The following is a 70,086-nucleotide window of genomic DNA, read 5'->3' on the forward strand; positions in this document are numbered from 1 at the left end:
AGAAACGGGGCGAAAGGAAGTCAAAACAACCGGAATCAGAATCAGAACCAGAACTTGAGTCAGAATCTGATTCACAAGCAGGCATGCCAAGTCAAAAGAAGACAGGTGAGACAAGAACCGTCCCACTGATTGAAATCAACAATTTCTATTGTGTCTGTATATTTTGTATAATAGATAGCTTGAGTGTAGACTGTCAATTATGTCATTGAGACAAGATGTATTTTGAAACTACAGTGCGCGCAAGAAAACAGGGCAAAACAACCTGAATTAGAATTAGAACTTGAGTCAGAATTAGAACCTGAACCTGAGTCAGAATCTGATTGGGAAGCATGCATGCCAAGTCAAAAGAAGAAAGGTGAGACAAGAACCGTCCCACCGATTGAAATCACCAATTATAGTTTTGAAACTGTAATGCTTAGAATGTGTTGCCATTCAGGATATATGCACCATAGTAATTTTTGATTGGTTAGAAACCCTAATGCTTAGATGTTTTGCATTCTGAATTGTTGTGCTAAAAACGATGATAATTAACTACGTTTGTCCTTGGCATCTTCACTAGTTGGCTTAATCTTTCGTAAATGTTTACCGTTTTTAGGGTTTTGGCTACCTATCCATTTATTGTTTTGCTAAAAATGTTGTTAATTAACCATGTTTGTATAGAGGTAGTAATTTTTTTGATCGGTTGGAAACCCTAATGCTTAGATGGCTTGCATTCTGAATTGTATTGCTCAAAAGCTTGTGGGCTCCCCGACCGGCGTGCACGCGAAAGAGTTGCCACCCGGATTTTTGAGATGGATGATCCGAGAAACCGATGACTCGTTTTGAAAAAGGGTTTTGGTCATCGAGACTTTGGGTCTGGGAGCCACGTTACGAATGGGGAAGGTTTTGTCGAAAAGCACCCCACTCGCCCGACGAAACCGGTCTCTACTAAACATTTTCAAAAGGGAAAATCTTCATGAATCTTTTGGAAAATAAAGCTCTTTAATAAGCAAGTAAGAAGGGAAGGGACATGGAAAGATATATCACGTTGACGTGCATGTGGTGCTGTCTGTACAAATGTGATAAAGATGATGCAGTGCATAAAGGAAAAGAGAAGCTTCTGAACAAACTGTCTGGACCATTGTGATCTCCTTCACGGCATACTGTAATGTCACGCATGGCTTTACAATATGCCGTGCGGGGTATCTATTCTGTTATCAGACTATCATCAACTCTCAAAATATAACTTTCAACACTTTTGACAGGCATCCAAAGATGTTCAGTCATTGGATCACTCTAGGACAGTACCATTTCGTCAAGCCATGGACATAAAACAACTTTTAGTACGTTTAATCGCTTGAGATGATCAAGAAAACTTTGTTTATAAATAGAACATGGCTTGCAGATATGGTGTCATTCTGAGAACCCTGATAATTGGTTTCTTAACAACAGAAATAGGCCTTATGAAAGATAACTTTGATGCAGACAATTTGAACAAGAAAAACAGTTGCTGATGAAACGCCGTGCGTCTGAACACACTACGCCGTGCGACGCATTGAAACGCCGCGCGGTGTGGTGCCTCAGGTCAGTGGCTGTTTTGTTTTCTAAAAATAATTTTTAAGCAAAACTTAACCAAATAAGGGTAAGCCTGATAGTAGAAAAAGCTCCCTCAGGGTCAAGACTGAGCTTAACCCAAGGAAACTTGGTTTTTACCTCTGATCTTGAGCTTGGACGAGGATGGATGACAATGGATGAGCGTTGGTGAGGTCGGTTGAGGAAAAAGAGGTGTGGATATATGTAATAGATGGGTATATTGGGTAGTTGGGATTTTAAAGTGAGTAAAAGGACTCACTTTTAATGGTGATGAGAAAAAAGGGGGACTTTGAGAAAGGAGAAGCCCAGAGAATGTTTTTAGAGCAAACTCTCTCAAGACTTGAAAGTGAAGAGTGGGTGTGAAAGCATGATGAGAGAGAAAGAGAGTTCAAGGCCCTTTCTCTTGAGTGGAGGGGTGTATTTATAGGCAAGAGCCAAGGATTTTGAATTCAAATGGTGGAGGTATTTTCTGAGTGGGCCAGAAGTGCCTTTTTAGCTTAGCCAACTTGTAGCTGTGGCTCAAGTGGGCGTGGCCGACAACTAGCTAAGTCAGTTAGAATTTTACCTGAAATGTCGTGCAGTTAACCTCATGACCGCGTACGGCGTACTGAATTCTATTATGCCGTGCGGTGTAGAAGTGTTCCGTGCGGTATTATAGGTCCAGTCCAGGGCTTTTGGGCTTTTGGTTTGGGCTTTGGGGTTTTGGGCTGAAGGGGTCCTTTATCCAAGTTCTCGAAGGTATTGTTTCATTTATTTCATCATTGGGACGTTTCAAAGACCTTTCGAGGTCCGGATTAGAGTGTCTACAACGCTATTAATTGACGATGTTTGTACATAGGTTGCTCATTAACTATGATAAATAATAAATAGCTTAAGTGTAGACTGTGAATTTCTTCTTTTTGTGTTTGTATGTTTGAATAATAGATAGCTTGAGTGTAGACTGTGAATTATGTTCTCACAAGATGTGTTTTGAAACTACAGGGCAGGCAAAGAAATGGAGGAAAATGAAGTCAAAATTTGATTTGCAAGCAGGCATGCTAAGTCAAAAGAACACGGGTGAGACAATCACAATCCCACAGCCTAGAGTAAGAGGGAATACACAAACTCAACGCGAACTGAGATCAACATTGAAAAAAGCAGCAACCATTGAAGAAGAAGCTGTGACAACCCAATCACAACCGGTGAGGAAGAGGCCAAGGCAGTTGGATGATATAGAACTTACACAACAAGGGCGGCCGGCATTGAATAGATCAAATTTGCAATCCATGATTAAACTGCTCAAAGACACGAAACTGAGTCCCGAACACATAACTTCCTAGAAAAAAACACCTTTCTGGTTATTGATTCAAGCGATAGTAGATGAGAAGCTGGTAAGTGATCGTTGTAGAAAATTTGATGGAGTGGTTGTGAAAGTTATAAAGTCATATCAAGAAGGTAGCAAAAGTTTTAGATTGGGTGATAAGAATGTAGAGCTGACAAGGGATGACGTTAAGCTGATTTTTGGAATTTCGTGTGGGAGGTGGATAGAAACATGAAGAAAGAAGAAACTGAATTAGCTCAGAGACTGCAAATCAAGGAGGCAAGATTATCAACAACAACAATAAGGCAAAAAATCAAAGAATTGAAAAGTAGCAAGGAGTAGCAAGACATAGATGACGTTGCCAGATTACTTTGCATATTTCTTTGTGTGACCTTGTTCTTCTCGACAACTGGAACGACAGCCAATTGGTGCCACGTTCGTTATTTGGACAATCTCGAAAACGTAAAGAAGTATGACTGGACAGGAGCCATTAGAAAGTACTTGCTCAAATCCATTCACAAGAATCATAGAGATCTTAAAGACTTGAAAGGATGTTCTATATTGCTACCGGTATTTAAATATAACCTGACATAACTATTTTGAGTAAAAATTGCAATCACTTGCATTTTAACTTTGAAATTTGTTTTGTGCAGTTTTGGCTTTGTGAGCACATGAACTCCTAGGAGAAAAGAATACGCATACAGTTCCAAGGTTGTTGAAGTGGAACATGTCAAACCTTCGAAAGAGGCTCAAGGGTTTTGAAAATTTGAATCAACTTCCAGCTGGTAAGGTAATACATTCAACACCAACTACAAAAATCTTTAATTGTTATGTTAAGCACCAATTAGAGTATAATTTCTTCTCTGTTTTGTAGTCCTTACATTGTATTTTAATTGAAAATGTCAATTGTGTTTCACTGTTAAAAACATTATATACTATGTACTGTGTTTTTTTCTGTTTGAATAAGTAAATCATACTAAGTTAAAAGAAACTGCTAACTAAGTTAAAAGAAACTGCTAAAGAAAGAAAGATCTACATCATAGAAATTGAAAAAGGTTGTGGGAGAACCAGAACTGCCTGTTCATGATGAAGGTGAAATACCTGTTGACGGGGAAATCCCTGATGGTAATGAAGATGAATTGCCTGTTGAGTAAGGTGATGAAGGAATGACTGGAGTGGAACAACATGAAGTTGGTGGAGAAGAATATGTTGAAAAAGGGACAGTGCCGATCAATGATGAAACAAAAGAAAAAGGTGGTGAATTGCCTGTAGAGGGAGTAAAGCACTTGAACACTCCCATGCACGGGTTGTTTGAACCTAATTCTGGAAGCTGCAAAGGCACTATTGATGATGAAGTGGTACTTGGTGGGGAGCAACATGAAGATGGTGAAGAAAAATGAGTATGGGTTGAGAAAGGGGCAATGCCAATCAATGATGAAAGCACTTGAACACTCCCATGCACGGGTTGTTTGAACCTAATTCTGGAAGCTACAAAGGCACTATTGATGATGAAATGGTACTTGGTGGGGAGCAACATGAAGATGGTGAAGAAAAATGAGTATGGGTTGAGAAAGGGGCAATGCCAATCAATGATGAAAGAGAAGAGGTGGAGCAACACGATGTTGGTGAAGAAAAATGGATATGGGTTGATAAAGGTGCAATGCCAATCAATGATCAAAGAGAAGAAAGGATTGGAGTGGTGCAAGAAAGGTTTGGAGTGGTGTTGATGCATGATCAAGACATTGAAAAGGATGGTGAAAGACAGGGACTGGAGGAATTCAATACTCTCACACACCCATCGTTTGAAGCTGATTGTGCAAGCTAGAAAGGCTTTATTGTGCCTGATAGTTTTGGCTCTGAATCACAAGAAGATAATAGTTTGTCAGAAAAATGTTCGGGATCAACATTGGCACCGAACAGCTTGGATGAAAAGTCATTGGATAGAATGCCTACTGCATCATTGGATAACATCTGTGCAACAATAGTAGATTTCAACCAAGGATGCAAATGCAGTTATCGATGAACTGGAGAAAATGATTGAAAACTTCGGGAAAGAAAAGAAGAATGCAGAGATTGAGAACATGAAAATCCAAGAACAAAATCAGAAAGTTCTACAATCTCAAAAGGAAGAAATTGAAGTACTGAACCGGAAACTTGAAGATGCAGAAGGCACAAAGAATGCTTTTGATGAAAAGGAGAAAGATTTGAAATGTTTGGTTCGTGACAAAGACATATACATATCCACTCTTTCCAAAAAAAGTCCAAATCCTTGAAAAACAAAAGGTTGCATTACTTAAATTGAACAAGGACTTGGAGGAGCAAATTCAGGAGTATGAAATGCATCAGTTAACACAAACGTATGGCATTGAAACTGAGAAAGCAATCCATCAAGTCACATAGAAGGCAACAATGCAGACAATAAAAAAACTGCAGAAAGAGAGAGATAACCTGGAGGAGGAATTGACAATTTTAAAAGTTAATGAATTCACACAAAAAGCAATGGCCGAGAAAGGGCTTCAGTCTAAGACAGAATTTATGTCTCCGCCGTCAAATTTAAGAGAGTAAAGGCCATAAATGATAGAAAGATGAACTTATCTGAGGACTATGTCTATCCACAGTTGAAGAGGAAGAGTCCACAAGAAGAATATATTGATGTAGAGAACTGTCCAGAAAATGTCCAAGAGCAAAAGACAAAAAAGAAACTGAAGAACTTGAACCCTGGTGCTGAAACGTCCAAACTTATTCATCCAGAAACTTGGGTGACAATTCAAAAACTTTGGAAGGGAGCAAATCCTAGGTAAAACATACGCTTGACGTTTCTCAAAATTATGAACTTTAAGACTGTTCTCTGAGTTTTTCATAACACTTTCCAATATGCAGTACTGTTGTATGGCAGTCAACATACGACATGCTCTACGTTGAAGTTGGTGACATAGAAAACTTGCTATTTGACGATTCAATATCAAACCGGGTAAATTCAATATAATTTCCTTATCTTGTCCTCCTATCATTTCCTTATCTTGTCCTCCTTCACACTGCTAAAATGTTTAGAGACTATTATTTTCTGTGTAGACTGTTATGTTAATTAGTAGTGAATTTTAACTGTTTTGGAGTCTTTTTAACGGGTAATTAACAGTGTGTAGATGCGTATGCGCATGTCCTCATGCAACAACACATTGAAGCACAACCAACATTTGCATCGGAAACTCCACAACCAAAATCATTCATCTTCAACAGCTTTTTCTTCGTAAGAAACTAGCACTACAAAAAAACAAAATGTAATGTTTCACAGACAGCTTAATTTTGATTTGGCTTTTCTTTGTAAATAGGATGTGACACAGACAGCTTAATTTTGATTTTGGCTTTTCTCTGTAAATAGGATGTGATTCAAAACAAAGATCGAAAGCATTTGAAGAAGATGCTTGAAAGTCATGCGAAAAGCTTTGTCGGCAAGATTCCTTCTCTTTTCCATACTTATTCGATGCCATTGGACGCTGCTTGTGCTTGACAAAGAGAAAGGAAACTGGAAATTCTACAATTCTCTCTTGCAAAGAAATCAAAATGGAAAAGATGAATACTGTAATGCAACAGCCATTTTGGTAAGCAAACCTCTTAATCGAATATGCTAAAATTAGTTCTAAAAACACTATTAAGCAGTTGTACACTATTTTCCTTGTTCATACAGAAAAGTTATTGTGGCGTACATCAATGTTGACACAAGAGAAATGCACAAAGCAACTATTCTTGAGACAGTAGAGATAGAGAAAAATTCACCCCAACAACCAGTGGGAAGGAAAGTATTGTTACTATATCTGTTGATTTGCAAAAAAAAAAAAAAACTCAACTATTAAAATTCCTAATGTTATTTCCCAATGTTGATTACGTGAATTTTGAATTCTTGCAGTGTTGATTGTGCGATTGTTGTGATTTCAATCATGAAGAGCAAAACACTAAAATAACAAGGGAAGAGTGTAGGCAAATCTGAGCAGAGCTTATACATTTATTCCTCAACGACACAAGCAAGTCATTGAGTCACTATGACCTGGAAGAACAAGACTAGGAATAGGAAAAAAAGGCACTATGAGTCCGGAGAAAGCTTTGAAAAAAATTATACTCTCAGTTTTTTTTTTTTTTTCAATCTTTTAGACGGCTTTAACTATTTGGTAATTGGCTACTGGAGTACAATCTTCCTATTGATTGATAATTTTTGCTATAAAGTGTAGATGGAGTAAAGCACTTGAACACTATGGCATATTCCAAGAGCATATAAATTTTAAGCAGTGTTAACCATATGACATATTCCAAGAGCATGTAAATTTTACATGTTAATTAGCAGTAAATTTTAATTCCAGGGTTCGGCATTTTATTGGTATGGTTCTTTTGGTTTTTAGTGTGTTTTATTGTGTATGTTGTGAGGTTTTTATGCCAAAATATATAACATTGCACTTGCAGTCGTGGACCACCTCTATGCAGTGTTAACCATATGGCATATTCCAAGAGCATTGTAAATTTTACGTTAATTAGTAGTAAATTTTAATTCCAGGGTTCGGCATTGTTTTGGTATGGTACTTTTGGTTTTTAGTGTGTTTTATGGTGTATGTTGTGAGGTTTTTATGCCAAAATAACATTGCACTTGTAGTTGTGGACCACCTCTATTCTATGGAAACTATGGAAAAATAATATTGTAGCCAGTACAAAAATGACTCAGAAATTTTTAAGGGTGACTTTTTTTTTTCCCCCTAATTAAATTATTAATTATCAATGTTTTCAATCTTCAATCCTAAAACCCTCAAAACCATAAAATTCTAATTTTTAACTGTTAATTAGTAGTGTTTTCAATCCCCAAACCCTAATTTTTAACTGTTAATTACCAGTTAAAAAGACTCCAAAACCAAACACAACCTTCATAAAAATTGGACAACCACCTGTTGTAGTACATACATGCAGCAGGACAAAAAACAAAACACAACACTTGCTTCTGAGGACAAACTTCCACTCCAATGTGGCTACAAAATCCTATCTGGCATATTCCAAGAGCATTGTAAATTTTATGTTAATTAGCAGTAAATTTTAATTCCAGGGTTCGGCATTGTATTGGTATGGTACTTTTGATTTTTAGTGTGTTTTATGGTGAAGAAAATTACCAAAATAAGATCTATTGCAAATTCTTGATTTTAGATTTTAGTCGAAATAGATAAACATGTTTATCATAGTTATGAAATTATGATTTAGCTGCAATAACGGTTGATACTGTTATTGCAAAAAGTTAAAAAGTCAGCTTTCACAAAACTTAAAACCTAAAATCTGATCTAAAAAGTTTAAAAAGCTACCAATTTTGGAGTTTTTAAAATTTCATTCCTTTTTTAGCTTTTTGAAATCTGTAGAATCTAAGAATCTGTTATCTATAATTTTTGGTAAACATTCTAAAGTGATTTTGAAAAATTACAATATATCTCAAAATTTGCAAAAATAATTTCTCGTAAGCACCCACCTGGTGAATAGCCTCATCAACGCCATCTGATTCCTAATATATTTGTGAAAGAAATACTACCAATGAAAGTATCCGAATTATGAGATCCAAGTTAATAACATAAAAAATGCCATTCTCATTAAAACATGGCGATTTTTGTAATTTTGAATATTCTAATGAAATTCTCTTCACGAGAGTAGGACATTATCGAAGTAATTAACAAGAACCTTAAGGAAAAAAATAAAAAAAAAGAACTTTATTTTTTTGGCTGTTAATTAACATGAAGTTTTTTTTGTTTTCCAAAACTTGTTAAACTTATCTCGTTTCCATTTTGTACCCGAATTAGGTTATTGTGATATTTCTGCGTTAGGTCCCAACAAATTGAGATCCTTAAAAAGTTTTTTTTTTACAACAAATTTTTTATTTACTCCCTCCGTCCCAAAAAGGATTGACAATTTTTAAAACTCGTGTCATTTTTCATCGCTTATATCTTTCAATTTATAATTTGTTTCATGAGTTTGAAAATTGTATATAATAGAACTAATCGAGAACTATAAAACAAGATCCATATTGTATATTTTTTATCTTGACATTAGGAGTCGGAAAAATAAAGAATTTTGATCTAGTAATAGTTAGAAAAGAAGTAAGAGTATGGCCACAATTCTATAATCAAAAGTAAAAGGTTTTTAAAGTTAATAATGTTGGTGTAAAATATGGCTCAAAATATTATAATCAAAGTTAACAACCTCCTCAGAAATAATTGAATTTTGGGCTTTAGATAACCACAACTGACAACCTTTTAACAATATCCAAATTTAATAGACCTTACATATTCTCAATCAAATACAACAATCACAATCATTATACAAAAATGTTCTATCTTTCTTCCCTTTTCCTCTAAATCTCTCTTTCTTTTCGAACAATATTTTGAAATATATATTTTAATAAAAAATTGTTTTTTTTTAGAAAACAGTTTTTAAAATTAGTTTTTTTCCAAAAAAAGTTTCAAAACTATTTTCTATTTCTAGTAAATAATTTTTAATAGTTTCAAAACTATTTTCTACTGTTCACAGTTTTTAGTTTTTTTTTTAGTTTGAAAAGATGATGTGACAAGTTTTGGTTATCCAATTTTGATTATGTCATTGTATACATCTATATTACTAACATTAGCTATTTCTTAAATGAATAATCAAAATCTGATATGACAGCTTTTGATTATAGTATTATGGATACCCTAAGTAAACCAAAATAGGCAACTTTTCAATCTTATTTTTTCGAAAATTGGATTTCATGTATTTTATTCAAACTAAGCAAATTACACAACCACATGAACGCTTTTAAGAAGCTTCTCCGAAGTGTGAAAATCTCCAATGAGATCTATCTTCACCATCTTAATTCCAAACTCTCCCATTGACAAACGAGAGGAGTGAAAACCTTTGTGGCTCTTCTTGAGCATCTCCAACCAATGATCAATGCTAAATTTGACATGATATGTCAAGTTGATGAATTAATTGACATTAGAGTCAACTCCGAATGAAGATGTGATAACTACTATTCTATACAGTCACCAATGAATGGACAAATATATTCACAAAGGACACATCCGTTCGCAACAAACTAGTCATGTGTCACTGAAAAACGCGACTCTAAATCAAGTCAATTCACATTCACACCCAAAATGAAATATTATAACCTAAAATATTTTCCAACAAGGTAGTCCATGACATTAATGAAACTGTGGATATAAAACTTGAAGCAGGAAACTCCTAACTGCGATTACCCAATATATATATATATATATATATATATATATATATATATATATATATATATATATATATATAAATTTTTCAAAACCAGATTTTACTCCACAATTTGAGGAATTGGCCTACAACCTTAATTTAATTTGGTAGCTGGTCCATATGAATATGATCTGCTTGTAAATTTATGTTGTGGTATTGGGGCAGACCCAAACGCACAAGCAATTTCATTTGTTTGTCAATAAACGGAGGAATCATCCCCACCAAATTAATTATGTACTGTACCTTTTTTTCAATACAATTATTCGCCCAAGAGACCACTATCACTTGTATATTTTTTATAGAACGTTATCTCCACGCAATAAACTTAATTAATGCGTCCCACATTAAAATATCAGTTTTTGGTCAATTACCTTGTACATTTATTTAGGTACCGAACCGAGCAAGCTGGTCGGAAACAAAGGTCAAGTTTGGCATTATAAGCTAATTTTATTTTTTTTTGGTCCTTATTCAAAAAAATTCGCATTTGTTAGCTTTTCGTCGATTTTTTGGGAATTATTTCTTCGTCATGACGAGAGAAATTTAAAAAGTAAAAAAATTACGATTGAAATCTTCTTTTTTTTGGAAAAAGACTAAAAAATTGACTTATTGATTTATTTTTGTCTTTATTAAAAAAATTTAGATTTTGATCATAATTTTTTACCTTTTAGAAGAGTTTAACTATTCTAGCAAATACGGAGTAGTTATTTTAAAATCTGAACCGTTCAAAACACTTTTGGAGGCCGGCGATTGAGCGCCCAGGTTGCTATGTTAACAAGTTTTTCTCATTTTTTTTAAAATTTTTGCACGTTATCCACGCAATAAACTTAATCCAAGAACAGTAATAGTGCCCGAAACGGGCTAGCTAGTCGGACACAAAAGTAGTCCCTTTCTTTCAAAAATACACTTTTACATAAACTGATATTTTAATGTGGGACGCAATTAATTAAGTTTATTGCTTGCATGTATGGTTCTAACGTACACAAAAATATATATACATGTGATAGTGCTCTCTCATAAGATAACACCACCACCACGGCACCACCCCACCTCTAACACTGTCGACTTTTGCTATTGGAGTAGTCTATATAATTGAATTCGGCTTCGCACTAAATGATCTCATCTAAAAAACTCCCTCCCTCTCCCGCATCCTTCAACTTCCATTCCTCTCTCTAAACCTAAACATCCCATTCACATTCACGCACGCACTCAAACACGTATTCGGGCGCGCGCACAGAGAGAGATGAGCAACGAAGGTCCCTTTCCCGGTAACGAAAAGACAGCCGAAAATGATACAAAGACAAAAGAAGGAGAAGAGGGAGAAATCAAGAAGCCGAAACGAGTGCCGTTTCGTAAACTCTTTGCATTCGCCGACACTTACGACTGCTTTCTAATGTCCGTTGGATCCGTGGGCGCGTGCATCCACGGTGCTTCGGTGCCGGTTTTCTTTGTTTTCTTCGGGAAAATAATAAACGTTATGGGAACGGCTTATCTATTTCCGGCTGCGGCTTCTCACAGGGTAGCCAAGGTAAGTTTGGAAAATTAATACTCCACTCCAGTATACTCAATTCACTTGCTCTTTTTTCTTTTTAGGAAAGACCTTGAAGTGTAATTAGCTAGTATGTTAGTGGGAGTTAGAGGAGTTGAAACTAAGATGGGATAAATTTGGAACAAGCAGTACTCAACCACCCGGGCTAGGGCCAAAATGAGATTTGGATGCTCAAGGCTAAATTGTGGAATGGTGTCCTACGTATTTTTAGAATTAAACAATGATAGAAATGTTTCTTTATATTACTACTTTAGACTTTATAATGCATGTTAATTTTTTTGTCACCAACGACTAAAGTGGTTGGTTTGAATTCTACTTGACTTGATTTCGAAACCCGGCAGTTACAATAGCATTATTTTTGGGGGAAAAATATTTTAAAAGAAAAAGCTGTCCAGAAAACTCAAACTCAGACACTCTATACAGACTAAAATCAGTTTACCACTAAGCTAGCAAAGACATTTATGTTATAAAATGAACAAATAAAATATATACTAATTTACAAATAATATTAGAGTGCCTCTAAAATTTGAAATTTTTTAATGCCCGAGGCCCAGGCCCAGGCCCAAGAGGTCTGGGCCGGCCCTGCCTGGGCTAGCTTGCAAGTTCATTTGCTTGCTCTGTTTTGAGTTGATCACTTGTATTATATCTTTTGTGCCAAAAGATGTGAAGCGTCACTTTTGGCCACACTCCTTTTCTTTTCAGTTCTCCGTGAAAGCAAGAACATTACAGAGAGTCTAACAAAACAAGGTTCCAAACGACATAAAACTGCTCCATCATTACACCCGTAGTTGTCCAAACTGGCCCCAAACCATCTTCAAGTACAAAGTGCCTCGCAAATGGGAGGTTTCCTCTGTGACCACTACGTCCGCCTTTTGTTTTGCACCAAGCCTAGCTAGATAATCTGCGTTCTGGTTGGATTGGCGATAAAAATTTTTAATTGCGGACCTTAAATGCGGACCTCATAATTTGGAGTTTTCTGGTTCATATTTTGATGATCCAAACCGTTCAACTTAATTAAAATATGTTCTTAAGGGTATTGCTAGAAATCGGCTCAAAATATAACCGAAAAGTGCTTGATTTAAATATTTACAGACCTGTCAAGCTTTATGAAAAACTGTTTGAATCATGCACTTTCCGGTCATATTTTGAGCTAATTTCTCGCAGATACCTTTAAAAACATGTTACAAGTCCTTTTCCTATGAGGGATCCCAACAATGTGTGGGCTTCTAATCTCGGCCGTCGGATCTCATTCCTGAGAGAGTAGTCATTCCATAGGCTCACGTTGGCCAACCATATATTGACTTGCCCTTTGCATTAGACGGATATGCTCCCACAATTTCATGTACTTGTTTTTTTTTATTTTTGTTGAACTTGCACCCCAATACAAGGACAAAATGGTCCAAAAAAGTCATGGTTATGGAGTATTATTGTTGTGGATCCATATTTGGTGATTTCAATATTTAACCCACCACTATTTCCTCATTTTCCCCAAATTTTTAATCCAACTTGTTGGGACAAATTTTCGAATTCCACTTTGGTCATGAGAATTTGCCTATGTCTTTGTTTGCAGTATTCTTTGGATTTCGTATACCTCAGTCTGGTTGTACTATTTTCATCATGGACAGGTATGAACTAGTTGTCGTTGAGTAATGTGTGAAAGATCATCTTAAATATGTTTATCCTAATTTCATTGTTGCTAAATGTTTCATCGATTTTTTTAGTTAATTTGTCTTATTTCTAGCTAATCAAAATATGTCATATATATGCGTATGCGAATCAATATACAAAAAGAGGTGGCATGTTGGATGCATACGGGAGAAAGGCAAGCGGCGAAAATGAGGATGGCATATTTGAGGTCAATGTTAAATCAAGACATTAGTCATTTTGATAGAGAGGCTTCAACTGGAGATGTGATTTGTGCAATTACTAGCGACATTATTGTGATTCAGGATGCTATTTCTGAGAAGGTAATTTTATTTTTTATTTCTCCATTAAATCATGTGAAAACCTTAATCGTCAAAGAATACTACGAAACTTTTTGTGCCCCTTATTTTAGAAAATTTATAAATTCTAGCTATATCCTGACTAGTGATTAAATAAAAAAACTAAGTTGAAATAAAATAATTGGATAAAATCTAACAGAGACAAAGAAGAAAAATGAAATATGAAAGATTTTAATAGTTTCAACTCGACTTGTGGCAGTATTTCTTTTTTATTGTAATCTATAATAAGTTTTTAAAAATAAAGGCATTTTAGCACAAACTACTTGTTCTAATAAGAGCAAGCCCACTCATGTGCCAAATCCTTTGTCAAAGGCAAAAAACGGTATCATGAATGACAAAACGCTGTGCACCCTTGTGCCAAACTCAATATCAAATTTTGACAATGTCATTCTTGGTGCTAAATTTGACATCAACTTTGAAAATTGCCAAATTTAGCACATCATCTAAGCCACTTAATTTGCTTTCACAAATGCGATGAGTTCAATGGTCAATATTTTCAGATTATATTAAACTAGTGCTTGCCCGTGCCTACGGCACTACGCACCTCGGTTGAAATTGAAATTACCCTTTGAATCTTGATAGTGGCTCAAAACATTATTTCAATTTGTAGGTAGCTAAAATTTTTTAGGTAGTTCCAAATTGCTGGAAATTAACCCATTTTTCTTGAATGGCGAAGATTTTTTTTATTGATATAAAAAAAAAAAAGAATTACCTCGCGACAATCATCTGCAACTCAGCACAAATTTGATAAAATAAAAAAGGAATAGTACAAAGCAAAAAAGGAAAATAGTTTTCAGATCACAACCTGACACAGAATGTGTATAAACCCAACTAAGAGATAGGAGAGCACAAACCAACTTGAAGTATTGATCCAAAATGAGCCCCTGTCTGCTTGAAGCATGAAAATGCCGAGCACCACCTAGAAATTAGTGCAGCAACCAAAATTAGTACTGATCCAAACTAACCCATTTTTCTTGAATGGCGAAGATTTTTTTTATTGATATAAAAAAAGAATTACCTCGCAACAATCATCTGCAACTCAGCACAAATTTGATAAAATAAAAAAGGAATAGTACAAAGCAAAAAAGGAAAAGAGTTTTCAGATCACAACCTGACACAAAATGTGCATAAACCCAACTAAGAGATAGGAGAGCACAAACCAACTTGAAGTATTGATCCAAAATGAGCCCATGTCTGCTTGAAGCATGAAAATGCCGAGCACCACCTAGAAATTAGTGCAGCAACCAAAATCAGTATTGATCCAAACTACCAGGGTATTGTCCATAAGCCATAGCAACCAAGCATTTTGGTACTGAATCATGTAAACACCATTAGGTGTCCTAGAGAAAAGAAAAGTTCATAAGAGTCTAAGGTACACTGAAATGAGAAGCTACAATAAATATGACAGTTCAAGTGTCGGCCTCCAAAAGAAATCACCTCAAGAAGGGAATCATTGAGCTACGGTCTCCAAACAAAAGACCAAAAAATTATAAGAAAAAAAACTCACCATCCACCACATAAGCAACCCTCCGAAATAAATAGAATTTGTCAATATTTCTTATCAACTCAGGCCAAGAATGTAAGAGCGCTAAAACCATCAAGGAAGAAGGATTATTGGTAATCATTAAAGCAAAATTGGTCCCCATGCAACAATGTACAGTTCCACAGCATCAACCAAAAGTTATAATGTATAAGAAAGGTGTGAAGATTATTACTCGAAACAGCTGACCTGTCAACTTGTATATGCAAAAATAGGCTTCTTGACCACAATTTAAGGGAACAAAAGGAAAAAGACTATTGGATCAAGTGAATCTGAGCCTCTGGGTCCCTACACTTCCCTCGATTTCTTTCCAAAATTATTTTTTGTTTTTCCTCGGGGCCTATTCTGCTTAATTGGCTTAAGAATACTTCTCTTGCACCAGAATTGCTAGTAAGTACTGATCAAAAAAATAATGCTGGTAGGTCTTTTTTCCTTTGAATGGGGAAAAAGAGCCTATAAGCTGGGGACTTTTGAATGATGTTTGGAATTTGAAAAGCCCATAAAATTTTTTTGCTTTTGTTTCCTTAGCTTTTTTTAAGATGTCTGAATGAAGTTCATTCTATTTCTACCATGCATTTTAACAAACACCTTGAAAGCAAACGTATGCCGTGGGTGATTAATAAGAAACCGAAAACCCAGCAAAAATTGCAAACTTCAAAACAGAAAAGGGTACTAAACGAATAAAATATTAAACTTACAAAGGAGGGAGAGAGGACGATGGTGATGGAGGCGGTGCACAGAGAGAGAGAGAGAGAGAGAGAGAGAGAGGAATTCTGGCATGGGGGTTTCAAAAGACGAAGTACGGTGAATACGTTTTGGAATATGATGGCGAGGCATGTATGGCAGTTGTGTAATTAGCTTTAAAATGTGGGCTCTTTAATGAGATGAGGAGAATGCCTCTCAGCCCTTGGATCAAATCAATCCTAGCCATTCCAACAACTTGTCCCCACACCCTTCTGTTTTATAATAGAGATTGGCACCAAGCCAGTACAAAAACATTACTATTTTTTGACTTTCACCACTGCAACAAACGAAAAATGATTTAGCAATGCCAATTTGGCACTTGGCCTGTAATCGGCTTAATTTTACTTATGGTTCTCAAAGTCTTCGAGAATTGTCAATTTGCTCTCCAACATATTGCGTCTATTGCATCCTCAACATTTAAAATGTACGTTTAAATGATCCTTAGAGCCACCTCGTCCACATTTACCATCAACAACAGGGGCATTATTGTCAAACTTCTCTTCTTCTTTTTTTACCAATGGCCCTAAAAGTATTAGCGAAATGCCAATTCAGTCCCCAATATACAAATTGTGTCTTTTATCAATCAAACTACCATACACCTTTTATTGTCTCCATCAACAAAACCCTAACTCAATCTCGGCCATCATTACCAATAGCCACTACACGCCACCATGTTCTCCACCTTCAGCTACTAGGACATCACACTCGCTCATCGCTTCCCATTCACATCAGCCACCACGCTTGTTCCCCTTGCCTTCTGATGTCGCTGCCCGCACATCACACACACACACATACACACAAAGGCGAAAAGTGATTGAACATACAAAAATGGTGGTCGTCGAAACAACGATGGCGAAGAGATAGTACAAGAATGAGTAGATATGATGACTTTCTGTGTTTTCAGAGGGATGATGCACGAATCTAGAATTTTTTGAATAAAGCTTTAGATGTCGGGGTTTGGTGACGACAATAGTATTTGCTGGTTAGGAGGTGATAGGTAAGGCAGTTAAGGTGGATGGTCGGCAGTGGTTATGATTGTGCGTGACTAGGGATAGGATTATTTACCCAAAAACCTTCTTATAGCAACCCATCCCTTTTTAGTGATTTGGGTTAATTTTTATGTGGTCATCAAAACATGAGACACGATTTGTATATTGGGGACCAAATTGATATCTCGCTATTACTTTGGGGACCATTAGTAAAAATTAGCTGAAGTTTTTAATAAAGTTTCAAAAATACTCCTGCACTTGATGGTGAAAACAGACTGAGTTAGTCTTCGGGACTATGTAAACATGCATTGAATAGACAAAATTTGTATATTGGGACCAAATTAACAATTCGCTAATACTTTGACCACCATTGGTTAAAATATGCCGCTTGTAATCTATCTTTAGTTTAGGGCAAAGTCCATTTTGACCCCCTGTGGTTTGAGTCATATGCGGATACATTCCCTATAGCTCAAAAGTGTGCATATAACAATCATGTGATTTGTAAAGTTTGCACATAAAAAATTGGCTTAATTTTTAGTGCAGTGGTTGATACTACGTAATAAATTGTTTGGAACTAGTAGAAGAGAATGGAAAAGAAAAGAATATTAGTATAAATTTTCTTCCTCTCTTGTTTAGTTAGGAGAGAAAGAGAGAAGGAAATGGTAATTGTAAGTTCTGTGAACAATAACATTTTCCACCCGGCCATTGCCCTCTCATCTTCCAATTTCTTTTCTTTTTTTCCCATTTTCTATAACTTTCAAATACATTTGGGTTGTGATGGCAGGTGGGGAACTTTATACACTACATTAGCAGATTCATAGCTGGCTTCTCAATCGGCTTCTTTATGGTTTGGCAAATCAGTCTTGTCACTCTCTCTATTGTCCCCTTGATCGCCCTTGCTGGTGGCGTTTATGCTTTTGTAGTCACTGGTCTTATTGCCAGAGTCCGCAAATCCTACGTCGAGGCCGGTGAAATTGCTGAAGAGGTACCTCTCTCTCTCTCTCTCTCTCTTGATTTCTTTGAGGGTTCCAACCTAAAACCAATTGACAATAGGTGGAGTAGCCTCTAGATTTTATTAACCAAGCTTAGGTGGCTTAGATGAGCGATGTGAAACAAGTCTAACACACACACACACACACACACACACACACACACTCTCTCTCTCTCTCTCTCTCTCTCTCTCTCTCAATGCATGGATGTTTAAAAGATGTATATGTACATATATCGAGGCAATTTTTATTTATGCCACAATGAATCAGGTAATTTTGCATATAGTGATCACATTTCCAATTAAGAAGTTTTATACTGTCGCGGCGTCTTATTCTTGTGTGTACATACTATAGATGAAGCACATTTGGTTGCCCGATAAAAGAGAAGAAATTAAATAGTTATCCGAAGATAGGACTGGTTTACCCTACATTTGGTTGAACAAGTTGACTATGGGATATCGTGGCATAATAAGACATTGTCTCGCCATGGTAGGGTCAGCTCAATACTTTATGGGGCCTAAAGCAAACTTTTCAAAAGGTTCTTTTTCATCCTAATTTTTTATTGACTATTTTGGTGTTGAAATACTGTGTCTTTCTTCCCCTATGTATTCTTGTAATCTGTTGTGGTATAGGTTCTTAAGATCAAGGTGAGATTCTTCGCATCATGTATTAGCGCAGTTGGACAAAAGTGCTTTCCACATTTATAGCTATCATATAAGAAAGTTTACTTTTTTGTTACGCAATCGTACGAAAAATTGTTTTACCTATGTATTGTGGACCTAACAGCCCAAAAACAAAGAAGAAGAGGAGTTTGAATTTATTGACCTTTTAGATGACGAAGTTGCTATAGACTTTAAGATGCAAAAGATTTGTTTTACAAGGCCTAAAAAGTTTAAATAAGGTAAAATGCAAAAGTTTTGAAAATTTGTAATTTTAGGTTGGCATTCTTATAAGGCTAGGAAATTGTAGACCTAGAGCAAGTATTTCACCTGCCTAAGGGTTAAGCCCATGAGGTACAAAATTCCCCATTTCATCCCCAGGATAAACCACATTCCATTTCATCCCAAGGATGAACCACATCCTACATTGTTGATTATCCTGCCTGGCAATCAAATGTACCTATGTGTTTGACTTTTTTCACTAACAATAGATAGCAAGAAAAATGTTTTCAAAGGGTCTATGTTTTGGCCTAGAGCTTATGTAGATTGAGTGTGAACTGTGAAGTCAAGCTTGTGTTTTTTAGAACCATTGAAAATAAAACAAGATGAGGCTTTTTTTCTTTCCCTTTTTGGTTAGGTTTAGGTGTCAATACTTTGATTTGTCCAATTAGATAACGTGGAGAGCATCCATTGTATGAACATACCTTAGTTGCACAAAGCGGGTTCAAAGGCACGATAAGAATGGGGGCGGGAAGCGAAGGATCATAAACCTCAAGGGAGTGTGGGGGAGCGTCTAGGAATAATATAAAAACAAAAATATATAAAACAAGTGAATATTATAATTCATAATTATAATCCATAAAATATAAGTAAATATTGTGTTTAATACAACAACAACAACAGAATCCATGTAGTTCCCAATCATTGGGGGTATGGGCAGGGGAAGATTGGAGACAGATCTAACCTTTGGCAATATGCACAAGGTGGTTGCTTTCAGAATACCACTGAAACAATGGCCCCCCTATACATGTTTTGCTACGAAACCATGCCCTCAAATCAAAGCCAAATGGCATCAGAGAGGGCAAGCCTAGAGACCCAATTCAATTTCAGTGCACAATTTAAATATTATGTTTAATAAACTTTAGCAAAGTTGAGTTAATCTTTTTCAAGTTTCTTACCATCCTTCTTCATGTTTTCACTTGCTTGGTATCTTTTAATGTTGCTTCCTTGGGCTTCCTCGACGGGAGTGAGGTTCCTAGGAGAGTTTGATTTTGGAGCACGGGAGTGAGGTTTTGAGGTGGATTTGCCACCCGAGGAAGAGGTTCCTACTACTAAGGAGCAGGTGTTGGCTTTCTCTCACTTTATTCTAACTTTATGCAAATTCTCAGGTGATTGGAAATGTCAGAACAGTTCAAACATTTGCAGGAGAGGAAAGGGCACTAAGATCATATAGAACAGCACTTTTAAGCACTTACCAGTATGGGAAGAAAGCCGGTCTTGCCAAGGGTCTGGGATTGGGCACCCTACATTGTGTTCTTTTTCTTTCTTGGTCATTGCTCGTTTGGTTTACTAGCATTGTTGTTCATAAGAACATTGCGGATGGAGGAGAATCTTTCACTACAATGCTCAATGTTGTCATCTCTGGACTGTAAGTCTTGTACTCTTGCTTCTTTGTTCAACCACTTTTTAACGGTCACACAAAGATTAAATTTGAGATGTTGATTATAATGGTGGTGAAATTTTGACGAATCTACAACTTCATCGTTGGAAATTGGAAGGCAACATAAGACTTTGGTTTTCATCATAGCATTTGATATGAGATTCATCTATTATTGTTAGGTGGCTATTTGATGTTTGTAGAATTGCCAAATAGATAGTGTGTAGCCTATGTTACAATTCTAAGAAATTGTTCTAGCAGTCACTTTTAGCCTGTTTAGCACAAACAAACTAATGTGGTTCACTCTTTTTTTTCATGAACTCAACAATAAAGGCTCTCTTCTTCACTGACAGATTACGTCGTATTCCATTGTGTCTAATAGAATACTTATTGTGAGAATTGACGAACATCGGACATCTCTTAATAATAGTGGTAGTGGTGTCATTAATTGCATGCTTAACTTGTGTTCCACATGTCAATAATCAGGAAGCAAATTATCCTCTCAATCATGATCTTTTCAATAATTAACACAGGTCACTGGGACAGGCAGCACCAGACATCTCCGCATTCATCAGAGCAAAGACAGCTGGTTATCCCATATTTGAGATGATAGAGAGAAATACAGTAAGCCAAACCAACTCAAAAAATGGAAGGAAACTAGACAACATTGAAGGCCATATCCGATTCACTGACGTATGTTTCAGCTACCCATCTCGGCCTGATGTCATGATATTCAATAAGCTCAATCTTAACATACCTTCTGGGAAGGTTGTAGCACTCGTGGGAGCAAGTGGGTCCGGAAAGAGCACAGTTGTATCTTTGATTGAGCGATTCTATGAACCCCTCTCTGGACAGATACTACTGGATGGAACTGATATTTGGCAGCTTGACCTCAAGTGGTTACGAAAACAGATTGGGTTGGTAAATCAAGAGCCTGCACTTTTTGCTACAACCATTAGGGAAAATATTCTCTATGGAAAAAATGATGCCACCCTTGAAGAGATTACACGTGCTGCAAGACTTTCTGAGGCAATCGGTTTCATCAGCAACCTTTCCGATGGATTTGAAACTCAGGTATAATGAACTGAAAGATTATTTAGTTTCCCATCTATGGAGCAACACATTTCATGGTTGTTTCTCTGTTTTTGTTCTCAAAGTTTTGGCCTTACGTGGTTGCCAAGAAGATTCATGAAAATGCAAGAAATTTAATCAGTTGCCCACTAAGAAAGTTTAGTATGGGTTTTTAAATCCCAAGAAGTTTATTTCTTCTAGTCGAACTTGTGTGAACCAAATGAAGCATAAAAGGAAAGATGAAACTCAGACTACATAAAGAGGAGTTTGGTTCCAAGATATGTTACTTTATAGCTTATGCATTTTCCTTCAAAATTACTTTGAATTTACATAGAAAACTGTGATGTAGATGCAAGAATCAACTCATGATTTTAATTTTGGATATTGACAATTAGAACAGTTTGGTTCTTTATCTTTGTTGCTGAACTTGGAGTTTGGAGAGATTCGTGAAGGGCTATGCAGCACAGACACTTCCTTGGAGGTCGTGTACAGGTGTTGGACACTTGTCGGACATCGACACTCTCCAAATACTCTTCAGATACGATACGTGTCCGACACTCAAATCCAAATTGTCCTAGTTTTTCTCAATATTTTCTGTTTGGAGTCTTTGGACACTCTGGAGAGACTCTAAAAAATGTTCTAGACATTCTCGGGACACTCACAAAACAAGTCGCAGGTATTAACATAAATAGTAGGCTCTGAGTAAAATTTAGAGAAGTCTTATTTCTTGTGAGACAGATGATAACTGTAGTGATTATAAGGACCCATAAGTGACGGAACGCTTTTGTTCAAATGCTTTGGTGAATGATAATATGATTTAAGGTATATATGGTGTTTGCATATTTTCATTGGAGCCATATTTGGTTATTTTTTTATAAGCATGTCCCGCAACGTGTCATGTCCTCCAATTTCTTACGTTTTACTTGCCCGAGTGTCGGTGTGGTGTCTGGTTTGTATCGCGTTGCGTTGCCGTGTTGGTGCTACGTAGGAGTTAAATTAAAAGTGAGCAAAAAAGAGGAAATAAACTAACTCCAAAACATCCGTAGCCTTCTCTTATCCTTCCGCAAGGAGGAATATCTATTGTTGAAGAAAAAATTAATGGAATTCCATTTGCAGGTGGGTGAAAGGGGAGTACAATTATCAGGTGGACAGAAGCAGAGAATTGCAATATCGCGTGCAATAGTAAAGAACCCCTCAATACTTCTGCTGGATGAAGCTACAAGTGCACTTGATGCGGAGTGTGAGAAGAGTGTACAGGAAGCACTTGATCGAGTGATGGTGGGAAGAACAATAGTAGTTGTGGCCCACCGACTTTCTACCATTAGAAATGCAGATGTGATAGCTGTTGTCCAAAGCGGGAAAATAGTGGAAACTGGAAGTCACGATGAACTCATTTCACAACCAAATAGTGCTTATACATCGCTTGTTCAACTCCAAGAAGAAGTTTCCTTGCATCAGGTCCCTTCACGGGGACCTACCTTGGGTCGACCACTTAGGTAAACTAAATTTCACGGTATATTAATGCTGTAGACGTTAGATTTGGCTGCTTAATGTCATTGCAGTAAACAAAGCTCAGAGGGTGACTTACTCGCACTCGGGAGAAAGCTTTGTGGCTTGATTTATGCTCCGTTTGACAAATGCAATGCTTGTTTTTGCAGCATCATCCTTAAAATGTTGCTCCAATATGATGTTCACCACACAACAAAAGAGGACACTATGTTGACAGTACACTTTCTTATTTTGCTATATTTCTTAAGAACAGAGAAATATGTCTCTATCGCATGTATCTCATAATATTGCTTTAGCATGGATAGCAACATCGGCACCACAATTATTTACTTGCGATTCCAAAAAAAAAATCGATCTTCTTCCTAGGGACTGCAATTTCTAGCTAGTGAATGTTTTTGTTTCAATGACACCTCTAATCTACATAAACTCATTTCACCAAAAATCTCTAATACATATCAAAATCTTGTTTTCCCCTATCTTTGATCATTTTTCAGCACTAAATCTCCCTACGAAATATCTCGGAACAACCACGTTTCAAGTTTGAAGTCTGATAAAGCATTAGTTGTTCGAAATGGAGTTGATGGGCCAGAGACTATTACGCAACCCAGTGTGTCCAGTGGAAGATTGTACTCCATGGTGGGTCCTGAATGGATTTACGGGGTTGCCGGCACAATTTGTGCACTTATTGCAGGAGCCCAAATGCCTCTTTTTGCTCTTGGTGTCACTCAGGCTCTTGTATCTTACTACATGGACTGGGATACAACAACTCGTGAAGTCAAGAAGATCTCACTCCTCTTCTGTGGAGGCGCTGCTATAACTGTTATTGTTCATGTCATCACACATCTCTCGTTCGGAATCATGGGAGAGCGGCTTACTCTTCGCGTGCGAGAAATGATGTTTTCTGGTAAAAAAAACAAGTCAACTTTCCGTCTTTACTCCTTGTATCACCATCTATGTTACATGGACTATTCTAATAATATAAGGTGTCCATGTCTAACTCTTTGACGCTTGGATAAGGGCAAGGGATCTTTGTCCGACCTGTTTAGTTTGCAATTCAAATTAACGTAAACTATGCATAAAGATCTTATATTATGTATGAAATGTCCCAACGTTCCAACAAAATACCATTTGTCCTACATACTAAAACAAATATAGTAAGGAATGTGATTGCATTGGTGTGGTCTATCATGTCCTTGAGATTGAAATTAGATGAATCCAACCCATGGACACATACCCTTACCCAAGACTAATACTCGAGTCTATGCAACATAGATCACCATTGTTCTCTTTATAAAAAAGTTTTACGAAGGTACTCCTTCCATCCATTTTATTTTTCCATTTTCGAGAGTCCTATGTTTAATCACAACAATGAAAAAATAGTTTTGTGATTAGCATACCAAATGTTTTCACAAATGAAAAGATCTCAATTGCTTCTTTTGAACAAGCAAGTGGAGTGATAACCCCAAGTGGTAGGCACCATGTATTCTCATACATTTGACCCGGATTCGAACCTTACTAACTACAACTACCAATTCTAACTACAGTCCAGCAAAAAAAAAAATGCTTCTTTTGAACAATATGGGACGCAGGAGTATTATTTGACATGCTCGGTAAATATTTTGTCTCAAGAGCATATAATTTTAAAACTCAAAAGAACTAAAGTTGTTCAAATGTTCAAAATTAGTTTGTGCAACATTCTTTATTTTCATGTTGCCCTGCTTCCTCTTGAGGTAATGGGAACCAAAATTCAGAAATATGTTCGCATCGTGTATATTAGTCCATCCAAATTTATAACAAGTTAAAAAATAGTTATTTGTGTAGATGTTGAAGGGTTTCCTTTCTATTTTCTTTCATTTGTTTTTGGCTAAAGTTTCTTTCTTTAACTATTTGCAGCCATTTTGAAAAACGAGATTGGATGGTTTGATGACATGAACAACACAAGTTCCATGCTTGCATCACGGTTAGAGGGTGATGCAACTTTGTTGCGAAACATTGTTGTTGATCGCTCAACAGTTCTCATACAAAATTCTGGTTTGGTTGTTACCTCGTTCATTATTGCCTTCATGTTGAACTGGAGGATTGCACTTGTTGTCATGGCAACATATCCCTTAATCATTAGCGGTCATCTCAGCGAGGTTTCCTACTCCTTCCAACTTTGATTTGTGGATAAGGAGATTGAAGGGTTTTTTTTCACTAGTTTTTTGTTTCATGTTACAGAAGATGTTTATGAAAGGATACGGTGGCAACTTGAGCAAAGCCTATCTAAAAGCGAACATGCTTGCTAGCGAGTCGGTAAGTAACATCCGCACCGTGATTGCGTTCAGCTCTGAAGAGAAGGTTCTGGATCTTTATGCTCAAGAACTCGTTGATCCTTCAAGAAAGTCATTAACTCGCGGTCAGATTGCTGGCATATTCTATGGCATAACTCAATTCTTCATCTTCTCATCCTATGGCCTTGCTTTATGGTATGTGGTTTTAGATTGATCTTCGTTACCTTTGGCACAAAAAATGTCTTTAAGAATGTGTGTTGGACACCTAGCACGACTATCTGAAGTCATCCAGTTTGGTCTAGAAAATATAAATTTACCTTTTCATTGTGCATAAAAAGCTCATATTAATGTGAAATTGCTTGTCACCTTGTAAACACCATTTAACTTATCGGATACATGAATTTTATGAACCTGTCACTTAGACCCATACCTGCAGCTGTTATCAGAGTCTAGTCTATGTATCAATCAATGTAGTATTTGGAGTATGAAGTCATTTTCTTGTGATCAACAGATGTGGCATAGGTCCTGGTTTAACACTTATGGACCAAGTCCATATACTACCTATATGTGTAACTCTTCTGAATAAGCTTTCTTGCAACTTTTTTTTGGGTCAATATGATCTTATTAAGCACAAACAAACCACGATCGAGAGGACTAGGTGACACAACTCTGCAGCCCAAAAACACAAACAATGAAAACAAACAACCAATCAACTACTAAACCCCAAAACAGTTAGGGGGGAAATTTTCCTACTGATTCTCCAAGTAGCAGCAATAGCAAAGAAGAACCCAGACTCTGGTCCTGAAAACCCCTTCCATTTCTCTTTCTCCAAAGCCAATAAATTGTGGCAGCAATAGACAATTTGAAAACAGTATGAGCCATAGAATTCCCACATCTGAATTGCTTGGCCCAATTCTAGACACTGAGCAACTCCACTGGACCATTATTAGTCCCATTGCTTACCACTTACCCAACCATTAACGACATAGACTCTTGTCCAAAAGCCTCCAAAAACCTTTGATACCATGTTAAAGCATCCAACTCAAAACCAATTGGCAATGAGTGGAGAGGCCGCCCAGACTCATATACCAATGTCGGGCAAGCTCCAACATGCCCCAAAAGGACAACCTATCTTTGGTGGATAGGGATATGATGCATAAACCAAATAATCTTGTACCAAGGAAAATGGGGGTTTATGCACCCTAAAGTCTGTGACGCAAACCTTACTGTATACACCCTCCAACTGAGTGATTCCAAACAACAGAGTCAGTAGAATTTGGATCGGGGAGGAAAGTCTCAGGAGTTTAAAATAAAATAAATTTCATAATGGTCTTGTTTAATTTTTTGCAGGTATGGTTCTGTTTTGATAGGGAAGGAGCTTTCTAGCTTTGAATCTATCATGAAAACATTTATGGTTTTAATTGTGACAGCATTAGCCATGGGCTCGACTTTGGCAATGGCACCTGACCTTCTAAAAGGGAACCAAATGGTGGCATCGGTCTTTGAACTGCTTGATCGGGAGGCTAAGGTAATCGGCGACTCCGGAGAAGAGCTAGCAAGTGTCGAGGGTACGATTGAGCTAAAGGGTGTCCAATTTAGCTACCCATCAAGACCTAATGAGTTGATTTTCGTGGGCTTTGATCTAATAGTGTGTGCGGGCCAAAGCATGGCATTAGTGGGAAGGAGCGGTTCTGGTAAAAGCTCAGTGCTAGCACTTGTCCTACGATTTTACGATCCAACAGCCGGGAACGTGGTGATTGACGGTGAGTTTCTCTTTGATGAATTCCACTGCTCGTGTTATTTTTAGTAAGTTGTAGAGGTAAGAGACCAGACACATCCAGCATACACACATAACAGAAGTAAGAAAGAACTATATGATAGGTTTTCATTAATAAATCCCCAAAATACCCTTGTTGCTCAAAAATAAATTCCGTTAATGCATGATGAGGTGTCTGATACAAATCAAGCCTCACCAACTGTCACGCCCTCAATTTTTAACATATAATAAATATAGTTTTCCAACACTATGGTCCTCACAATAACCTGGATACAGCCCCAAAAGAGTTTGTCCTGCTCATTACATCAAATATCCGTTCCAAAACAATAATTTTCAAAAGACAATAACGGTGGCCCACCGGCCTCAATCACATAAGTCCTCGGCACAAATAAGTTAAGTATTTACAGTTGTTCCCAAGTCAAAATAATTATGGACTAAATTACATATATATCTTTCAAAAGTAATTACAAGGTGACTAAGTAATCCTACAATATTAGCTTTCAAAAAGGTTTTTCCATATTCAAGCACTCCACAAATGCAAGCTACAATCCTGAGGTCGCACCTGAAAATAATGAAAGGTTGAGCTACACTAGCCCAGTAGGAAAATCTTTTACCAATTTTATATGCAAGAGTTAAAATTTGGATAGAGAATGACAAGCTTGAAAGACACGAGCATTCAAAGGTTAGGCAAAATACCCCACGACTCCAATCACAAAACCAAAGTATTTCCATGCTACAATAGCCACTTAATTCCTAATGTCATCAGCGGCTCATGAAGTTCCAAGACCAACTTGTAACTCTACCCATTATTGCGATTCAACTATCCAAACACCAATCATCACGATATGATTAATTTTGAAGAAACTTAACCATACACATAAATCTGTCAAGAATCACCCATGGATAACTAAGAAATCCTAAAAGTAAACTAGAACACCATAGCTTCAAGCACAACAAAGAGAATCAACTACACACACACACCCCTTCTTGTGTTTTCACCCCTTGCGTCACAGTACAAGTCACCCGATTGGGTTTTTGCATTTTCACCCCTTGTGTTGCAGTACAAGTCACCCAATTGGGTTTCTGCATTCCCACCCCTTGCGTTGTAGTAATTTCTACCCATTAGAGTCTCCGTATTACCACCCATTGCGTTACGGAACTTTTCCGCTCCACTTTTCATACCACACACATTCTCTGCCAACCCGTTCATCACGTTGTTAACCACAACATCACAATAGAGACATCGCAATTCATTCTATCACACATAAAGGAAACGCCACTATACACCGCATGTAAAACAAGGTTCTTAATTCAAAAGTAGACATTAAACGCCACTCTACCCATTATTGCGATTCAACTATCCAAACACCAATCATCACGATATGATTAATTTTGAAGAAACTTAACCATACACATAAATCTGTCAAGAATCACCCATGGATAACTAAGAAATCCTAAAAGTAAACTAGAACACCATAGCTTCAAGCACAACAAAGAGAATCAACTACACACACACACCCCTTCTTGTGTTTTCACCCCTTGCGTCACAGTACAAGTCACCCGATTGGGTTTTTGCATTTTCACCCCTTGTGTTGCAGTACAAGTCACCCAATTGGGTTTCTGCATTCCCACCCCTTGCGTTGTAGTAATTTCTACCCATTAGAGTCTCCGTATTACCACCCATTGCGTTACGGAACTTTTCCGCTCCACTTTTCATACCACACACATTCTCTGCCAACCCGTTCATCACGTTGTTAACCACAACATCACAATAGAGACATCGCAATTCATTCTATCACACATAAAGGAAACGCCACTATACACCGCATGTAAAACAAGGTTCTTAATTCAAAAGTAGACATTAAACGACCCCCTCCCCTCCTCCCCCCCCCCCCTTTCTAAGCTCATACTATATTTCCATGGTGATTGGAAGGGATTTCGAACACACAAGGCGACATACAAGGGGATCGAGAGAACATGGAACAAAAAGCCAAAAATTCAGCTCAGAGTGTAGTGGTATCGATACCGACACAAGTGGTATCGATACCTAATGAGTTACTGTCCAGATTGAAGTGGGGTATCGATACCCCTCCACACGGGTATCGATACCAGGTTGTCTCGACAGCAATCTCTGTAGATTTTGATAACTTTTCGACAACACAAAGGCAAGGATCGATACAACCAAGTGATTCACCAAATTAACACACTAACATATAGAAGAAGAGGAGAAATCCCTACCTCAAGATCAAAGCCAAGATTCAAGCTCAAACTCTAAGCCCTAGCCTCCAATTGCGAAATACGCCTCCACCAAGCTCTTCCTATGCGATCCGAGAGCGAAGGATGGTAGAGAATGACAAAGTACGTGTGGGTCTTCAAGAAATTTTGGAGAGGTAGCAAGCCTTTGGGTGGGGAAGATGAGAGAGAGAGCAGTCGAGAGAGAGAGAACACGAGAGACGAGAGAGAGAATAGGAGCAGGGAAAAAAGAAAAAAACAGAAAGTGATCCCTCGCCTGATTTTTTTGCATATTTATAGGCCAAATCACACCTTATACCCCTTTACTTACTAAGGTTCTTCATCAACTCCCTTAATTACCATGTAATATCATATTTGACCCAACATCATATCCTTATCAACAACTCAATCACACATTATAATCATAAAGTAAAGATAATAAATTTCAAGTCTCTACACCAACCCAACAATCAGCTTGGCCTTAAACAAGTTTTTTGAAACTCTTGCAGGGAAAGATGTCAAGAAACTCAAGCTCAAATCTCTCCGGACACACATTGGCTTAGTTCAACAGGAACCAGCTCTCTTTGCCACATCAATCTTCGAAAATATCCTTTACGGGAAAGAGGGGGCCTCGGAAGGAGAAGTGATTGAAGCAGCCAAACTAGCGAACGCCCATAGTTTCATTAGTGCCCTCCCAGAGGGCTACTCAACCAGAGTTGGAGAGAGGGGAGTGCAACTATCCGGTGGGCAGAAACAAAGAGTGGCCATTGCGCGGGCTGTTCTAAAAAATCCGAGAATCTTGCTTCTAGATGAAGCCACCAGTGCTTTGGATGTGGAGTCGGAGCGAGTGGTGCAGCAAGCATTGGACCAGTTGATGAAGAATCGGACCACGGTTATGGTGGCTCATAGGCTTTCAACTATTAAAAACGCAGACCAGATATCGGTTATACAAGACGGGAAGATTATAGAGCAAGGGACTCACTCTACTCTTGTTGAGAACAGAGATGGGGCTTACTTCAAGTTAATCAGCTTACAACAACAACAGCAACAGAACTAAAGAATTATTAGCAGTTATTTGTACAAAAGTGTTTGAGAAAATAAATGCCGAAAATAATTGATACTTTTCATCCTGATGTGTGGAGTCGAAAAAATAAAGAATTGTGATCAAATAGTTGGAAAAGATGAAAATAAACCATAATAGGCAACTTTTCTTTCTTATTTCATCGAAAATTGCATTTCATGTATTTCTATTCGACTAAGCAAATTGCACAACCACAAGTCCAAGGTCCTCATCCAAGGAAAGCAATTTTGTCAAGAACGATTCAACTAGAAATTTTATCTGATTATACTCAACGGAATATTTCGCGCTTTTCCAGTTTTTCTTCTTTCTAAAATTTTGCTTATTTCATTAAAGAAGCAATAGGCTTGTGAATCAAGAAGCAATGAGGTAACAAAATCTCCAAGGAGATCTATCTTCACCATCTTAATTCCAAACTCTCCCATTGACAAACGATAGGAGTGAAACCTTTACCTGTGGCTCTTGAGCATCTCCGACCAATGTTCGATGCTAAATTTGACATGACATGTCAAGTTGATGAACTGGGGTTAGAGTTGACTCCAATCAAGATGTGGTAAGTACTATAGTACTATTCTGTACAGTCTCCAGGAAATGGAAACGTATGTTCACAAAGGACACATCCGTTCACAACGAACTACTCATGTGTCACTGAAAAGACGTGACTCTAAATCGAGTCAATCCACATTCACACCCAAGATAAAAATATGATAACCTGAAAATATTTTCCAACACTTCCAACAAGGTAGTCCATGACATTAATGTAACTGTGGATACATAACTTGAAGCAGGAAATTAACACCTAACTGCGATAACCCAATATGTAAATTTTTCAAATTAAACCAGATAGATTTTACTCCACAATTGTGAGGAATTGGCCTACAACCTTAAATTAATTTGGTAGCTGGTCCATATGAAAATGATCTCTTTTTCCATGATCTGCTTGTAACTTATGTGGTGGTGGTATTAATTAATGGGTGGCAGACCCAAACGCATATGCAAATTCTGGAATAGAGTTCACAATATCCCGTAGGACGTCCGGTATCGTGTCTGGCTATGCAATTGTTCCAGCAGTTCGCATCGTCTCTACCTTCGCATAAGCCCAGCTCTTCTCTACACCAATATCCACTTCCTTCCACCATTGTTATCGTCGTAACTGCAATGCATCAACCATAGATTTAAAACGCGCGGGTCGCCACGTAGCATGCATGATAAAATATCACACTAAGTAACGAATCAATATTAATTGTGTTCAAATCTCATCGTCTATTAGAGAGCTAGAATCAGTACTGCACTATACATTCGCACGTGTTTGGCTCAAAATACTCTCCTATTTTGAATCAATGCAACAGAAGATTTCTACTGTCATGACCATGCATGAAGTGGAAACGAACAACAAATTTTAACTTTTCGTGTTTTGTTTCTTCACTTCCCTGTATCCAAAGATTATTGAACGAGTCCATGCGCATGGATACGTTAGCTAGCACATATCCAAATACATATGCGCGCGTTTAGAATCGTTCGATGCACGTGGCTAAATTGCTACAAAATAGTTAAGGTCACGCGTGCATCAAACGTTTCGAACACATATGTCTGGACCTGTGCGCCAATATCTGAGCTCCTATCATCGCTCTAGAAAATTTACCTGATGCTGTAATGAATAGAACAACCAGAATACAGCAAGCTTGGGAAGGATTAGTCATCTTTCCAACAGATAATTAAGCATCCAAAATTTGGGTTAATTTTTATTACCCCTGTATGGTTAATCATCCGAAAAAGACTACCATATATTTATACAAATACAAATGGAAGGTCCAAATCCCCATTGCCTGTCATTCTTAAATACCATATACAGGTTTGATATTGTGTAAATAGGAAAAACTTAAGTACGATTTTTCCTATTGAATTAATAACCTTTTTTATTCGTTTGGTATATGGATTCACATGCATTTAATTAGCATTGAGGTAGTAACTATTTATTTTTCTTGAAAGAACTATTTATCTATATTCTACGCTAAACACATATAATACACATGGAAATTCTTCAAAAAAGAAATCTCTCGCCTACAAGGTAATATTCTTAATTTTTTTATTATGAATGAGTTTTAAAATCTAAAGAGAGAAGGAAAGTGTTAAATATTATAGGAATACAAAAAAAAAAAAAGAAAAAAAGAATTAGGAAATCATTTCAAGAAAAGTCATGTGAGTATTAAATATTAATCATCAGTGGTCCCACATGTCCATATCATTTGAAAGTTTTTCTTTTTCCTCCAAAATATGCCCTTGTATTAGTAATTTAGTAAAAAAAATTCATTTTCCAGTCCGGGGGGGGGGCACATGACACCACAGCCCCAGCTGTGACGTTGCCGGCCCCAATTAATCACATTTGCGACCTATTTATTAATCGCGTTTTATTTTAATGCACAAAAGTTTCTTCTCAAGTTTATCGTCGTTTGTGAAAATTTTATACACCACATTTATTTTGGTTACTCAAACATTTCTATTCATTAGTTACGGCATGAGGACTAGCATTCTGTCTTGACCTTTGCCTAATCGGGCTTGGCATTGCTCACGTCTGCGACAATTGTGGAGTTTTGGGCATAATCAATGTTTGAACTGATCTATTTACTAATGGATTGCCTTCTGTCGTCCGTTTAGAAAGCGGTTGCCTGAACCATCTCTCTTCGATGATTACTAAATGGCTGGCTTGCATAATTGGGTTAAAATAGTACCTCTCAGTTTGTAGAAATTGAAGAAATAGAACCAAGGCACTTTTTCGGCAGTGATATGAATTATGTGCAGTATATATGTTTTTGTTGGTTTCGGATCATGTTTTTTTCAAGGCAAATGATTTCCCCAGTTTACACAAACTTGAATTGCATGCATATAGTGAAGGATATTTTATATATCACCGATTCAGTTTATGTTTGATTCATGTGATTGGGTTACCGTTCCGATAAATGCGAGAGGTTTGCACTTTTCATATATATGCGATCATAATCGCTACTAGTGCAGCAGTGCTCGTCCTAGTATACAATTTACCGTTTGCAGGAAAGGCAAAATTGAAGTTTTGAGTATGTTTTGTATCCTTCCTTGACATGCATGTTTATCCATGCTCTAGAATTATGTAGTATGATACGTACTAAGGTTTTGGCGTCAGTATTTGGAAAGAGAGCATTACCGGTGTGTACGTGTTGGAAGTATTTGGAGCTCCAATAAAATATGGGTTATTGACGATATTCTTCTGGTTATTCGGTCACAAGAGAATTGTTAAAGTCTTCTGGGTATGAGTTGGATAGTTGATTTCAGTCTTATTTCTTCTTTGTTTCCACACAAGGAAACTTTTTATTGTGGCATTTACATGTTCTGAGTAGCATGCTTTATTATTTTGTTCCGAACTTTATATTCTGGAAACCAAAGTGGTTTTGTCCTCTCCTCTTAGTGCCATGTGACATGGAAAGAGAAATTGCATGGGTTGCAACTGGATGAGGAGATATATAGTTGCCTAAATCAAAGCATGTGTTTTGGATTAATATCTAGGTTTTATTTTCGGAGAAAATGAACATACGTGACCATTGACTTGAAGTTGAAACATTGAATGGATGCAACAATAGGCTATGCAATTTTTCCAATTGAATCAGTGTGATGAATTGGTTTACACAACTTCGAAACAATTGCGGTGATGAAATGTTATCTATCACAGAAGATGAATCTATGTGTTCATTTGAAAGAGGGTTTGAATAAGTGTGACTCTCTAGTATGTATGACTCTAGATATGTGAAGATGTGAGAACCTTGGGATTCAAAAGGTGTGACCCTTGGAATTAAAGGGTGTGATTCTTGGGATTAAGTCAAAAGATGTGACTATTGAGTTCCCATCAAGATGTTTAACTAAGGGTTGTGACCATTGTAGTTACATCGAGAGATGTGACTATTGGTAAAGAAGTCACAAATTAAATGACTTTTTTAAAAGTCACTTGGGCCAAATTTATTGGAGGCATTACACATGTAAATTCATGTTTTGAATGATTTGAAATTTAGTTTAAACCCAACGGAATGGGTTGCTATGTTTGATTTGGCATGGAAAGATTTGGAATACTAAAGTTTCAACAATCTTGAGTGTTTGATAGTTATCAAGCAACTACTCCCCACATGATACCTTTTAAATAAAGTAGAATCGATTTATATGCTATAAAGAGTATCTATTGAATCGGCAAAGATACTTAATTAGAATGCAAGGTGCAGTTAGCATAAATTCATCTCAATTTGAGTATAGAGTTACTCGATATTGGGTGAGGCACTCAATGTGGGGGCTGTTTCTTGCTCTTGTGTCTTGGAACACGAGAGATGAAGAGAAGTTTAGACATTGTTTGTGTCATGTCATAAACTACGGAAATTATTTTGTTGAATTCTGAATTAATTTCAGAATTGTGGGGGAAACAATATTTATAATTTCCACAATATTTACGTGTTGCACTACGGGAGATGTTCAACTATATTTAAAGAATAAAGTATGGTGATATGAGTATCCAATTTAAAGTTTTAGAATTCAAAGGTGGATTTAATTATACAATTGGAGTGCAACAATGATTTGGAAATCCTTATGCATGTATAGCAAAGTCTACGATGGAGTCTGATCAACTCATTGTATTAGACAAAGAGGTTAATAAGCGGATGGCTGTGCCATCTCTTATAGGATGTTCCAACGGGAGTCCAATTCTATGCAAGAGTTATAATGTGATGACCATCAGTTGTTAGAAAGGCATAGAAGACCATGTGTAACGGTAAGTCTTGATATTAAACACATCAAACTGTTAAACATTTGTTCTCACTTGAGAATGAAAAGTTAAAATATTTGTTACGGATCCGTCGAGTTGAGTTTTGACTAGAGAACAAATGATCATCGAGGGGAATGAGATTAAAGCTTATTATTTAAAAGTCTCTATAACGGCAACCCAACCTAGCTGACTGGAGATCCCAAGATCTAGATTCAACGGGACAACCAAGTTGTATGAGACATAGGAGTATCATTGAGGAGATATTTCTCCAACTCATTCCTATGGTGAAACAGTGATGCCTACAGCGTATTAAGTTAAGTTTAACTTTTAATGATTCTTATACCTTGGTAAATCCAAGTGGAGAATAGCAGGATACCCTTAATAAGAGATCACCTATGTGAGTGTGAAGGGGACGCTTCTGTGAGAATTTTCTAAAGCTGAATTCTCTAAAGCACTCTCTGAAACCAGTCAGTGTTCCAGGGCCAAAATGGGCACAACCGTAAGAACCAATTGTGTTCGGAAAGATTCTGTGTGAATTCTATCGTCTTGGTTTACACAAAACTCTGAACAGTTCAAGACATCGCGTCCACTGGTTAGCAAGTAAATCCGATAGTCTTTCACAAGGGAAGGTTCAAAGTCAAAAACTACTTATCCTATGCAGGAAATTTCCATTTGTACTCTCTCTGTCGTTTGCGTTGTTTTGCACTGGTTATCGAGTCAATTTCATTCATGTGGGGGATTGTTGGAAATATTTTATTTTATTTTAAGTTTGAATGAAAATTGATTTATTTGGGAGTGGCATCTTTTTATTGGCACTTGTTTGCCATGGACGAACGCATCCTTCACAAACAGATGTGCCTCTTTCCTTGGTGGCTTTTCGTAGAGTTGTGAGTTGGCCTATAAATATTATTTCCCTCATTCATTTTTAGAGTTGATTTTTCCTTCGTTCAAGTCCTTTCATATGAGAGAGTTACAAACACAAGATGGTTCGCCAGGCCCTCCAATTGAAGTGCTGCTTTGGGGGGATTCCGATCAAGTAGTGCTGGGAGACAGTCATGTCGTCCAATGCAAACCGTGAGCACCGTAGTGGGGGCGAAATTTGTCTTTTAAGTACAAAGTGTCACACACAAACACTCGCCTTGATCACCAACTGATTTCCATCAATTTCCAGGTTTTGAGTTCCGATTTTATTGCACTCATGTAATTGGTTTCATCACAAATAGTAAACACATGTTTTTCCAACACAGGCAACCCTAAACCCGCCCCTACCACCACCGGCGCACCACCACCGTCTCTTCTTTCTCACAGGTATCTCTCTCACTTCCGTCTCCTCTAATCTACATTTTATTCTTTCACACACGAAATTAGGTTTTCTTTTCTTTTCTTTTTTTCAGATTTCATACAATTAGGGTCTTATGAAAGGGATTTTCGATTCTAATGGTTGCGGTTGTAGATTTGTTGTTGCTTTTGGCTGTCAATCTGTTGATTGAAAAAATTGCCTTTGGCTGTTAAATTGTCTTAGGCTGTTATTGTTGCTCTCTGTTTCTGCGTTTTCCTTCCCGAAGAAAGCTACGGCAATTGGTTTGCTTGCTTGGTTCCAATTTCTCCCCTAACAAGTATTGGTGTTGTTGTTAACGGTTGTTCTTTCTTGCCTAGTCAGCTCAGTTGGTTGTGTTTGGTTCATTTGGCTGATATTGCATTGACTACCTGGACTTTTAATGAGGCAAGGGAAAGAAAGCAAAGCATAAGTAAAAGTTTTTGGTTTCTTGTTATTTTCATCTTCTTCTTTTTTTCAAATAAAGGGGGCTTTGTTCTCAATTATGTATCGTTTTGGTGGCGTGTCTGTGCTAATTTATGCTACTGTCTTCTTGAATTGAATCAGAAGAAGAAGGCGCTGATTGAGAAAAAAAGAAGAGGAAGAAGGCATTCGTAAAGCCAATTATGAAGAAGCAGCCAACTGTGGTTCATTTCACAGGCGATAAGATCCCGAAAAGCTTTGTTTTTTCGAGAGGGAAGTTGCCCGGTTCAGATGGACTTGTGAAAGTTGATGCTTCCTTATGCTGCTCTTAAGCTTAAGGTAATTAATTACCATTTTGTTGCTTCAAGCTATATTGGTGTTTTAGTAAATTTGGTATCGATTCATTCCAAACAAGAGTGGCTTAAAGAACTTTCAATGATTGCTTAGAGAACTGTTATGCCTAGACTTTAGAGTGAAAATAGCACAAGTTTGATAGATTTGTGGGACAAATATATCTAGGTCACATAATCCTTCAGTCCTTAGCTCTCGCTCGCAATCCTCGTTGTACACTTCACTTTCTATTCTTGCTCTAACATTGTACCTTTTCTTTTTCTGTGGTGGAAAAATACCAGAAGCGTGCAACGAGCTTATTTGTCCATATCAGTGGTATTTGTGGGTTTTCCTTCATTTCACTCTTATCCTTTTCTTAAGATTCCTACTGATAGCCGATGGGAGATTATGCCGATGGTAGATTAGGAGTATGAAATGCAGTTGTCACTAACTGTAACATTTCTATCCCTTTTCAGAAGATATGGCAAACAGAAAACGCAGGAAACCAAGGTAGAGCAAAAGCAAGAAGATGAGGAAGTTATTGTGAAAGATTAGCTGTAAACCATCTTCAAACGAAAATAGGAGGCAGTTCTTATTTTATTTTTGAGGATACTTTTGTATGACAGTTTTCGAGTCGTTTGGTTGGTCTCTCTCGCTCTCTAGGGCTGGACAGGCGGATGTGGACAACTCCAGAGGGTGCACAATATCAAATAGCTTCCCAATTTTGTATTTGAAGAAATGAGAAGAGTGGTGCCATCTTTGTTTCTATTGCGTTTGAGAAGAAATTAGCTGTTGATCCATTTACAAGATAAGTGCAGAGTTTTGTTGGCATAGGGAAATGTGTATTTTGCATTTAGATCTTTCTATTCATTGATGTTAAAGAAAAGAAAGATTGGCCAGTTGCATGCATGTTGCAAATTATGTTCAAATGAATTCTCAGACTAATGCTTAAAATGCATCCAAAAGCAAATCAAGAACATTTTAGAAATGAATCGCTTTATAACAAAGGTAAAACATGCATGGAATCTCCTTTCCACCAATTTCTAAAACACTGAGGAAAATCAACACCCATCCCAATCAAATACAGAGCTTTTGACAACCTTTGATGAGTTATCCAGTTTCTGAACCACCAACCAAATAAAACAAAGTCAAAACAAAAAGGATCCCACTCATATACTTTTACAACATATTGCCACAGCTCAGCAAGTATGCAATGAGCTCCCAACAAAGCGAAAACTAAAATGCTGCCCTGCAGTATCAAATGAATTTACTGCTTTATGACTGATTGCAAATCCATGAACCAGTAAACTTTGCCTTGAAAACCAAGTCTTTTACAGAAGTGGATCAACCATTCTCACATCATTTTTCTTATGACCGCATCTATGATGGATTTTTTGCAGTGCCAGTGAGTTGTCAACCATCTCCATACTAGAATCTGTACCTGGTGCATAAAAGGGTAAGGAAAAACATTATGGAGTAATATTTACTACCTAGTGCCTTTTGAATCAAAGAAAGTAAAATCATTTTTAATATTAGGTGTAACCAAGGTTTTCCCATAACATCTGTACACTAGAAATTACTTCACAAGCAGAGGAACCATGGGGGTGGCAAGAAGAGAATCCCAACCACCATATTTTCAGGCAACCGGTTGAAGGAATCATTTCATCCTTGATTTCTGGGTTACACACACACTCCTAAACTATCGCGGTCTTCCGTTTCAGAAATGCTATGTTGTTGTTTGGATTATGTATATGTGGTATGTACCCTAATTGACTGTGTATCAAAAGAAACAACCCTTGTCGTTTTGACAATTAGTCATCTCTGTGTGTGTGAGTACACGCGCGGTTCTTTATCTTTCAACTATAGCTCTTCAGATACTGAATTTGCCCCTGAACAAAAATATTAAAGAAAAATGCATATCTGATCCCAGTTCTCCAATACAAAAAATGTCACCTCATCAGACACTACATGTTAGTTGTTACCTACCCTCGCCACATCCTAAAAACCATCAATTGGCTTCATGAAACGGGTCAGTATCCTTCACTATTACGATATAGCACCCCCAAAATCAATCAGTAACCTCCACATGTATCCTCCATCACTTGACATGATATAGCACTACAAAACCACCAGTGAACTCACATTTGGACTGAAGCCAAATTTCAGCTTATCAGTTGACAAACCCATCTTTAATTCTGCTGATAGAGAGCTTATTTTCCAAACTTACCCAATCAAACAAATTACTAGCCTACTTTGTGATTATCACCCGTGCTTATGCTTTATGCTTTTTGTTCCGATGGTTCTTTCCTATGCCTATACCTTCCTTGATGCTTCCTGAGCATGCATTGATGCACTACATACAGGGTTTAAATTTTAACTGTCATCCTTTGGAGGATTTTAATCTCTTCGAAAACAAGAACTTTTGTCTAGAGTCGCGTTATAAACTATGCAAGCACATTGCCTGAAAGATTGGATCCAAGTATGATCAACCAGCACAATAAGATGTAAACAGTTTAACAGCCAAAGGCAACAACAACAGGGGGAGCACTCTAGCAGCCAAAGGCAATTTTTTCAATCAACAGATTGACAGCCAAAAGCAATAACAAATCTATAACCGCTACCATCAGAATCGAAAATCCCTTTCATAAAACCCTAATTGTATGAAATCTGAAAAAAAAAAAACCTAATTTCGTGTGTGAATGAATAGACTGTAGATTGACTTATCAAAAAAAAAAAAAAAGAATAGACTGTAGATTAGAGGAGAGGGAAGTGAGAGAGATACCTGTGAGAAAGAAGAGACAGTGGTGGTGCACCGGTGGTGGTAGGGGCGAGTTTGGGTTGCCTGTCGGTGGTAATGCGACGAGAGGAGAGTGTGGGAGACGAAGGAGAGAGAAGAGAGGAGATTGTGGTGGTGCATCGGTGGTGGCAGGCCGGTCGATCGGTGGGGGCTCGGCGTATGTGGGAAGCTCCGGTGGCGTTGGTGCTGGATCGTAGAGAGAGAGAGTGTGTGCGTGTACTGAACCACTTTCCCAAAATTTTGAATTTTGGGTTTCTCTTCTCTTTTTTTTCTGCGCGCATTTGCGTCTTTGTGAAGCAGGTAGAAGTGGGGTGGGACCCCTTTAACTTTCCACATAGGATCGGTATGTCGGTTGGGCTATCAGTCTCTACTGATAGCAAAATTGTTTCTAATTCAACTGTGGTGCTGAAAGATAAAAGCACAGCCAACATTGTTTTTCTGGTGATGCACGATGTCCAAGTTAGCTTCCACACACCTCATATTAATCTCTACAATCCCTCCCACAGCCGTTTCACAAGTTTACGCGTGGGAATCAGATGGCCTCAAGAGTTGCAGACAATTTAAGTTAAACCTGACATTTTAGGAGGGACTAAACTCACAATCCATAGACCTTCACAACAGACCGCTTGCGGATTAGTTTCTCGTCCTCTTCTTTTGCGCTATATAAAAAAGTAGCAAAGAAACTCGGATATCACTCTTCACAAAAAAATTCCTTCTTGTAATCTGTGCACGAGATAATGTAAATCTCATGGGATTTTACAAGAGACCAGCCTGATTTTATACTACAAGAGAGATCCACCCAATTTTGAGTCGACCTTTGAAACAAAGAATCCTTTCTCGAGTTACAAACAGGTTACGCCAAAGGGGTTGTTTGCCAGACCATCATCTTTTCTTCCTTTTAGTAGAAATGTCAGATAAGCTAAACCACACCCGCAAACAAGGCTACTAACCGAAGCTGGGGATTACCCATTCTACTCCCCACCCAGGCACCCACCAATTCAGACACTAAATATGTCCAGACTGTCTGAACGTCCTTGCACAAGAATAGCAGTTGGTTTGGGTATTCTTAATGCACTTCACCACAGAAAGCACACAGAGAATTTCTCCACAGGAGCTACCTCCATCCTAAACAAAATTTACAATATAGGCAACCTGCAAAAATAACTGGACCCTAGGCAGTGCAGCATTTCAAATCATCCATCGTTTGATACCGCTGTCTGGTGCATTGAACTAACTGAGTAGATTCCTGATCATATGTGCTTTCCTGAAAGTGAATCAAGCTTACCATTGACTAAGTTCGGAGATAGTCGCAGCAAATTCAGAAAGTCTTCTCGGCAAACAAACATAGCTCTTTGAAACTGAAACATCCATCAATACTCGAACCATTTCAGTCCAAATTTCTCCTTTGTCCAGAGTTAAACAAAACAGCCTACGAAAAGTGCCTTGCAGTCTTCCATCTCCAATCCTTTTTGTCGTTCCAGAACAAAATACTATGATCATCACCCGCCTTAAACAGAATATTCTCCATGAACTTATCAAATCTACAGGGATTCCTTTGATGCAATACGAACTATATCCCTCCCATACTATGATCATCCTCAGATTGATTGATGGTAAAAGATGCTCGAACTATCTGTCAGTATGTCAATCACCTTTCTATATAAAGAAAGGTGGTATATGACTTTCTGGCAAATCAATTGCAAATATTAGGTTGCCAATATAAAAGGATTCTAAACTCCTCAATTCAGTGTCTTGTACTCATATATCGCTTCCAAATTAAGTTAGCTCATTTAAAGGACAACCAAATAAGAGAGCGTTAAAGGAAAGGTGCCAGAAGGACACCAAACATAAATCCAGCTAACCAAAGCTACAGGGCAAGAAATTTAAGATGACATATAAAGAAGATCAAAATTATCTGAAAATGCTGAAAGGCACTAAGTGAAACAATTTTTTAAGGCAAGACGAATACCTGGGGGCCAAGGGGAATGTGCTTTCCATAAGAGCTCCAGAGAATTCTGAAGCACAATCTCCAACACTCAAACTTATATGCATGACAAAAATAGCAGTCAAAACCATCAAATGGTGTCTAAAACAAAAACTGATTCAAAGAGCCAACCTGTCCAGTATCCACCATAAGGCAACAATTTCCCCTTCACCAGAGAACTTATAGTCTTCTTACTTCTCCAGATGCAATGCATCAACAAATCTTCAAGCCAAATTTTTCTTGAGAAACTTCAATCCAATTTATTTGAGTTGACCTCAACCAATCCTCTATTTGGTAAAATTTTCAACATAAAACATCTCCATAAACCTAATCCCTCTCTTTGCTTTACTAACCCTTCACTGTAACAATGAAAAGTGTGCTTCACAAGAAAGCAAAGGAAAAGGAATTTCCTTCACTTTACGGTGGTTGGCTGCCCCAAAAATGATAGCACTCTACAGTTTTCCAGCAGGAAATATTTCCCTCGAACTGTTTCCACCAATTACTTTACTGGATCGTACATAATTGACAAGGCTACTGCCTAGACCGCCACTTCTCGGGAACAAGTTTCCTGCACCATGTTCTGGGCAAGGAAATGGAACCAGACAATTGAAATCAAATACAAGTCGTGATTCACCCAACTTCCAGCAACAAAACAGCCCACTAGGCTAATTTAAACCATATTGGCCGCTTATTCCACTTATCAAAACCTTGATCAGCTCAAGATTATCAAGAAGCCCGCCATAAAATCAACATGGAATTACGGTTGCACATTATGCTGTCCAGCATCAATTAGGTACACATATTCTATAATAGGAACACCACGGGCTTGCTCGATACCAATAGCTGACATATAGGAAAGACGTAAGCAAGAGCGAGCGACAAGAATTGGGACAATGCAACCAAGGGAAAATGGACATGAAAAAGGCAAAAAGCTCTGAGTTCACAGATTGGGAACAAAGGAAAGGGAGTGTAGCATTCAAGTATAATACTTTTATGCCCATACATTTACTTGTAAAGTTTGTAAACCATTATATCTGTGTATGGTAAAGGATAGTAATGAACAGACCACATAACACAAAAGAAAGTAATATCCAGAGGAAAGGGAGTAAAGGCCAACACCTCCAATCCCCCTTGTTTGGTTCTCCTCTAATAAAATTTACTCCCTCCATCCCAAATTGTTTGTCCGGTCCGTAAAAAGATAACTAAAAAATAATGCAATTTTTTAAAGAAAAAATTCAAACTTTTTTCACAAATTAAAAGAACTCATTGATATCTAGTAAGTTGTTGAAAACTTTTGAATTTGCAAAAATTGTATTATTTTTAAGACTCCGTTTTGCGGACCGGACAAACATTTTGGGATGGAATATCTCCAAAAAAAATTACTGTTTCGTCATTTGTATTTTTTCATCTTTATTGCTTTTTTATCAAATTTTTTATTTATTTTTTACTTTTTAAATGTATATAACGTACCTATAGAACTTTTTTATCTCAAAACTGACGACCAAACACGAAGGCTTCAAGATAAATCAGATTTACCAGGTCATTTTGAAAGGTAGTCTATGTATAAAGTTATAAACTATATGTGGCATGCAGCCAAGTTACGCTGCATTTGTATGAATGAAGTAGTTGGAAGCAAAAAAGTGATGAAAATCAGCTATAGAACCCACATACTGAGTTCAATTGCAAAGAAAAACAGCCAACTGCAATAGGTTATTTGCATATCCCGAGCATATGGAAACATGTTCCAGAAATATCTTTCCTTCTTAAGCGAGAAAGCGAATAAACCTAATGAACTCCCATTCTCCAACAGGGGTATAACAGTGTCCAAGCTTCCTCAGCACATCAATGTTACTATGTAAAAGATCCTATGCGGCTATGCCTACCCAAATTTCTCCAGGCAAGCATTATGGAAAAGCCTACTTTAATTTCTGTCTCCACGCTCCTGCTAACTTGCTTAGCAAGGTTCAAAGGTGAACTAAGCAGAAAATTTAGGCATCTGTAAGCCAAAGAAACACCCATAGAAGTGCAAATATCCACCTGCAGTATCGCCTCAAAAAACTAATTCACAGGGATCTGCAATGTATAGAAGTGCAAACAAATATGGGGAATTAAATGGAATATATAACCTACTTTCTGTTTTTTACGGAGAAAACTTACACTAATTTACCTTCCAAAGCATGAAACGGAACTAGAAAGGTTGGATTAATATTTTTTCCTAATCTACCAACAAAAGCAGTATAGAGACGAACAATATTACATGAGTAAGGATGCACATATAAAAATAGAATACGTTCACTTGTGTTTGAGTTAACACACCCTAGACAATTAAAGGAGACTAGGCGAAAAGGATCAAACATTTCTATAAAGAGAGACATATTCGCATCCTTCTTACTTTCTCTGCCCTTCCAGCATTGTCCTCCCTTAGATCTGTATTCACTATGCTGACAGGGCACAACAGATGCAAGGAAAATGTACCATAAGCAAGCCTCCCTTAAACTAACACAAAACTAAATCATAAAAGCTCATTAAAAGAAAATAATAAAAATGAGAATAATTCAAAATATACTAAAGAACTAAAATATCAACAGAAATGAAATTACACAGACAAATTGAAGAAATATGGCATGTGAGACTGGAAGGCACTATTTCAATGACTTAAAGTCGTAGATCTTCCCACGTGAGGGGTTCTATCAGAATGTTCAACTCCAAGATTCAACTATGTTTCTCGCAGCCTTCCTCATCTAGCAGTCAGCTTCAGAAGTGAACAAGCCGTAAACTGAGTTGCCCCTTTATATATAAAAATGGGACAAGTGAACATCGTGCAATAGGTTGGGAGACTTCAGGCCTTGAACCACAGTTAGTGTCATCATAAGAATGATGACAACAATATCAGAGAACAAGTTCGGATTTATGCCCTGCTAGATCAACTATGGAAGCAATCTGCTTGTTAGGTAGATTTGTCAAAAAGTACAGAGTGAACGAGAAGAACCTTCACATAGTTTTCAAACTTAGAAAAAGTATTTGTGAAGGTGCTAAAACACGTTATATGGTGGGTCTTGGAGAAAAAGAATGTGACCAAAGAATACATTAATGTGGTTCAGGACGTATATGGATGTGCTGCCATTACTATTAGATCCCTAGTGAGGAAACAAGTGAATTCCCAATCGTAGTAGAATTACACCAAGGATCTGCTTTGAGCCTTTACCTCTTCGCGTTAGTTAGGAATAATTGACTAAACATATTCTGCATGATATATCACAGTGTAAGTTGGTCGTGGATAATATTGTCTTAATAGATGAAACTGCAAGAGGTGTTAGCGCTAAATTAGGAACTTGGAAACAAGCATTAGAGTCAAAAGGATTTAGGATCAGTAGATCTAAAACAGAATACTTGGAATGTAGGTTTAGCAATAGTCAAAGTGATAGCGTTGACAGAGTGACCCTCCAAAATCAGCAATTACCAAGAAGCAATTACCAAGAAGAAACGTTTTAATTATCTAGGCCCAATGTTAGTATGGAAAGACTGTGGATGATTCGATGGATCAAGTGGCAGAGTGCTTCGGAATGTTGTGCGACCACATGATACCTGTAAAGTTGGAGGAAAATTATACCACACATTCATATGCCAACCTTGTTATACCACACAGGCTACGAAGAAACATGTGAGTTAAAATGAATATAGCCGAAATGATAATGTCAAGATGAATGTGTGGTAAGACTTCGCGAAATTGACACAAACACAATCACGGAATGGTAGAGGCACAATGTTCTAAAAATCGCTAGGTGCTAATCGGGCGGAAAAGGGGAGGTGGTATTTTGAATATCATGGAGTAATATGGTCAAAGTAGATGGTAACACTAACGGAGGAGTGGACCAAAAATGATTTTAGAGGTGATAGTTCGCAGGGATTAGATTTTTTGAATATCACTAAACACAATGCTCTCGACAGAGCTCAATAAATTGAAACTGATTTTTTTCCCAAACCAAAAACCATTTCCTATCCACATATTTAAAACAAAATTTGAGTATCGAGAGCAATAGGGAAGCATTTCAATGGCGAATTTACGATAAGTAAACTAAGAAGAAAAAATTGCCTATGCTTTTTGAAACCTAGAAGCATTTGACACGTCTAAAAAAATGCATAGACGCAAAGGGCTTTCGGGGTAAAAAAAAGGTTAGGACAAGGTCCAATCCTATCCAGACATCCACCCCTAATTAGTGATTAAAGCAACATGTACCTGATAACCTGGAAGGAAACTTACCCTTCAAAACTGGTCATGGACACATTGGCATGGCCACATAGGCCATCGGTCTAGCCAACTTAATCCGGTGACCAATCTCCCACTACCAGAAAGCCCAAAAAGAGCTTCATTCTCCGGTTTCAAAACCTCTACGGCAACCTCAAGCATGAAATGTTTCGGAATGGGCACCACTATCCCAGCCAGGATGCAAACACGTAAGTTATTCCCCGACAAAAAAGTTTTCAAGAAAGGAATAAATCAGCTCCTAAAGTTTTGATGAGCAAACTAACAAAGAAAATTTGTCCACGCTTGAGAAAAACAACTGCTAGACATTTGTCAGATGCAACCACCAAGGGAAAATGAATTGAATGGGGCAAGCAAGAATCTCTACTCATTTAGGGTAATTAAAGGAAGATATGATGATGCAAAAAAAAAAGGGAAATGATTTTGCCACACCATTTTTTAATAATGCCACACCCTGCAAGTGTATTTTTTCACCAAAAAATACACTTGCAGGGTGTGGCATTATCAAAAAAGGGTGTGGCAAAATCACTATCCAAAAAAAAAGGCAACATGCTTCAAAACCATAAAGTCAAACAAATCATAATATTACGCATGCTAAAACTGAATGCATGGCATCACGTCACTGTAAACCCGACAGAAATAAACCGATATCGGTAATTCAAATCTGGCCTTCGCATCCAGAAGTGGGACAATGCAGAAAAGGAAAATTAGCAGGATATGGTCAGATATTTACTTCCAAAAGATGGGCCACTTAGTTAACATTGCCAATCAAATCAATTATGAAGCTATAAGCTGATATTTCCCTGGCCATAATGAAGCTACTAGCTAGAAAAACAATCTCGCATCTAAACTCTAGGCAAAAGGACCAAGATTAGTAAGACAGAGAAATGCCAAGGAGAACAAAAAGAAATCGACAAAATACCAAAATTCATTGATTAAAGTTGCCAGACATTTGAACAGTTCCTAAGCCATGAATTACATATACCAAAAACTTGTGAGTATTCGAGAAGTACCCATCTCCCAGTCAAGTACTTGTCTCTCCCAAACCCACAATGGAAATATACATGATCAACAAGGAACACCATGTAAACGGAAGCAAAGAGCCTACTTATTGACCACTAATAGTAACTTCTATTCTAAAAGAAATGTTGGTCTTCACACTTGAGCGGCTTCTCTTGACCCAAACTTTTGGGCAATGAACCAACAAACTAAACCATGGTCCCAACTCTATTGCCTATTCGGTAGCATCATACTTGAATGGGTTACTCTGTTTCTTCCCTACTAAGGAAACCCACAATTCCATTCACGCCCATTATTGCCAACCACCGAAATTGCTTCTTTTTATCAATCTTTCTCTTTCTTCCCCAACATATCGCAGAAAAAGTCCGTCAAAACAGTCTCGTACGACGGCATTTTTGCGTACCCGGGGAAGTAGTTTATGTCAATTACCAAGTACCTATTCCCAACCCTAATATCCCTAATAACATCGAAGTTAAAAAGATGCAGTTTGGTCGCCTTTCGCAACCCGAGAGCAATATCAGTGATAAGACGCGACGGAGGCATCTCCGCCTCCTCCAACAAATTCGACGTGCAATACTTAACCTCGTCGCTCTTGTCATGTGAAGGCAGATTCGAGATCTGCGAAAAACACAAAGAGCTCTCAAGGCTCATGACCTTCTCCTCCGACACGTCCGGCAGGGAATTCCTCTTCACGCACTTGACGTAGTCCCCGACGACGTACACCTTGAATATCACGCCGCCGTGGTTCACGAATTCCTGCAGCACGATCGAGGGCTTCAGCTTGCTCAAACCCTCTCGGTTGTACACCAGCGACATCTTGTGCGACTTCGCGCTCCCATCGGCAACCAAGGGTTTCGCAATGACGGGAAATTTCAAACCCTCGGTCCACAAATCCGGATTCATCAGAGTCTCCTCGTTATGTATAACTACCTGCTTCGGGATCCCGAAGGACTCCGTCCTGGCGGTCTCTAAATTCAACTCCAGCTCCCCCACCACGTCGAGCATCGAGATCCGGTTGTGCAGCCGCTCGATGTCGTCCGGCGAGTCAATGACCCGCGTGGCGGGGTTCCCCGCCGCGTAGTCCTTGAGCTGGTTCTTCCAGTCCTCGCCGCACATCTTGTGCAGGACGCAGTCGAACGGGCCCTGATCGGCTAGGGGCCTGTCGACGTCGATCGGGATGAGATCGATGCCGCGCTGGCTTGCGAGGTCCACCAGGGAAGGCTGGATGAAGCTATATTTCTTCTTCGGTGCGAGCGCGTAGCCGATTCTGAATCTGCTTATGGGTTCCGCCATTGCCTTCCGCTCCAAAATGCATAACCCTCTGGAATTCGAAACGGTGATGGTGGTAAAATTGGGCGAATTCTTGGGGCTTTATTTCTGTTGTTATCGGCAATGAATAGAATCGAATTCGCTTGAAAGGATAATATTGAAAACTACGGAAAAAGATATTCGATACAGGAATACAATACAATATCATCAAGTAGACAAGAGAGAGACACAAAGATTATGGCGGAAGGATATATATAGGCGGGAGTGGTGATAGGGTTAGGGTTTGATGTGGGACCAGATCCTGCCCAGTTTTTATTGGGGTCCAGTTCGGTTGTGGGCTCTTTTCCGGATTTGAAATAATGATCGAAATTGTTCATTTCGTCAAGTTCTTTAAATCTGTCGTATATATGAAAATCTTGCTTGATCGAATATTGATAGATACGTTTAAAAAAACAGATTTGTACAAGAAAAATGAAATGGCAAAAAAAATTGGAAATTAATTACAAAGTGCAAAATTCTATGATCATTGTACATACCTGTTTTGTTCGAGATTCTATCATTATCCAATCATGCTAATTTTTTACATGAATAAAATATTTAACAAGATCTACGAAAGGAACAATTTCCATCATTATTTCATGCCCTCAAAATTGGACCAAATTGAACCATACAAAAACTGGACAGGACCTGTCCCGGGTTTGGGGAATCCACGTGCCACGAGTGTGTGAAATTTCTGGGGGATTCGCGCCGCACAAAGGTACGCATATCGGTGAAGGGTTGGATTTTTGTGGCTCGAGGAATGGACGGTGGGGATGTATTATAATGGCGCATGGTGTGGTGAGGCCATTTTTCTTCCTCTTTCGAATAGAATAATCAAAAGCATTTTGGGGGGACCTTTTTAGCTATTGATGATATGCCTAATTCCTTTGTGATTGGTGACCAAGAAAATTGTAAAAAAACGTGCGAAAAATAGATTATTTTTTGTTTTGTGCTCTGATTTTATGAGAAGAGACTGACTACGAGTACAGAGGCGAATCTAGATGTGGTCATATGGGGTCACGGCTCCCACGTTGTTTCGGATGAGTTTTTAAAAAAAAAAATTATATTAGTATTAGTAATTTTGTTTGTTAATAATACCTAAATATTATATTTTATATTAAGTGTTACAAATATTGGCACGTCCGCACTTTAAAAACATATAGTATTCGTTTTGGATCCCAAAATTCAATTTTTCTTCCCGCACCACGGTTTCTCATAAGTTTTTCCTTCAATTATTTATCTCATTCTTCTTTCGATCTCTCTCCACTTACTATTCAAAAAACCTCCCTCAAATTCTAAACCGAACAAACTATTAGATTTCCGAACCTTGAAATTTCAAAATCTTATTTATAGTTCGGCTCCCGCGTTTATGAAATCCTAGTTCCCTCCCTGTATGAGTACCAACCAAAGTTTGTACATATGTCGAATGTTGTCATGTGGGGTCTATTATGGGTCATATGTAAATGATTTGATCCGTTGATAAATTTTAAAATATTTTTTAAGTGGCCTCATAAAAAATCAGCTTAATTGAATATGTGTAAGTATATGATCCAATCTATTAATTTTTCATTTAGCCTAACATAATTTGAGTGTGTCACATAGCACATAGAAAACACGTAAGTACATTAATACGGCATAGTTTAACATCGTATGATTAACTTATGTACTTAATAAAGCATGACTAGCATAATTAAACACCTAGAATATTACGTCATCAACCTTATCAAAGCTACAAAGTGCACACAAAAAATATGTTGCAGATTCGCAACAATACCCTATTTTTACAGCTCTTCCATGACGACTATCCGCCTAGTAACCGTGCTATTAGCACCGACCAAACTCCTACCGACGACGGGCATACGGGACTCACTTTGGGTTCCACACAGATGATTCGAGCCGTTTAATAATTTTTTTAAAATATAATCGAGTTGGCCAGTGAAAAATCAGCCTCATCCGACATGTGTAGATACTCAATCCAATCTTTCATTTTTTCATTCGGATTACTAGATCTTGTAATCTGAGTCCGAATGAAAAAATAAAAAATTGGATCGAGCACTTACATATATCAGATTAAGCTGATTTATCATGGATCCACTCAATTTCTTTTTAAATTATTGAACGGCTCGAATCATCCATGGGGAACCCGGAGTGGGCCCCCATCATTACCCCATCGGTAGGGGTTTGGTCAATGCAATTGCAAGTAGCTTTTTCGTTAGGCATGGTGAAGTAAAAGAAGAAGAGAGAAACTTATTCACGGTTCAGCGAACAAGTTGTTTACAGCAGCAACCAATTGCAATAGTTTAAAAGTATTCTGGCCGGTCCGGATTTTAAACTCTTCCCCGGAAAAGTTTTATTAAAATTCAGACCGTCCAGAACACATTTGAACGGTCACAATTGGCTCTATAAACAACTATTCACGGCTCCGCGGTTAAAAAGATTTTTCTCTCAAAAAAAAATGAAGAGAAACTAGCACGCGCGTCACGGATTCACAGCAACAACCAAATACCACTTTCCTTTTCAGTGGTCGCATCAGTTAAACCATTAAACCAATATCTGAGTCTTGTTCCCTAGAAGAACAATAAACATGTAACACACTTCTGTTTAGTCCCTCGTGATCATGAAAGAGTGCATGCATCTAGCTAGTTTCTTTTTTGAATTTTGCAACCGCTCCTTATCACATGCATGCATCTGCGACGTAAACTAAAAAACCAACCTATAAATCCACAAACACAGTACATGCATGCATGCATGCACAAGAAGTTCTGTGAGAATTAAGCACATTTTACTTTTACATACCCAAATATCACAAATATGGAAAAACCCAAGTGATGCATATGATTGAGAGACCAATAAGTGCTCCGAACCCAAAGTTAGACACGAATTTTGGTTCATATGCATTTGATCTGCAACTATTAGCGCTCGAGTCCAAACCTAAAAACTACTTGATATATACAGTGGGATTAGAAAAAGGGCTACTCAAAAAATTTGGTGAACCGTGAAACCGGTCCGGACCGAATTGATCCGTACCTTTTGGATTTTGTCCGTGGATTAATGGTTCGGACACGGATTGAAAAATTAGAAAACCGTGACTCGCGGTTTGGTCCACGGATTTTCATTACGAAACCGTGGATTAACCTAACCGAACCGAACCGTGAGATATTTATTTTATATAAATAATATATATGTGTGTGTGTATTTATATAATAAATTGTTAGTAATGTTAACATTTTTTTCCACCAATTTTAATATTTTATCTTAATAATGGGATATAGCGTAGATGTACATAAAATATAGGGAGTAAATCGTAGTTTTTTCATATAAATTACGGGTAACCCTAGTTGAGTTTCAGTAGTTCGTTTCTTTTCCGGTTCTTTTATGCATGTTATGTAATGTACTACAATGATACAATCCTACTAGTGTTTTAGATTCTTTTGAATTTGATTTTTGAAGTAAGCCTTGGGTAGTTTATGTAACAAGTACTTTTTAGAAGTGTTAAACTTAATTCTGAATGTAACCTTCTTCTTTTTTATTATGTGATATATGCTTGAACTTTATTTTTGTTAAAATTCGTGGACAAAACCGTAACCGATCCGCGAGTCACGGATCGGATTGGAACCGGACCGTAGGACTTTTGGTCCGGACACGGATTTCATTTTATAAAAACCGTGACTAGCGGTTTGGTCCTCGGATTCCTAAAAATCCAAACCGAACCGGACCGCGAGCAGCCGTAAAATAATTCATACAAAGTGACTCAATATATGTCCATAGCATCATGAGGCGATCTTATTGGGCCAAGCCCAATGTCCGTTACAAGAGGATGTCTGATTGCGTGACCAGATGTGTACGTTAAGGTGTGTCAAACAGAATCCAGAGCATTGGGCTACTTGTTAGCCTAAATTGAGGAATGACATCTCGATGCCATGTGGATGCCTAAATGGAACTGCTCGTCCACGTGTCATCCGGTTGACATGGTATTTAATTGGCCGATGTCAATGACATCATAGAAGGATTTATACGTATTGAGAGACAATAGGAATGGAGTACGAGAAACTCTGGATGGGCACGAGGTAATTTGTAGAGTGAAGCCGATGATGAGGTGTTTAGTGGCAAGTCATCACACATCCTGTATAATGATGCGATATAACTTAAAAAAGGTACGCCAGCTGTTATACTTCCTCTGAGTTTTATCCTGACTTAAGTATCGGAATGTACCGTTCGATCGACAATATCATTGTCATTCTATACACTAAGCTCATTATAGAGGGAAGAAAGTGAACATTATTCTTCCCCGCCACAGCACCACACATAAGTTTTCCAAATACTAAGATAGAAAAATAATTAGAAGGAACCAAAAAAAGCGAGAGGCATAAATATAGACACTAAAAAGTAAGAGCAAAGTACATAAGCCTAAAGAAAAAGAAAAAAACTATTGCAGCTTTACGGAAGTTCTAAACACGCTTTAAAAAGGTTAGTATTTTGGGGGGGGAAATTATTCAGCACTTCAAAAATTTTGAAATTTCAGATTTTAAACTATCAAGCTGCCAAAAAATTGCCTTACCAAATGAGCAATTGTAGAGGTCATATATACGTGATAGTATAATTTTCTTAACAACTTTTGCTGCTGTATTTTCTTATCAATTTAACAACATAAAAAAGAAAGTTCTAATTATAACTTTATTTGGTTAAGGAAAGTTCCAACTTCCAACAACTTGATGTATTCATTTGAACACATGCATGACATTCCTAAAACTCCAATGGCCCAACTGTCGCTTTTATAGGGTTTGTTGCTTATACTCCGTTTTTTGGGTGCAAAGCCCATGAATAATGAACGATATAGCTTAATTCTCTTCACACTACGTCAATTTTAATGTGAAGAAAATATGTCTATCACCTTCCCAATTGATCAAGAAGGATATACTGTAAATGAATGCAAATGCTAACTAATGCTTCTGAGAACAAGTTAAGATGGATTATATGCACAAATTAAGGTGTAATAAATATGGAAGGTGCAATACATACGGAATATGCAGAAACGAACAAGAAAATATTGATCAATAAGTATTTCATGTCATGACTGATTTCTATGGAGTATATGTCCAATGTCAATGTCATATTGCTCCGATCTATATAGACTAGAGAATTAGCTTTATTAATTTGGAGTTAGTTTTTCCACTTCATCTTCCCTTCTCTACTTTGTCTTCACGTTTCTTTTCCAATTGCAATGTATGAATTGGTTTCAGATGGTTGAGAATTCAATTCGGCTAAAATATATACTTTGGCTGATGTGTTACCCGCCCACCAAAGACCTTCAGAAATGAACGCATAACTTTGGCTAACGTGTTGACCAAATTACTTAATTAGCCCCCCAAAAATGTGTTAATATGTGTACAGAGAACCGAGCATAGACCCCGAGTACAGATGACTTTGAGACCCGAGATGGGTCGGTCTCATAAAGATGATTGGAACCGTTTATATTGTTCAAAATATTTTGTTTAGGATCCTCGCAAAAAATGATCTTAATCAAATATCGGTTAAGACCCTCATGAAACATTCAATTTTGTTTCAGAATTCAGGTAAATTCAGACCTCATGCCTTTATCGATATCCGATTAAGCTGATTTTTACAAGAGACTTTAAATAAGATATTTCACACAAAATGGACACCTAATCATCTTTGTAGTATCCGAGACGGTTCTCAAAGCCATTTGTGACTCTTATTTCTGTACCCCATAGCCCGTAGCTTTCATCACAATTCTATATTCCACTCTACTCGTTATTTTGTTCTTATTAATTGTCTTCTTTATTTTTACATCAATCATTTACGGACAATGAATTGCTCCAACATGGTAAGATTCCATTCGGATTAGATCAAAACACGGAGGGATATTCCTTGTAATTATACGGAGACGGAGGGATATTCCTTGTATTTATACGGAGGGATATTCCTTGAAAGGTTTACCCAAACTGACCAACTCACGGCCGCACTATCGCCACCAGTATATCTAGAAACAATTCCTTCATTTGGTTTACAATTCATTTGGTTTACAAAATTACCACGGACACAAATAGATGTGCACAAATCTCGACACAAATAGAAAACCAACGTGTATGGACTATCGAGCGAGTTTTCAGATATATCTACATATGTGACTATGCACATCCATTTGTATCGGGTCGTAGCATTGTTCTTTCGTTTATTATGGGGGTATTTGGGAACCAATTTTTTGCATTTTTGCATTCCCATTTTTGGATTTTGGATGTTTGGTTCTCCCATTTTCAAACGGGAGACTTAAATATTCATCCTCAGACCTCATCCCACGTAAGAATTCATTCCGGTCATTTTGAACAGTTATGTTTCCATCCTTTCATATGGTGAATTACCTATCTTACCCTTTTAATAATATATTCATATATGTTTTATTAAATTGACATCCTAAATTAGTGGGATTCAACCATTTTTTAATTTAGTAGGATTCAACCATTTCTTAATTTAGTGGGATTCAATCTCAATAATTACGGGAGATAATTATGAAAGATGATTTCAAAGCTTAAAAGATTAGTAATAACCAAATTTCACCGATTTTCATTCAAAAATCATATTTATTTTTTCATTTATACCACGTAACATCATGAAACCTTTTGGAATATGGTGGATTGACCATATTTTTATTTTTTGCAAAATTATCATAAAAATTATTTCAGAACATATATAATATTCGTACTGATTATGTTTTTCATGGTTAATTTGTCATGAAAATAATAGACCAAAATCATGATTTCTCGATGGAACTTGAAAACCCATAACATTCCGAGAAAATAGCCCTTTTTGGAAACACGGTGGATTCACCATATTTTTATTATTTGCAAAATAATCTTAAGAAATATTTCAGAACATACACCACGAAAAAATATGAATAGACAATGTTTTATTTATGAAAACTCAACAATATGAAAAATACATTTATGTTTTAAACAAAAAACACCATGAAACGAAAAAGGTACAAAACTAAATGGAGCTAACCAGCAAGAACACGAGGAGATGGAGGAGGCATCATGGACGCATGCGGATCAGACGGAAAAGTCAGGGTCGCGGAGGCGGCGAACAGCGGAGGGGAGCTTCGAGGAGGTAGTAGGCGGCGATGAGTTTGTCTTGGGTTAGAATCACCGGTGGCGGGCTTGCGGCGGAGGAATCACCAGCGACAACGGAGGAGAAGACGATGATGAGCATCCAATATTGCAGATATTTGGTGTGGCTAGTCCCATTTTATGTTGTTTAACTTGCGTTTATTTAGCTTTTATAACGATATTGCACGTAAGGTGTATTTTTAGTGTTTTCAGGTAAAACGTGCAAATAATGCGCATTTCAATACCATGCATGGCCCAAGTGTTTTCAAGTACCCGAAGACCCTGTCGGCCACTTAAAATCTGTCTAAGTATGGAAAAAAATGACTTTCAAAAAAAGTATCGATTCTCGAGATTAAAAATGACGGTAATTGATCCTTGAATTTTTCTAAGAGTAACTACAAAATTACAAGGTTTTATTTGAAGAGCAAGGTCATGTTTGGAGCCATTTTCTCTTGCGGAAAATGTGAAGTTTTCTATTTTACACTAAAAGTGGGGGGTTGACATTTTGATTTAATTGGAATCTTGAAATTCTGGTAATGCCATTGTTTCCAAATGGAAGGTACTTTCTTATTTTCATTAAATAAATTAAAGTAAAGAAAAGGTAAAATAAAGGTTTAAAATGTAGTCTTTACTTAAGTTTAGAGAATGAAAATAAGGTGTTGTAGAACTGTGGAAGCTGCTGGGAGCTGTCTGTTGAGGCTGGCCTGAAAAACTAGAGATGACCTCCCCATATCGATATATTCTTATTCTGTATCGATACGCATTAGTTTAGTGGAGTTCTAGTGATTGCTGTATCGATACAGATTAAGGCCGTATCGATACGGGAGCGTTACGGGGAAAATGATCATTTCAGTTTACCTGTGTGGTATCGATACTTTCCATAATTAGTATCGATACCACAAGCCTTCAGCCAGATATTTGTTGCTTTTTGAACCTCTACTTATGGAATAGTTACTACTTATAGTATGTTTTTAGGATATTTGTTGGGAGAGAAGTTGAGTTGTATAAATGCTATTCTCTCTCTCACTTATAAAAAGTAAGTAGTTAGTTTTAGGTAGTCTTTTTCTCTTCAAAAACTCCATTGTTATGCTTTCAAGCTTTTGTCTTTAATTCCTCAACAACTCAAGTAAGTTTAGTTCGTACGTTAATTTTCCGTTTGTTAATGTTGTAGCTACTAGTTGGATCTTTGTATAAATCAAGTTTATTTCTGTTTTTATCGATTAATCATGTTTTCATTTCCTAGCATAATTTTTAGTATTTTCAATATGTGTGAGTAGTTTCTTGGCTAAATCTTGGGTTACTCTTTCCCAATGGCTTAGGTGGTTATTTAGTTCTCGAACCCTCGGGCTTAAAATCATTGTTTTCTGAATTTCATTAACCTAGCTATTTTGGTCTAAGCGAGGGGTGTTAACTCCTTAGTATGTTGTTTAGTCAAGCGGTCTTGGCAAGCGACATTTTGAGGGCTCGTGGCCTCCTACGTGTTAGATACATTAGCAAAAATCGGTTGGTTTAGTTTCGATTAATCACATCTTTCGATAAACGTAGTCTTTTAAAGCTAAATCTTCCGGGCATGAGCACGCGGTCGTGTCTCTCGCTTGAGTTATAATTGAGAACCGGTAACGACCTTTGACAAGGGATAGATGATCCCTAGACTTGCCTTTTTTAGTTCATAAAGCATTTTTCTAGTCTTTTGCCTTAGTTTTCCACCGTTAAAGGCAAAACCAAGTTGGCCGTCTTAAACGCCAAAATCCACCATATAAAACCTACAATCCGATTAAGCTATTTTCGATTCTCTGTGGGTACGATCCTAGACTTTTCAGTTATTATGCTACCGACGATCTAGCCCTACGCTTGGAATTTTCTCAACCTTATATTTGAAGGCGAGGTTGCGGAGTTAAGCATTTTTGGCACCGTTGCCAGGGAATCTTAATATAGCTTATTTGGAGGTTTGACAAACCACTGTAAGTACTCCATTTATTTTTTTTGTTTGTGTAATATGAACTCGACTTAGCGGATACCTCTAACCAAGCCACCAATTCGACTTGAGGTGTAACGAAGCTAGATTGAGCATCAATTGCCTTTTCTTTTATTGTCTATATAACGTGGTAGTGGCATAACCCTACGGAACTGTCTTGAGAAAGAGGTGGCGGCATAGCCCCTCTACCCTATTTACTTTATGTCTTATCTATCTAATAGAATGGCGGTGGCAAATTGGGAAACACCCCACAAGACTTTGCGGGAGTACTTTTGTCCCAATCACATTTTCACACCCCCTTGCATAGCTACCCATGACACCAATATTTTTAAAAGTCGTATGACCATTACCAATTGGTTTGATCTCAAGAACCAAATTCAAACTTTTGTCAAAAGAGTGAATGAGTCATTTTATGCATGTTGAGAAAGATATAAGGATTTGCTCATTGCGGTCCCGAATCATGGCTATAATAATTTTCAAATTGCTAACTATTTTTATGATAGACTTTCTCAAAAGAGTCAACGGTTCTTAGATATGATATGTGACGGCAAACTTTTTTGAAAAAGAACCCGCTCAAGCCTTAGATTTCTTTGATCATTTGGCCGCAATTTTACAATCTAGGGTTTTTGTTAAACATTGTCAAGAGTCCAACTCAAATGCCATGGAAGAGGATATTGAGCCACATATCTTTGTTGAAGATGTTAGTTTAGATTCTGATAGCTTCTCAGAGTTTGAATGGAGTAGTGGGCCGAATGTTGAGCCTGATGTCCAATGTTCTCCCTCTATGTATCCCCCTCTGTGTGACGATCCGGGGGAGAAATTTCTTATTGTTGAAGAACCGAATGTGGAGGTAGACTTTTTGTATACTCTGTTAAATGAGCAGGATGGGAAGAATGTGAATAAACCTGAGAGTTTGTCTCCTTCTTTTGAGGAGATACTATCCATAGAAATTTTGAACCATCCAATACTCTCAGCTCTCGATGATGCCACCCTTCGTACTGAGTCTCCACTTTCGCATGAGTTTTTAAAAGTCGAATTGATTGATTTTGTAGGTGTTGATAAATTTGATTTGGTTTATCGTCTTTATATTGTGGATTTTGTCAACTCGTTGAAAATCAATCTAGTTTGGAATGCACACTTAGTTGAATTTAAGTTTTTAAAACGAATTCGACAATTGCGGTACTCAAAGTATCTATTTTTGTGGCATGGTCAGATTCAATTTTTGAAGCAGAGTATGGAGTGGAGTGTTGTGTTCATTTTATTAGCTCTTATTGTCATAATAAATATTCAAAGCCCACATATGGCTGAACACTCTTTCTTTTTCTCTCTTTCTTTCTTTCTCTATCTTTTTTTTTCTTTTCCAAATTTTGACGGTCTAGTATAGCCACCCGTGTCTTACCTCTCCGGTGAGACATGGGAAGAAAAGTATAACTCGTAAGATTGCGTAAAAATCGGGTGATGTCTTTGATTTTTCTTTGTATATATGTTTGTTGGTGCCCTAATAACACGAGCAGGGCGGTTCTAATGTCATTTGTCTCTTAGTAGGTAGTTCGAACTTAAGTCTTTTGCAGGGTGTACATGCTACCATACCAGCCTTGGTGGATCGGGTCTAACGCCGAAGTGAATGAGGCATTCAGGATCCCTAAGCATGGGTGCGATTACATGTCACGGTTGTTAGTCCAATAAAGCTTTGGCCACGACCCTGTGTGACTTGCTGTGGTTCCGTTGGAAGAGCCGAAGGAGTCGACCTTGAAAGTCGTTCGAATGACGAAAGGAACCGGTGACAAGAAAACCTCCAACTTGGTCGAGGTATAAGGGGGTTGACATTCCTCCTGAAGGTACAATCTTTTGTTCTTTCCTCTCAATACTGTTGTTCTTCATGCTATGAAGGCAGAGCATCGTTTAAGTTGGGGGGAGGGATATATATGTTATATTTATGTTTTTAAGACTTGTCACTTTTTGTTTTTGTTAAAATTTTTAAAAAAATTCACTTTTGCTTGCAATACTCTCTTGTTCATAAGTTAGATACTTTAATTATGCTCAATTGTGTCAATATGGCAAGAGTCATGTATCTCGTTAAATTTGGTTGTGTGTTTTAATCCATGTCATATGCATATACATGAACATTGATGAACAAGTTGAGCCTAAAAGTTAAGTCAAACGTTGTGCATCCCTAGAGTAGAGATTCATTTCTTAAGCATCCCATACTTTTTGTTCTCATATTCCACATTTGCGTAAATAATATCTTTTTGTTCATACTTGAATAGTGTATATATCTCTTGTGCATCTTGTTGGAGTAGTTAGCGTACTTAGAAAATGATTCAAGGCATTTCTGTTTGATTAAACCACATAAAAGTCTCATCGTCCTTATTTTGAACCATAGTCCGAGTCTCTTCCATTATTCAAACCTAGGTAATCGGATGTTCGGAGGGATGTGTGTCTATAGTTTTCAAATTTTCAAGGAGGTTTGGGGATGGTGTGAATGTGATAGAAGTGGTTGGAATGTAAAAATGCGAAAAAAATGGTGCGTGATTCCCTATCTCTCCCCTCCCACTACAAAAGCTAAAACACCAAAATTTTTTCTATCTCTCCAAAGCTTCAAATTTGGCTCAAATCTCTCTCACTACAAATCTCAATTCATATGACCCTATTCCTCAAAGAAAAATCAAAGAAATGCTATGAAAGAGCAAAAACGAATTCGAAAGAGGGTTGAATACTATGATGAGAGGATTGGTGTGACTTCCGGGCTAGCTTACATTCCGGATGAGAAAGAGTCCGATGGAAAGGGGGAGCTCGATGCTTAATACCATAAGAAGCCGGATGAGGATGATGACTATGTGTGTTGGAGTCGGTGGTAGTAATTTTTCTTTATTTATTTTTCGTAATTTTGTTTAGTGTTTGGCCAATATGTGGTCATGCCTTGGGTAGTTTAGAGTCGATAATGGCCAATGGTAGATGAACCAAGCAAGTATATGGCTATTATATTTTTGTAGTCCACTTTTCTTTGTATCCAAGGTCGTTATAAGCTAATAAAGTCCTCTGTTGATCTTTTGTACGCTAATTAACTCTGTTTGATGCATGATTGATATCTATTACTTTTTGAGTATGATTTGTCCCTTGACGTGCATAGTTGTGAATAATTAGCTTCCCTTTCGTTCTAAGTGCCCTTTTGATAGCATGTGTAGCTTTTTTTTCTCTGGCTATTGCATGTACTCGCTAGCGCTTGTCATGGGATGTATCTTGTATCTCACTATGTGAAAAGTCGAATACGAGTATATCTTTGTGAGTTTTGGAGTCGAAACTTATTGCGGTGCATACGTGCTTGACTACTTTAATATGGCATAGTTTGTTCGTCCTAGTTCATGGCATGTTTGTGTGTGGATTGCATATGATCGGATTTGAAGGGATGTTTTGGACTCTTGCCTAGTTGTAGTAGTAGAGCATAATCTTTGTATCTTAAATCTCGGAAAGATTGCATAGTTTAGTTAAATGCGTTTTGTTTTAGTTTGCTAGGGACTAGCAAAGTTCAAGTTGGGGGGTGTGATGAACACCCAATATTGTAGATATTTGGTGTGGCTAGTCCCGTTTTATGTTGTTTAACTTGCGTTTATTTAGCTTTTATAACGATATTGCACGTAAGGTGTATTTTTAGTGTTTTCAGGTAAAACGTGCAAATAATGCGCATTTCAATACCATGCATGGCCCAAGTGTTTCTAAGTATCCGAAGACCCTGTCGGCCTCTTAAAATCTGTCTAAGTATGAAAAAAAAATGACTTTCAAAAAAAGTATCGATTTTCGAGATTAAAAATGACGGTAATTGATCCTTGAATTTTTCTAAGAGTAACTACAAAATTACAAGGTTTTATTTAAAGAATAAGGTTATGTTTTTAGCCATTTTCTCCTGCAGAAAATGTGAAGTTTTCTATTTTACACTAAAAGTAGGGGGTTGACATTTTAATTTAATTGAAATCTCAAAATTTTGGTAATGCCATTGTTTTCAAATGGGAGGTACTTTTTTATTTTCATTAAATAAATTAAAGTAAAGAAAAGGTAAAAGAAAGGTTTAAAATGTAGTCTTTACTTAAGTTTAGAGAATAAAAATAAAGTGCCGTGGAGCTGTGGAAGCTGCTGGGAGCTGTCTGTTGAGGCTGACCTGAAGAACTGGAGATGACCTCCCCGTATCGATACAGCCTTATTCTGTATTGATACGCATTAGCTTAGTGGAGTTCCAGTGATTGCTGTATCGATACAGATTAAGGCCGTATCGATACGGGAGCGTTACGGGAAAAATGGCCATTTCAGTTTAGCTGTGTGGTATCGATACTTTCCATAATTAGTATCGATACCACGAGCCTTCGGCCATATATTTGTTGCTTTTTCGACCTTCTACTTATGGAATAGTTGCTACTTATAGTATATTTTTAGGATATTTGTTGGGAGAGAAGTTGAGTTGTATAAATACTCTTCTCTCTCTCTCACTTGTAAAAAGTAAGTAGTTAGTTTTAGGTTAGTCTTTTTCTCTTCAAAAACTCCATTGTTATGCTTTCAAGCTTTTGTCTTTAATTCCTCAACAACTCGAGTAAGTTTAGTTCATACACTAATTTTCCGTTTGTTAATGTTGTAGCTACTAGTTGGATCTTCGTATAAATCAAGTTTATTTCCGTTTCTATCGGTTAATCATGTTTTCGTTTCCTAGCATAATTTCTAGTATTTTCAATATGTGTGAGTAGTTTCTTGGCTAAGTCTTAGGTTACTCTTTCCCAATGACTTAGGTGGTTATTTGGTTCTCGAACTCTCGGGCTTAAAATCATTGTTTTCGGAATTTCATTAACCTAGCCATTTTGGTCTAAGCGAGGGGTGTTAACTCATTGGTATGTTGTTTAGTCAAGTGGTCTTGGCAAGCGACATTTTGAGGGCTCGTAGCCTCCTACGTGTTAGATACATTAGTAAAAATAGGTTGGTTTAGTTTCGATTAATCACATCTTTCGAAAAACGTAGTCTTTTAAAGCTAAATTTTCTGGGCGTGAGCACGCGGTCGTGTCTCTTGCTTGAGTTATAATTGAGAACCGGTAACGACCTTTGTCAAGGGATAGATGATCCCTAGACTTGCCTCTTTTAGTTCATAAAGCACTTTTCTAGTCTTTTGCCTTAGTTTTCTACCGTTAAAAGCAAAACCAAGTTGGCCGTCTTAAACGCCAAAATCCACCATATAAAATCTACAATCCAATTAAGCTATTTTCGATTCTCTGTGGGTACGATCCCAGACTTTCCGGTTATTATGCTACCGACGATCTAGCCATACACTTGGAGTTTTCTGAACCTTATATTTGAAGGCGAGGTTGTGGCAGTAAGCAGACGACAATGGATCAGAACTATTAGAGAAAAATGTGGTTTGTCAGACCCAATAAATAAAGCAATTGCCATATTTGATTCCAATTGCAATGTGAAGATACTGATATATATCTTTATCATTTGTGATCCTAACTTTTAGACATACAATAAGGGATTTGTTCCCATTTAAGTGAATCCGAAAATCAACGGCTGCCATGTTCGGGATTTGGTTTTTAGGAGGTGTTAAACATGGGAGGATTTGGATTTTGCATATTGTTTATTTTTCTTTGACTTAAATTCTATGTATAGTTTATCAAAATTAATTTCAAAATCTTTATATAAAACAAGTAAAGTTAGGTTAATTTGATATTCATGTTCTTCTTGATTGACTATATCCGCTAACTCAGATAAAGAAGCCATTGAAGAACTGGCTGAAGAACTACACTTAATTTTTCTAATATTTGGTGTTCACTCAAGCCGTCAATATTCCATTCATATAATTTATTAAAGGAAACAGAAAATTGATTGGTCAAATTATTTTCTTCGTATTGTAAATCCGGGGGGGGGGGGGGGGGGTTGGTCATATATATATATATATATATATGTAAGGGTAGTTTTGGGATTATCTTAAAATGAGGATGAAATCATAATTGTTCAAAAAGCGCAGGATGAATACTTATGTGGGATGAGTTTTGAGGATGGATAATTAAATACTCCATTTTCAAACCACATTTCCCAAAATCCATTCACCAATTTTAGTTAAAGAAGCATAATCCGAGAATGAGCTCAAGAGGAGCTTTTCACAGTTTTCCATTTTCCATTTCTACGTTAAATGACCAAAATACCCTTAACCATTCCTACACATGTTGTAACAAAATAATAAAGACAAAGGGCAATACGGTAAAAATCCAACCCATAATTCATTTTCAACATTCATCTACCAAACACTATTACAGTTTCAAAATATATTCTGCACATATCTCCTAAATACTTCTACCATACTCAAAATACATTCTGGTCATAATCCAAAAAGCCAAAAAGATGAAAATAAAAAGCCAAAAAGTAGGCTCCCAAACACCCCTTATATGCGAAATGAGAGAACAAGAAGGGAGTATGGTGTTTTGGATTAGACGGTTCAGATAGAACACAATGTTTATTTTTTGGGGGGTCTACTTTGATAATCGAAGATGTTCATTATTTAGAACACGGGGGCAAGATTAATCGTGACAAAAGATATGTAGATTGAATTTCAATCAACACATGATCGCAACACATTCATCTTGAGATAAATAGATTTCAATATAACTTATGTACCTATCTTTTGCCAAGATATACATATTGTAAGATCGTATTGATTGAAATCCGACTTCTGTGATTTTACGTGTTTAAATTGATGTTCTCGCAACTACTTATACAAAATAAACTATTTCAATCACTCACTCGATTTAGGCCTGAAACGAGCTCATAAAGTACCGTGATTGAATTGTCTCGTCCCAAAACCACAGAGGATCCTCCTCCATAAGAAAATGGTTCAACGGTTACACACCCGTCCTTATTGTTTTACTCCAATCCTTATGAAAGTATAAAGTCTACTCCACCGTTCTATTGCATCGCTCATTCCACCGCAACGCTCAATTTCATCGTACATCTCGATAATTAATTGTCCGAATTTTAAAAACTCTTTCAGAGATTAACTCTATTATTTCTTGAAACAATTCTTTTAAAATTCGAAACGTTCAAAATACTTTTGGAATGTGAGATTGAGAGAAGCAAAAGGAGAGGAAAAGAACACTTTTGCATAAAGCTTAAGGAAAAAAAAGATTGATTTTCACACTCTTCTTTTATTCAAATGCATTCTTTTTTTGTTTTGTAGTGATGTGAAATTACATAATTACCTTTTTAATATGAAGGAAAATATATATGAATGGTAATTTTGCAATTCTATATGAATGAAGATAAAATATGAAGTACACTTAAACAAAAGAGAAGTGTGAAAATTAATTAAAAAAACACACCATAATGGCAAATAATCGCAAAAGTAATGTAAAGCTTACTTTTGAAGAAGAATTTGGCTTGTCTGGTGCGGTCCAAGTGATCACAACCATTGAATGCTCTTTTTAATGGTTCAGAATTGTTTTCTATATTCTTACCGATAAGAATATACTTTTGCCGATAAAAATTTCAACAAATCTGAACCATTAATTATCACGAAAAATAGCTCAGATTGAACCGCACACACTTCTCTTCAGTTTTGCCTTAGGCCTTGTTCCAGAAACCTTCTTGAAAAATAAGCAACTTATTTCATATTTCCAAACTCAAAAACAATGTAAATGAAAAAAAAAATTTAATTTTTTTTGCATCGTATAAAAAATCTTATCGAAATCTTTCAAACAAGATCTATATTACATATTTTTAGATTTTAATAAGTCTATAATTTTTAAGCTTGAAATTATTTTCTTAAAAAATAAAGATTTTTTTTGATAACTGGAATGGGTTCGCAGAGAAGCCGGATTCTTTGAAGAACCCCCAACTACTTGAATGGCAATTTGGTAGTATAGGCAGATATTGCTCATATGTTTTTCGTGAGGCCCATCTCAAGTCCACAAAGATGACCCGAATCGCTCAGGTTTTCTAAAATAATTTTAAGGGCCGGGGTCTTATAAAAAAATTAGCACAATCATATACCTGTATATATTTTTTTCAAAATTCGTAGGTTCTTATAAAAAAATGCACATCTTTGACTAATCTTATGATTAACGGAACTCCAAAAATAAGCTAAGCTTTCTTTTTTCTTTTTTTTTTTTTATGAAAAAAGGAACTTCCATAAGACGTGAGAAAAATCCAGCGAACTGGATAATCAAAAGGAGAGGGAAAGAACACTTTAGCATAAATCTTAAGGGAAAAAAAATTTGATTTTCACACTCTTCTTTTATTCAAACGCATTTTTTTTTTGGTTTGTAGTAGTGTGAAATTACATAATTACCTTTTTAATGTGAAGAAAAAAATATATGAATGGTAATTTTGCAATTCTATATGAATGAAGATAAAAAATGACGTACACTTACACAAAAGAGAAGTGTGAAAATCAATTGAAAAAACACACCATAATGGCAAATAATAGCAAATGTAATGTAAAGCTTACTTTTGAAGAAGAATTTGGCTTGTCTGGTGCGGTCCAAGTGATCACAACCGTCAAATGCTATTTTTAATGGTTCAGAATTATTTTCTATATTCTTACCGGTAAGAATATACTTTTGCCGATAAAAATTTCAACAAATCTGAACCATTAATTATCACGAAAAACAGCTCCGATTGAACCGCACACACTTTTCTTCAGTTTTGCCTTAGGCGTCGTTCCAGAAACCTTTTTGAAACATAAGCAACTTATTTCATATTTTCAAACTCAAAAATAATGTAAATAAAAATTATTTTTTAATTTTTTTTGCATCGTATAAAAGATCTTATCGAAAATTTTCAAACAAGATCTATATTACATATTTTAAAATTTTAATAAGCCTATAATTTTTAAACTTGAAGTTATTTTCTTAAAAAATAAAAACTTTTTTTTATTTTTGGAATGGGTTCGCAGATAAGCCGGATTCTTTGAAGAACCCCCAACTACTTGAATGGCAATTTGGTTATTATCTAACAAACTAAAGTCAAAATTAAAGTTAAGTTTTGTTATTCCTTGCAAAATAGAGGTCACAATTGTAAAAGTACTTCACATCACTGTCATCTGCAGCATTTGCTTTTGAAAATCCTGGCAAAGTTGCAATGGATTTGCTTTTGAGACCCACGTAGCCACCGCATGCATGCACCCGTTAGCATTGAAAGGGAAAGGCCAAAACAGAAATGAGAAAACAAAGGCTGTTGATTTTGTCACTCTTTTTATTGTTAACGTCACTTTTTTGTAAATATATTTTTGGTGCAAAAATACACTTGCAGAGAAGTGGCGTTAACAAAAAAGGGAGTGACAAAATCATTTCTCAAAATAAAAGAGAATTAATTTTGTCACTCCTCTTTTTGTTAATGCCACTCTTCTTTTCTTACAAAATAAATCATCTAATAAGACACGAAGGAAAATGATATTAACAAAAAAAAGAATGACAAAATCACTTTCAAAACAAAATATAATCCGTCCTTGTGAGCTAATCATGAGGACAAAAGAAACAAACTGTGGGAAAAAATTTAAGTGCCAAGTGGGTATCAGGTACTCGGTTGGCACATTCGAGCCGTCCATTGTGTTTTTTGACGGTTCGAATTTGGAAAAATAAAAAGGAGAGAGAAAGTAATAGGGTGAGAGAGAAGAGACAGTTTCAATCCGAACTCTTAGACGGTCCAAATGTGCCAAGCAGATATCACGTGAGATATACCTACTCCACAGCACCGAGCTGTGGGCAATTTTTTCTCTCACCAAAAAGTTTTTGACAATATTCTCTGACGTGAAAGACAAGAGACCACAAGCCTTTGCGTGGCGAGGCGCATGTGCCTCTGTTGACGTACGTCATGCATTTGCCCGTCGTCTCTTTTCCCGCTGTCATTCGCATCTTCACGTGCCCCACCACCATCGATCGCATCGAAAATAGTAGTAACACGGGACGATTGAGGGTAAGTAAAAACAGAAACACCCTTGCACTTTTCGATATAGTAGATCCTGTTACATCTTGATGACAGGTAAATTGCTAATCCCCCTGATACACACACCCTCGGCCTCACCTCCCTTTTCCCATTATACCCCCGCCTCTCTCTCTCTCTCTCTCTCTCTCTCTCTCTCTCTCTCTTTTCTTTCTTTCTTTTTTTACCGTTTGTTTCTTCTTCTTTTTTTTTCTTTTCTTTTTAGTTTCGGTTTTTTTTTTTCGTTTTCTTTTCAATTTCGTTTTTTTTTCATTTTATTTCCTTTTCTTTCTTTTCAGTTTGAATTTTTTTTTCTCTTTAATAATAGGTTCAAGTCTAATTCTAAGCTTTGTGAAGTAATTGAGAGAAAAAAAAGTGTTTCAATTGATCATGTTTATCCGACTGTTTTATTTTTATTTTTTTGTCCTTTATAGATTAAAAAATATAGTTACTAAAATAAGTGTTTCAATTTTCAATCCGTTTGAACCGGTGCAAAGTTGTTATTTTTCTGATCATTTCATCCTAAATGGTCCTAATAAATTTTTGACTCCAAGGCCTTTCAATGGACACCCTAAGAGAGTTTTGAAACTAAATAATGAGTCTTAGGGTATTTGTTAAAAGGCTTTAAACCAAAAAATTCATTATGACCATTTAAAATAAAATAATAAAAAAACGATCCTTGCTCTGATTTAACTGAATTGAAAATTAAAACACTTAATTAATTCTTCAATTATATTTTTAAATATACAAAGGGTGTATTTATAGAAATTAAATAAATGAGGTATAAGTAAATAAAAAATTAAATTAAAAAGTAGGGGGACCCGAGGGCTCTGCTGCCCTCATTGACACAGCAGCCCTTATGAAGCCCCTAAAACGTTTCCGTTTTAGTTATAAAAAAAATAGAAACTAGCCATTTGCAATCCTATGGAGTAGAGACGTGATTTGAAGCAACATACTACTGAATCAGTTAAGAGGATTTATGCTAAATAATGGTTAACAAATTTATTAAATTATACTATAGTTAAAAAAAAGTAATCCTAAATATAACATTTGTATTTTGGATTAGTATGTCGTTTGCAAAATACATTTCGTAATTAGTTTCCGAACACTAATTGTAATCTTAATGAATTTTTTGCTTTACGGCCTTTCAACGAGCACCCTAAGACTCATTATTTAGTTTTAGGACTCTCTTAGGGTTAGGGTGTTCATTGAAAGGCCTTGGAGCCAAAAATTTATTACGACCATTTAGGATGAAATGATCAGAAAAATAATATCTTTGCACTGGTTCAAATGGATTGAAAATTGAAACACTTATTTTCGTAACTATATTTTGTAATCTATAAAAGACAAAAAAAAAGAAAAATAAAATAGTCGTATAAACATGATCAATTGAAACACTTTTTTTTCTCAATTACTTTACAAAGCCTAGAATTAGACTCAATCTATTATTAAAGAGAAAAAAAATTCAAACTAGAAAGAAAGAAAATGAAATAAAATGAAAAAAAAATTAAACTGGAAAGAAAAGGAAAAAAAAGAAAAGAAAGAAGAAACTGGAAAGAAGAAAGAAAAGAAAGAAAGAAAGGAAAGAGAGAGAGAGAGATAGGGGGGTGGGGGGGTAATTTCGGGAAAGGGAGGTGGGGCCAGGGAGGGGGGTGTGTCAGGGGAGGAGTAGCAGCTCTCCAATAACCAGTGTAAAAAAAATATCAAAAAACTATTTTCGTAAAGATATTATTTTTAAATTTAAAAATTAAAAATAAATATTTATTTTTTAATAATGGTCAATAGAATGACGCATGATTTCCGTACCTCCTTTTTGGTAGTACTAACTACACTTTCTATTTTTGTTTTTCGGTGTGTGAAGCTACGGAAACACAATTTCACTTTTCAATATTTTTCTTTTGTCGATATCCGAATGAAAATTATTATTTTTACAACATTTAAGGATACTTGATAATTTCACACATTAAAAACAAAAGGGGAGTTGGTTAGCAAAAATGAGGGTGCAAATAGTATATGCGTTCTCAAACACGAGATCATCGGTCGGTGACTCGATGTGGTGATAACTTAGGTTCAATCAAGGCTAATTTTTTGATTTATGTTGTTAATCATGCATTACTGGTTGATTATACTAGGGTTTTGCTTATTACCCTCCTTAGGTTAGGTGTTGGTTAAGGTGGGGATTAGACAACTAACCACCGCATGCATACCGTATTCCATCATAGTTTTACACATATAGGGAAAATAACGGCTCAGGACGTGTTTTGATAATTAATACCCGTCAAGGACATGCTGAGAACATTTGTTAATGCTGAAAATGTCCTTGGAGGGTATTAATTATCAAACATGTCCTTGACCGTCATTTTCCCTTACATATATGGGTGAGTTTGGCCCCATTTTTTCGGGAGCTTTTTTGCATGGTCTTTTTGGTTGCTTTTTATTGATCTTTTTATAATATTTCTGTACCAAAATTTTCGTCTCGACAATTGGAAGAAAGGTTATAAAATTGATGTACGGAATTTTTGTGGTCTTTTTTTAGCCTAACTACTATTCATAAATACTTATTCTCTTTTAAGAATTTCTGTGGTTCGTGTAACGAATTTTTTTGACTCATTTTATGCA

General features: G+C 36.9%; 3 protein-coding genes, 2 long non-coding RNA genes and 1 other non-coding gene across 6 annotated transcripts; 3 read left to right on the forward strand and 3 right to left on the reverse strand.

Moving 5' to 3' along the window:
* Positions 1 to 4,566: 4,566 nt before the first annotated feature.
* Positions 4,567 to 6,716, forward strand: LOC131333716 (uncharacterized). Its single transcript, XM_058368414.1, has 4 exons — positions 4,567 to 5,669; positions 5,753 to 5,843; positions 6,009 to 6,119; positions 6,252 to 6,716. Exons 1-4 carry the CDS (start codon positions 5,458 to 5,460, stop codon positions 6,378 to 6,380), a joined length of 543 nt encoding a protein of 180 aa, XP_058224397.1. The 5' UTR covers positions 4,567 to 5,457; the 3' UTR covers positions 6,381 to 6,716.
* A 4,549-nt stretch (positions 6,717 to 11,265) lies between these two features.
* Positions 11,266 to 30,348, forward strand: LOC131333671 (ABC transporter B family member 10-like). Its single transcript, XM_058368308.1, has 12 exons — positions 11,266 to 11,669; positions 13,261 to 13,315; positions 13,482 to 13,657; positions 17,751 to 17,951; positions 20,003 to 20,262; positions 20,805 to 21,345; positions 22,459 to 22,838; positions 23,346 to 23,755; positions 24,745 to 24,986; positions 25,069 to 25,316; positions 26,472 to 26,884; positions 29,640 to 30,348. Exons 1-12 carry the CDS (start codon positions 11,385 to 11,387, stop codon positions 30,185 to 30,187), a joined length of 3,759 nt encoding a protein of 1,252 aa, XP_058224291.1. The 5' UTR covers positions 11,266 to 11,384; the 3' UTR covers positions 30,188 to 30,348.
* On the reverse strand, positions 19,643 to 19,751 carry LOC131334967 (small nucleolar RNA snoR100). The gene has a single exon (XR_009202364.1). It is a non-coding gene; the product is annotated as a small nucleolar RNA snoR100 (small nucleolar RNA).
* Positions 27,214 to 29,476, reverse strand: LOC131333733 (uncharacterized). The gene is made up of 2 exons (XR_009201874.1): positions 29,137 to 29,476; positions 27,214 to 27,460 (listed from the first exon to the last, which is right to left on the reverse strand). It is a non-coding gene; the product is annotated as an uncharacterized LOC131333733 (long non-coding RNA).
* A 5,497-nt stretch (positions 30,349 to 35,845) lies between the features above and the next one.
* LOC131333739 (uncharacterized) lies at positions 35,846 to 37,900 on the forward strand. Its single transcript, XR_009201882.1, has 3 exons — positions 35,846 to 36,290; positions 36,865 to 37,059; positions 37,527 to 37,900. It is a non-coding gene; the product is annotated as an uncharacterized LOC131333739 (long non-coding RNA).
* Positions 37,901 to 47,005: 9,105 nt separating this feature from the next.
* LOC131333700 (inositol-tetrakisphosphate 1-kinase 1) lies at positions 47,006 to 48,618 on the reverse strand. Its single transcript, XM_058368370.1, has one exon. The coding sequence runs from the start codon at positions 48,406 to 48,408 to the stop codon at positions 47,440 to 47,442; it is 969 nt and encodes a 322-aa protein (XP_058224353.1). The 5' UTR covers positions 48,409 to 48,618; the 3' UTR covers positions 47,006 to 47,439.
* Between the last annotated feature and the right edge of the window lie 21,468 nt (positions 48,619 to 70,086).

The sequence above is a fragment of the Rhododendron vialii genome, chromosome 7a (genome assembly GCF_030253575.1).
Source record: "Rhododendron vialii isolate Sample 1 chromosome 7a, ASM3025357v1".
Lineage (NCBI taxonomy): Eukaryota > Viridiplantae > Streptophyta > Magnoliopsida > Ericales > Ericaceae > Rhododendron > Rhododendron vialii.

Bases quoted from the DNA above. Each gene is read 5' to 3' on its own strand.
- LOC131333716 (XM_058368414.1), top strand. From the start codon at position 5,458: ATGAACTTATCTGAGGACTATGTCTATCCACAGTTGAAGAGGAAGAGT. The intron at 5,844-6,008 runs GTAAATTCAATA...GGTAATTAACAG, and splicing joins ACGATTCAATATCAAACCGG to TGTGTAGATGCGTATGCGCA. The intron at 6,120-6,251 runs GTAAGAAACTAG...CTCTGTAAATAG, and splicing joins TCTTCAACAGCTTTTTCTTC to GATGTGATTCAAAACAAAGA.
- LOC131333671 (XM_058368308.1), top strand. From the start codon at position 11,385: ATGAGCAACGAAGGTCCCTTTCCCGGTAACGAAAAGACAGCCGAAAAT. The intron at 13,316-13,481 runs GTATGAACTAGT...ATATACAAAAAG, and splicing joins ACTATTTTCATCATGGACAG to AGGTGGCATGTTGGATGCAT. The intron at 17,952-20,002 runs GTACCTCTCTCT...GCAAATTCTCAG, and splicing joins CCGGTGAAATTGCTGAAGAG to GTGATTGGAAATGTCAGAAC.
- LOC131333700 (XM_058368370.1), bottom strand. From the start codon at position 48,408: ATGGCGGAACCCATAAGCAGATTCAGAATCGGCTACGCGCTCGCACCG.